Source organism: Astyanax mexicanus, chromosome 11 (genome assembly GCF_023375975.1).
Source record: "Astyanax mexicanus isolate ESR-SI-001 chromosome 11, AstMex3_surface, whole genome shotgun sequence".
Classification (NCBI taxonomy): domain Eukaryota; kingdom Metazoa; phylum Chordata; class Actinopteri; order Characiformes; family Acestrorhamphidae; genus Astyanax; species Astyanax mexicanus.
Genome location: NC_064418.1, coordinates 19,693,653 through 19,765,741, shown reverse-complemented (window position 1 = coordinate 19,765,741; position 72,089 = coordinate 19,693,653). Strand labels below are relative to the sequence as shown.

At 43.4% G+C, this 72,089-nt stretch overlaps 1 long non-coding RNA gene across 1 annotated transcript; it reads right to left on the bottom strand.

Annotated features, from left to right (window-relative positions):
• Positions 1-21,255: 21,255 nt before the first annotated feature.
• On the bottom strand, positions 21,256-49,425 carry LOC125804918 (uncharacterized). The gene is made up of 3 exons (XR_007441145.1): positions 49,159-49,425; positions 40,431-41,649; positions 21,256-22,585 (listed from the first exon to the last, which is right to left on the bottom strand). It is a non-coding gene; the product is annotated as an uncharacterized LOC125804918 (long non-coding RNA).
• Between the last annotated feature and the right edge of the window lie 22,664 nt (positions 49,426-72,089).

The following is a 72,089-nucleotide window of genomic DNA, read 5'->3' as shown; positions in this document are numbered from 1 at the left end:
AACCACCCCGGATACCATAGCAACACCTTAGCAACCGCCTAGCAACACCCTAGCAACCACCTAGCAACCACCTAGCAACACCTTAGCAACCACCCCGGATACCATAGCAACACCTTAGCAACCGCCTAGCAACACCCTAGCAACCACCTAGCAACCACCTAACAACACCTTAGCAACCACCCCGGATACCATAGCAACACCTTAGCAACCGCCTAGCAACACCCTAGCAACCACCTAGCAACCACCTAGCAACACCTTAGCAACCACCCTGGATACCATAGCAACACCTTAGCAACCGCCTAGCAACACCTTAGCAACCACCTAGCAACCACCTAGCAACACCTTAGCAACCACCCCGGATACCATAGCAACACCTTAGCAACCGCCTAGCAACACCCTAGCAACCACCTAGCAACCACCTAGCAACACCTTAGCAACCACCCCGGATACCATAGCAACACCTTAGCAACCGCCTAGAAACACCCTAGCAACCACCTAGCAACACCTTAGCAACCACCCCGGATACCATAGCAACACCTTAGCAACCGCCTAGCAACACCCTAGCAACCACCTAGCAACCACCTAGGAACACCTTAGCAACCACCCCGGATACCATAGCAACACCTTAGCAACCGCCTAGCAACACCTTAGCAACCACCTAGCAACCACCTAGCAACACCTTAGCAACCACCCCGGATACCATAGCAACACCTTAGCAACCGCCTAGCAACACCTTAGCAACCACCTAGCAACCACCTAGCAACACCTTAGCAACCACCCCGGATACCATAGCAACACCTTAGCAACCACCTAGCAACACCTTAGCAACCACCTAGCAACACCTTAGCAGATACCAGCCAGCACTGCAATCACACTCGCAGTTTCTGCAGGAACTGCAATCTAGTTATTATTATTATTATTCCACCTGTTTTTTGTCCGGTTAACTAGTGCCGCAGTTTTCGAAATATCGACTTCGTTCAAAAGAGAAAACGTGCGTCCATATCGGGAATGGTGGGCTTGTATACAGCTTTCCGATCGGACTTACGTTTTTCGTAAAAACTTCGTAAGTACGCGTTTTTTTGCCCATAGAAAATGAATGGGCAGAACTTTGCACGTCCGTGGACGTCGCAATTTTTGAAATACTAAGATGAAACCAATTGAGGACCTGTAGAACTTATTGAGCTCTTTCCGAAAATATGCGTTACGAAAAGTTACGACGTACGGATTTCGTACGAATGTCGTACGAAGTGGCCCCATTGGAATGAATGGGGCCAATCGGAGGACGGCAGCTAGATCGAAGGACAGGTAGCTAGAACTCCAGTACTGTGAGTGTATGGAGCAGCTATGGGATAAAACAGCATTAGGTCAAAAGTTTGGACACCCCGGCCCCCCAGTACTGTGTGTAATGGAGCCACGGGTCAAAAGTTTGGACACCCCGGCCCCCCAGTACTGTGTGTAATGGAGCCACGGGTCAAAAGTTTGGACACCCCCGAACGGCCAGAGCAACCTAGCGTGCATAGCTGATTGATGTATTTGCACGTTGCGTAGCAACGTGCAAACACCATTTAATCAAATTTATGCATATACATCACCTAGCAACCACCTAGAAACACCATAGCAACCACCCTGGATACCATAGCAACACCTTAGCAACCGCCTAGCAACACCATAGCAACCACCTAGCAACCATCTAGCAACACCTTAGCAACCACCCCAGATACCATAGCAACACCTTAGCAACCGCCTAGCAACACCCTAGCAACCACCTAGCAACCACCTAGCAACACCTTAGCAACCACCCCGGATACCATAGCAACACCTTAGCAACCGCCTAGCAACACCCTAGCAACCACCTAGCAACCACCTAGCAACACCTTAGCAACCACCCTGGATACCATAGCAACACCTTAGCAACCGCCTAGCAACACCCTAGCAACCACCTAGCAACACCTTAGCAACCACCCCGGATACCATAGCAACACCTTAGCAACCGCCTAGCAACACCCTAGCAACCACCTAGCAACACCTTAGCAACCACCCCGGATACCATAGCAACACCTTAGCAACCGCCTAGCAACACCCTAGCAACCACCTAGCAACCACCTAGCAACACCTTAGCAACCACCCCGGATACCATAGCAACACCTTAGCAACCGCCTAGCAACACCCTAGCAACCACCTAGCAACCACCTAGCAACCACCTAGCAACACCTTAGCAACCACCCCGGATACCATAGCAACACCGTAGCAACCGCCTAGCAACACCCTAGCAACCACCTAGCAACCACCTAGCAACCACCTAGCAACACCTTAGCAACCACCCCGGATACCATAGCAACACCTTAGCAACCACCTAGCAACACCCTAGCAACCACCTAGCAACCACCTAGCAACACCTTAGCAACCACCCCGGATACCATAGCAACACCTTAGCAACCGCCTAGCAACACCCTAGCAACCACCTAGCAACACCTTAGCAACCACCCCGGATACCATAGCAACACCTTAGCAACCGCCTAGCAACAACTTAGCAACCACCTAGCAACCACCTAGCAACACCTTAGCAACCACCCCGGATACCATAGCAACACCTTAGCAACCGCCTAGCAACACCTTAGCAACCACCTAGCAACCAGCTAGCAACACCTTAGCAACCACCCCGGATACCATAGCAACACCTTAGCAACCGCCTAGCAACACCTTAGCAACCACCTAGCAACACCTTAGCAACCACCCCAGATACCATAGCAACACCTTAGCAACCGCCTAGCAACACCTTAGCAACCACCTAGCAACCACTTAGCAACACCTTAGCAACCACCCCGGATACCATAGCCACACCTTAGCAACCACTTAGCAACACCTTAGCAACACCACAGCAGATACCAGCCAGCACTGCAATCACACTCGCAGTTTCTGTAGGAACTGCAATCTAGTTATTATTATTATTCTTACGCCTTTTTTTCTGTACGCTACTCCTCCTAGAGCTTTCAACGTAGAATCACGAAACTTTCACGGATCGTAGGACCTATGCCAACTTAGCGTGCTTGTGCTTTTTGGAGCGATTTATCGTACGGTTTTCGTAAAAACTTCGTAAACGTACGCATTTTTTCCCCATAGGAATGAATGGGGCGAAATTTTAAACATCCGTAACCGCCACAATTTTTGAGATACGAAGACCAAATTTGGCGAGCTTATAGATCTTACCGAGATCTTTAAATTAATAGCAGGTTGCGAAGCGATACGACGTACGGTTTTCGTACAATTTTCGTACGAAGTTTTCCCATAGAAATGAATGGGGGGCCCAGAGTTCCATCTCGCACACGAGCAGCTCTGCGCACGGAACCCCTTCTCTCCCCTGCTCCTCCAGTACTGTGAGTGTATGGAGGAGCTGCTGTATGGAGCAGCTATCAGTCAAAAGTTTGGACACCCCGGCACCCCAGCCAGGGTTTAGCAACCACCTATTAACTGCTTAGCAACCACTCTCTCTTTCTCACTCTCTCTTTCGCTCTCTACTTCTCTAATTCTCACTCTATCTTTCCCACTCTCTCTCTATTTCTATATTTCTCACTCTTTCTTTTGCTCTCTACTTCTCTACTTCTCACTCTCTCTTTTGCTCTCTACTTCTCTATTTCTCACTCTCTTTTGCTCTCTACTCCTCTATTTCTCACTCTCTTTCTCACTCTCTCTCTACGTCTCTATTTCTCACTCTATTTCTCATTCTCTCTCTACGTCTCTATTTCTCACTCTCTCTCTACTTCTCTAGTTCAAGTTCAATAAAGCTTTATTGGCATGACTGTCACAAGGTACACTGTTGCCAAAGCAGACAAACAATACACAAATATAAACACAATGAAAAAAGAAAATCTAATAAAACAACTTAAACAAGAAGAGATTAAATAATATTGATATGAAAAATATTAAATATTAAATATGAAATAACAATGTTAACAATAATAATGGCATATCAATGAAAAGAGATATAGATATAGAATCTAAATATAAATAAGTGAACAGTAGGGGGTAATATTGATTAATAATGGATATTGATTATTGTTTAGAGTGGTTGTCTCTCAGGTTGTGACAGGCTGTGATATAGAGAGCTGAGAGTGGGAGGAGTTTACTCTTCTCTCCTAATAAACAGGAGAGTTTCTCATTGTTACTGTAGTGCAGGAACTCAGGAGAGATGTCGATCATTTGTCCATAATATCTCTCTCTGATCTGGGCGTACCTGGGACACTCGGTCAGAAAGTGCAACTCTGTCTCCACCACGGACCAATCACAGTGAGAGCACAGCCTGGACTCTCTGGGTAACCAGGTCCGTCTGTGCCGACCCGTCTCCACGGCCAGGCTGTGATCACTGAGTCGGTACATGGTCAGGACTTTCCTGAGGTTCTGATCTGGGATCAGTGTGAGGTACTCTGCGAGGGTGTACTCTCGGTTCAGGGCTGAGTAACACTGCAGTTTGGGTTGGTGTTGGATACTCTGGGTCCAGTAGTGGTGGTACTGTTCTTTTAGTCTGGTGAGGATCGGGTTGGGTCGTAGTGTTTGGGTGAGTGTGTGGTGGGGGTGTGTAGAGTGTGTAATGTCGGCGGGGTTAAGGTGGGTGATGTTTAGGATTAATTGGGTAAGGGGGCTCTTCTGGAGGTTCTGTTCCTGATTGGTCAGAGCTTTGTAATGGAGTGATTGGGGGTGGCTGGATTTAATGTGTTTATAGAAGTTCACGGCTCGTTTTTGGATGGTTAATATTAGGGGGTATTGGCCCAGTTCAGCTCTGCATGCATTATTAGGGGTTTTCCTCTGCACACGTAGGATACTCCTGCAGAATTCGGTGTGCAGAACCTCTATCTCTATCTCACTCTCTCTTTCTCACTCTCTCTCTACTTCTCTAATTCTCACTCTATCTTTCCCACTCTCTCTCTACTTCTCTATTTCTCACTCTTTCTTTTGCTCTCTACTTCTCTACTTCTCACTCTCTCGTTTGCTCTCTACTTCTCTGTCTCACTCTCTCTTTTGCTCTCTACTTCTCACTCTCTCTTTTGCTCTCTACTTCTCTATTTCTCACTCTCTCTCTACATCTCTATTTCTCACTCTCTCTCTACTTCTCTATTTCTCACTCTCTCTTTCTCACTCTTTTCTACGTCTCTATTTCTCACTCTCTCTACTTCTCTATTTCTCACTCTTTCTCACTCTCTCTCTACGTCTCTATTTCTCACTCTCTCTCTACGTCTCTATTTCTCACTCTCTCTCTCTACTTCTATATTTCTCACTCTCTCTACTTCTATATTTCTCACTCTCTTTTTCACTCTCTCTCTACGTCTCTATTTCTCTTTATTTCTCACTCTCTCTACTTCTATATTTCTCACTCTCTTTTTCACTCTCTCTCTACGTCTCTATTTCTCACTCTCTCTACTTCTCTATTTCTCACTCTCTTTCTCACTCTCTCTCTACGTCTCTATTTCTCACTCTCTCTACTTCTCTATTTCTCACTCTCTCTTTCTCACTCTCTCTCTACTTCTCTATTTCTCACTCTCTCTTTCTCACTCTCTCTACTTTTCTATGTCTCTTTCTTTCTACTTTTCTATTTCTCTATTTCTCTCTTACTCTCTCTTTATTTCTCGCTCTTCTCTCTACTTCTCTTTCACTCTACTTTTCTGTCTTGCTTTCTCTTTCTATCTATCTCTCTACTACATCCTTTTTCTTTCTCTACTTCTTTATTTCTCGATTTCTCTTTTTCCCTAATTCTCTTTCTCTCGCTCAATATTTCTCTCTACTTGTCACTCTTTTTCTCACATTCTCGGGTGTTCTTTCTCTACTTCTCACGCTGATTTTCTCTCTACTTCTCTATTTCAGGCTCTCCCTTTTTCTGTACTTCTACATTTAACACTCTTTCTTTTTATCTACTACTGCCTAGGAACCAGTTAGATACACCTTAGCAACCACCTGGAAAACATTAGCAACTGCCTAGCAACCACTTAGCAACCATGTGTAATACGTTAGCAACTGCCTAGCAACCAGATAGCAACACCTTAGCAACCACCTGGAAAACGTTAGCAACTGCCTAGCAACTGCTTAGCAACCACTTTAGAAATGGTAGCAACTGCCTAGCGACCAGTTAGATACACCTAGCAACACCTTAGCAACCACCCCAGATACCATAGCAACATCTTAGCAACCACCTAGCAACACCTTAGCAACCACCCTAGACACCATAGCAACACCTTAGCAACCGCCTAGCAACACCTTAGCAACCACCTTGCAACCACCTAGCAACACCTTAGCAACCACCCCGGATACCATAGCAACACCTTAGCAACCACCTAGCAACACCTTAGCAACCACCCTGGATACCATAGCAACACCTTAGCAACCACCTAGCAATACCTTAGCAACCACCTAGCAACACCCTAGCAACCACCTAGCAACACCTTAGCAACCACCCTGGATACCATAGCAACACCTTAGCAACCACCTAGCAACACCTTAGCAACCACCTAGAAACACCTTAGCAACCACCCAGGATACCATAGCAACACCTTAGCAACCACCTAGCAACACCTTAGCAACCACCCTGGATACCATAGCAACACCTTAGCAACCACCTAGCAACACCTTAGCAACCACACCATAGCATCCACCCCGGATACCATAGCAACACTTAAGCAACCGCCTAGCAACCACCTAGCAACACCTTAGCAACCACCCCGGATAACATAGCAACACCTTAGCAACCACCTAGCAACACCTTAGCAACCACCTAGCAACACCTTAGCAACCACCTAGAAACACCTTAGCAACCACCCAGGATACCATAGCAACACCTTAGCAACTGCCTAGCAACCACCTAGCAACACCTTAGCAACCACCCAGGATACCATAGCAACACCTTAGCAACCACCTAGCAACACCTTAGCAACCACCCCGGATACCATAGCAACACCTTAGCAACCACCTAGCAACACCTTAGCAACCACCCTGGATACCATAGCAACACCTTAGCAACCACCTAGCAAAACCTTAGCAACCACCTAGCAACACCCTAGCAACCACCTAGCAACACCTTAGCAACCACCTTGCAACCACCTAGCAACACCTTAGCAACCACCCCGGATACCATAGCAACACCTTAGCAACCACCTAGCAACACCTTAGCAACCACCTAGCAATACCTTAGCAACCACCCTGGATACCAAATCAACACCTTAGCAACCACCTAGCAACACCCTAGCAACCACCTAGCAACACCTTAGCAACCACCCTGGATACCATAGCAACACCTTAGCAACCACCTAGCAACACCTTAGCAACCACCCCGGATACCATAGCAACACCATAGCAACCACCTAGCAACACCTTAGCAACCACCTAGCAACACCTTAGCAACCACCCTGGATACCATAGCAACCGCCTAGCAACACCCTAGCAACCACCTAGCAACACCTTAGCAACCACCCTGGATACCATAGCAACACCTTAGCAACCACCTAGCAACACCTTAGCAACCAACCCGGATACCATAGCAACACCTTAGCAACCACCCCGGATCCCATAGCAACACCTTAGCAACCTCCTAGCAACCCTCTAGCAACCACCTAGCAACACCTTAGCAACCACCCCAGATACCATAGCAACACCTTAGCAACCACCTAGCAACACCTTAGCAACCACCCCAGATACCATAGCAACCACTTAGCAACCACCTGGAAAATATTAGAAACTGCCTAATAACCACTTAAAAACCATTTGGAATACGTTAGGAATTGCCTAGCAACAAGTTAGCAACAGCTTAGCAACCACCTGGAATATGTTCGCAACTGCCTAGCAACCAATTAGCAAGCACTAAGCAATGATGTGGACTACATTAGCAACTGCCTAGCAACTACCTAGCAACCACTTAGCAACATTTTACTTTATAAGATAATTATAAGCTTTTCACCATGTTAGCCAAAACTTTTTGGACTTCAACATTTAGCCGAAAGTCAACAGCATAGCAACCACTCTTCACACGCTTTAGACAGAAATATCTTAGCAACCATTTTAACTATTCAACGTTATTTAACTATTTAACGTACTTTTCCAAGCCAACTTAAAGTTCGTTATCGAACTTTCCTTTTCTAGTCTTCTTATTATTAAGTTGGCTTTGGAAAAGCCAACTTATTGTTCTTCGTTTTCTTCTTCTTATTAAGTTGGCTTGGAAAAGCCAACTTACTGTTCTTCGTAATCTTCTTATTATTAAGTTGGCTTGGAAAAGCCAACTTATTGTTCTTCGTAATCTTCTTATTCTACTTATTATTATTCTCGCAACAAAATTTAAAACACTACTCCTCCCACAGCTTTTGACGTAGAATCACGAAATTTTGCAGTATCGTAGGACCTATACCCGATTAGGTTGCTTGTGCTTTTTGAAGCGATACATCGTACGGTTTTCGTAAAAACTTCGTAAACGTACGCATTTTTTTCCCATAGGAATGAATGGGGCGAAATTTTAAACGTCCGTAACCGCCACAATTTTTGAGATACGAACACCAAATTCGGCGAGCTCATAGATCTTATCGAGATCTTTAAATTAATAGTAGGTTGCGAAGTGATACGACGTACGGTTTTCGTACAATTGTCGTACGAAGTTTTCCCATAGAAATGAATGGGGGGCCCAGAGTTCCATCTCACACACGAGCAGCTCTGCGCACGGAACCCCTTCTCTCCCCTGCTCCTCCAGTACTGTGAGTGTATGGAGGAGCTGCTGTATGGAGCAGCTATCAGTCAAAAGTTTGGACACCCCGGCACCCCAGCCAGGTTTTAGCAACCACCTATTAACTGCTTAGCAACCACCTGGAAAACGTTAGCAACTGCCTAGCAACCACTTAGCAACACCTTAGCAACCACCTGGAAAACGTTAGCAACTGCCTAGCAACCACTTAGCAACAACTTAGCAACCACTTTAGAAATTATAGCAACTGCCTAGCAACCAGTTAGCAACCACTTAGCAAACACCTGGAAAACGTTAGCAACTGCCTAGCAACCACATAGCAACACCTTAACAACCACTAGGAAAACGTTAGCAACCACTTAGCAACCACCTTAGAAACGATAGCAACTGCCTAGCAACCACTTTAGAAATGATAGCAACAGCCTAGCAACCACTTACCAACACCTTAGCAACCATTAGGAAAACGTTAGCAACTGCCTAGCAACCACTTAGCAACCACTTTAGAAATGATAGCAACTGCCTAACAACCACCTAGCAACACCTTAGCAACCACCCCAGATACCATAGCAACACCTTAGCAACCACCTAGCAACCACCTAGCAACACCTTAGCAACCACCCCAGGTACCATAGCAACATCTTAGCAACCACCTAGCAACACCTTAGCAACCACCTAGCAACCACCTAGCAACACCTTAGCAACCACCCCGGATACCATAGCAACACCTTAGCAACCACCTAGCAACACGGTAGCAACCACCCCAGATACCATAGCAACACCTTAGCAACCGCATAGCAACACCTTAGCAACCACCTAGCAACATCTTAGCAACCACCCCGGATACCATAGCAACACCTTAGCAACCACCTAGCAACCACCTAGAAACACCTTAGCAACCACCCCAGATACCATAGCAACACCTTAGCAACCACCTAGCAACATCTTAGCAACCACCCCGGATACCATAGCAACACCTTAGCAACCACCTAGCAACCACCTAGAAACACCTTAGCAACCACCCCAGATACCATAGCAACACCTTAGCAACCACCTAGCAACACCCTAGCAACCACCTAGCGACACCTTAGCAACCACCCCGGATACCATAGCAACACCCTAGCAACCACGTAGCAACATCTTAGCAACCACCCCAGATACCATAGCAACACCTTAGCAACAACCTAGCAACACCCTAGCAACCACCTAGCAACACCTTAGCAACTACCTGGTATATGTTAGCAATTGCCTAGCAACCAGTTAGCAATAGCTTAGCAACCACCTGGAAAACATTAGCAACTGCCTAGCAACAGCTTAGCAACCTTTTCAGAAATGATAGCAACTGCCTAGCAACACATTAGCAATCAAAAGTTTAACCAAAAGTTTTACGATTTCAGCATTTAAACAAGCGTTTTTAGATTTCAGCGTTTAACCAAACGTTTTTAGATTTCAGCGTTTAACCAAACGTTTTTAGATTTCAGCGTTTAATCAAACGTTTTTAGATTTCAGCGTTTAACCAAATGTTTTTAGATTTCAGCGTTTAACCAAACGTTTTTAGATTTCAGCGTTTAATCAAACGTTTTTAGATTTCAGCGTTTAACCAAATGTTTTTAGATTTCAGCGTTTAACCAAATGTTTTTAGATTTCAGCGTTTTTAGCATTTAGCGTTTAGCCAAAAGTTAACAGCATGTCAGTGACTCTTCACACTCTTCAGACGGAAAAAGCTTAGCAACCATTTTAACTTTTTAACGTTATTAGCGTTCTTTTCCAAGCCAACTTAAAGTTCGTTCACGAACTTTACCTTTTCTAGTTATTAAGTTGGCTTGGAAAAGCCAACTTCTTGTTCTTCGTAATCTTCTTATTATTATTATTAAGTTGGCTTGGAAAAGCCAACTTATTGTTCTTCGTAATCTTCTTATTATTATTATTATTCTTACGCCTTTTTTTCTGTACGCTACTCCTCCTAGAGCTTTCAACGTAGAATCACGAAACTTTCACGGATCGTAGGACCTATGCCAACTTAGCGTGCTTGTGCTTTTTGGAGCGATTTATCGTACGGTTTTCGTAAAAACTTCGTAAACGTACGCATTTTTTCCCCATAGGAATGAATGGGGCGAAATTTTAAACGTCCGTAACCGCCACAATTTTTGAGATACGAAGACCAAATTTGGCGAGCTTATAGATCTTACCGAGATCTTTAAATTAATAGCAGGTTGCGAAGTGATACGACGTACGGTTTTCGTACAATTTTCGTACGAAGTTTTCCCATAGAAATGAATGGGGGGCCCAGAGTTCCATCTCGCACACGAGCAGCTCTGCGCACGGAACCCCTTCTCTCCCCTGCTCCTCCAGTACTGTGAGTGTATGGAGGAGCTGCTGTATGGAGCAGCTATCAGTCAAAAGTTTGGACACCCCAGCCAGGGCTTTGCAACCACCTATTAACTGCTTAGCAACCACTCTCTCTTTCTCACTCTCTCTCTACTTCTCTCACTCTCTCTTTCTCACTCTCTCTCTACTTCTCTCACTCTCTCTTTCTCACTCTCTCTCTACTTTTCACTCTCTCTTTTGCTCTCTACTTCTCTGTTTCTCACTCTCTCTTTTGCTCTCTACTTCTCTACTTCTCACTCTCTCTTTTGCTCTCTGCTTCTCTATTTCTCACTCTCTCTTTTGCTCTCTACTTCTCACACTCTTTTGCTTTCTACTTCTCTATTTCTCACTCTCTCTTTTGCTCTCTACTTCTCGCTCTCTCTTTTGCTCTCTACTTCTCACTCTCTCTTTTGCTCTCTACTTCTCTCTTTCTCACTCTCTCTACGTCTCTATTTCTCACTCTCTCTTTTGCTCTCTACTTCTCTATTTCTCACTCTCTTTTGCTCTCTACTTCTCTATTTCTCACTCTTTCTTTCTCACTCTCTCTCTACGTCTCTATTTCTCACACTCTCTTTCTCACTCTCTCTACGTCTCTGTTTCTCACTCTCTCTTTTGCTCTCTACTTCTCTACTTCTCACACTCTTTTGCTTTCTACTTCTCTATTTCTCACTCTCTCTTTTGCTCTCTACTTCTCGCTCTCTCTTTTGCTCTCTACTTCTCACTCTCTCTTTTGCTCTCTACTTCTCTCTTTCTCACTCTCTCTACTTCTCTATTTCTCACTCTCTCTTTTGCTCTCTACTTCTCTATTTCTCACTCTCTCTACGTCTCTATTTTTCACTCTCTCTTTTGCTCTCTACTTCTCTTTCTCACTCTCTTTTGCTCTCTACTTATCTCTTTCTCACGCTCTATGTCTCTATATCTTTTTCTCTCTACTTCTCTATTTCTCACTCTCTCTTTTGCTCTTTACATTTCTTTATTTCTCACTCTCTCTTTCTCACTCTCTCTCTCTACTTCTCTATTTCTCACTCTCTTTTGCTCTCTACTTCTCTATTTCTCACTCTCTTTCTCACTCTACTTCTGAATTTCTCACTCTCTTTCTCACTCTCTCTCTACGTCTCTATTTCTCACTCTCTCTTTTACTCTCTACTTCTCTATTTCTCACTCTTTCTTTCTCTCTCACTCTCTCTCTCTACGTCTCAATTTCTCTTTCTCGCTACTTTTCTATTTCTCTATTCTCTCTTACTCTTTCTTTATTTCTCGCTCTTCTCTCTACTTCTCTTTCACTCTACTTTTCTATGTCTTGCTTTCTCTTTCTATCTATCTCTCTACTACTTCCTCTTTCTTTCTCTACTTCTTTATTTCTCGATGTCCCTTTTTCTCTAATTCTCTTTTTCTCGCTCAATATTTCTCTCAACTTGTCACTCTTTTTCTCACATTCTCGCGTGTTCTTTCTCTTTTTCTCGCGGTTTTCTCCCTACTTCTTTATTTCTTGCTCTCCCTTTTTCTGTACTTCTACATTTAACACTCTCTCTTTTTCTCTACTTCAACCATTTTAGAAATGATAGCAACAACCTAGCAACCAGTTATCAACACCTTAGCAACCACCTGGTAAACATTAGCAACTGCCTAGCAACCACTTTAGAAATGATCACAACCGCTCAGCAACCATCTGGAATATGTTAGCAACTGCCTAGCAACCAGTTAGCAACACCTTAGCAACCACCTGGAAAATGTTAGCAACTGCCTAGAAACCACTTAGCAACCACTTTAGAAATGATCATAACTGCCTAGCAACCACTTAGCAACCATGTGGAATACGTTAGCAACTGCCTAGCAACCAGTTAGCAACACCTTAGCAACCACCTGGAAAACGTTAGCAACTGCCTAGCAACTGCTTAGCAACCACTTTAGAAATATTAGCAACTGCCTAGCAACCAGTTAGATACACCTTAGCAACCACCTGGAAAACATTAGCAAGTGCCTAGCAACCACTTAGCAACCATGTGGAATACGTTAGCAACTGCCTAGTAACCGTTTAGCAACCACCTCGGATACCATAGCAACACCTTAGCAACCGCCTAGCAACCACCTAGCAACAGCTTAGCAACCACCCCGGATACCATAGCAACACCTTAGCAACCACCTAGCAACCACCTAGCAACACCTTAGCAGCCACCCAGGATACCATAGCAACACCTTAGCAACCATCTAGCAACACCTTAGCAACCACCTAGCAACACCTTAGCAACCACCTAGCAACACCTTAGCAACCACCCCAGATACCATAGCAACACCTTAGCAACCACCTAGCAACCACCTAGCAACACCTTAGCAGCCACCCAGGATACCATAGCAACACCTTAGCAACCATCTAGCAACACCTTAGCAACCATCTAGCAACACCTTAGCAACCACCTAGCAACTCCTTAGCAACCAACCCGGATACCATAGCAACCGCCTAGCAACACCTTAGCAACCACCTAGCAACCACCTAGCAACACCTTAGCAACCACCCCGGATACCATAGCAACCGCTTAGCAACCACCTAGCAACACCCTAGCAACCACCTAGCAACACCTTGGCAACCACCCTGGATACCATAGCAACACCTTAGCAACCATCTAGCAACACCTTAGCAACCACCCCAGATACCATAGCAACACCTTAGCAACCACCTAGCAACACCTTAGGAACCACCCCAGACACCATAGCAACACCTTAGCAACCACCTAGCAACACCTTAGCAACCACCTTGCAACCACCTAGCAGCACCTTAGCAACCACCCCGGATACCATAGCAATACCTTAGCAACCGCCTAGCAACACCTTAGCAACCACCCTGGATACCATAGCAACACCTTAGCAACCGCCTAGCAACACATTAGCAACCACCTAGCAACCACCCGGATACCATAGCAACACCTTAGCAACCACCACAGATACCATAGCAACACCTTAGCAACCACCTAGCAACACCTTAGCAACCACCTAGCAACACCTTAGCAACCACCTAGCAACACCTTAGCAACCACCCCAGATACCATAGCAACACCTTAGCAACCACCTAGCAACACCTTAGCAACCACCTAGCAACACCTTAGCAACCACCCCGGATACCATAGCAACACCTTAGCAACCACCTAGCAACATTTTAGCAACCACCCCGGATACCATAACAACACCTTAGCAACCGCCTAGCAACCACCTAGCAACACCTTAGCAACCACCCAGGATACCATAACAACACCTTAGCAACCACCTAGCAACACCTTAGCAACCACCCCGGATACCATAGCAACACCTTACCAACCATCTAGCAACACCTTACCAACCACCCCAGATAGCATAGCAACACCCTAGCAACCACCTAGCAACACCTTAGCAACCACCCCAGATACCATAGCAACACCTTAGCAACCACATAGCAACACCTTAGCAACCACCTAGCAACCACCTAGCAACACCTTGGCAACACCCCAGATACCAGAGCAACACCTTAACAACCACCTAGCAACCACCTAGCAACACCTTACCAACCACCCTGGATACCATAGCAACACCTTAGCAACCACCTAGCAACACCTAAGCAACCAACCCGGATACCATATCAACACCTTAGCAACCACTTGGAAACCATGTGGAATATGTTAGCAACTGCATAGCAACCAGTTAGCAACCACTTAGCAACCACCTGGAAAATATTAGAAACTGCCTAGCAACCACTTAACAACCATGTGGAATACATTAGCAATTGCCTAGCAACCAGTTAGCAACAGCTTAGCAACCACCTGGAATATGTAAGAATCTGCTTAGCAACCAATTAGCAAACACTAAGCAACGATGTGGAATACATTAGCAACTGCCTAGTAACTACCTAGCAACCACTTAGCAACACTTTACTTTATATAGGTATATATAAAGTAAAGTGTTTATATTACTTTATAAGACAAATATTAGCTTTTCACCATGTTAGCCAAAACTTTTTGGACTTTAACATTTAGCTGAAAGTCAACAGCAAAGCAACCACTCTTCACACGCTTTAGACAGAAATATCTTAGCAACCATTTTAACTTTTTCAACGTTATTAACGTACTTTTCCAAGCCAACTTAAAGTTCGTTATCGAACTTTCCTTTTCTAGTTATTATTATTATTCTTACGCCTTTTTTTCTGTACGCTACTCCTCCTAGAGCTTTCAACGTAGAATCACGAAACTTTCACGGATCGTAGGACCTATGCCAACTTAGCGTGCTTGTGCTTTTTGGAGCGATTTATCGTACGGTTTTCGTAAAAACTTCGTAAACGTACGCATTTTTTCCCCATAGGAATGAATGGGGCGAAATTTTAAACGTCCGTAACCGCCACAATTTTTGAGATACGAAGACCAAATTTGGCGAGCTTATAGATCTTACCGAGATCTTTAAATTAATAGCAGGTTGCGAAGCGATACGACGTACGGTTTTCGTACAATTTTCGTACGAAGTTTTCCCATAGAAATGAATGGGGGGCCCAGAGTTCCATCTCGCACACGAGCAGCTCTGCGCACGGAACCCCTTCTCTCCCCTGCTCCTCCAGTACTGTGAGTGTATGGAGGAGCTGCTGTATGGAGCAGCTATCAGTCAAAAGTTTGGACACCCCGGCACCCCAGCCAGGGTTTAGCAACCACCTATTAACTGCTTAGCAACCACTCTCTCTTTCTCACTCTCTCTTTCGCTCTCTACTTCTCTAATTCTCACTCTCTTTCCCACTCTCTCTCTATTTCTATATTTCTCACTCTTTCTTTTGCTCTCTACTTCTCTACTTCTCACTCTCTCTTTTGCTCTCTACTTCTCTATTTCTCACTCTCTTTTGCTCTCTACTCCTCTATTTCTCACTCTCTTTCTCACTCTCTCTCTACGTCTCTATTTCTCACTCTCTCTCTACTTCTCTATCTCACTCTCTCTTTCTCACTCTCTCTACGTCTCTATTTCTCACTCTCTCTCTACTTCTCTATCTCACTCTCTCTTTCTCACTCTCTCTCTACTTCTCTAATTCTCACTCTATCTTTCCCACTCTCTCTCTACTTCTCTATTTCTCACTCTTTCTTTTGCTCTCTACTTCTCTACTTCTCACTCTCTCGTTTGCTCTCTACTTCTCTGTCTCACTCTCTCTTTTGCTCTCTACTTCTCACTCTCTCTTTTGCTCTCTACTTCTCTATTTCTCACTCTCTCTCTACGTCTCTATTTCTCACTCTCTCTCTACTTCTCTATTTCTCACTCTCTCTTTCTCACTCTTTTCTACGTCTCTATTTCTCACTCTCTCTACTTCTCTATTTCTCACTCTTTTCCCACTCTCTCTCTACGTCTCTATTTCTCACTCTCTCTCTACGTCTCTATTTCTCACTCTCTCTCTCTACTTCTATATTTCTCACTCTCTTTTTCACTCTCTCTCTCTACGTCTCTATTTCTCTTTATTTCTCACTCTCTCTACTTCTATATTTCTCACTCTCTTTTTCACTCTCTCTCTACGTCTCTATTTCTCACTCTCTCTCTACTTCTCTATTTCTTACTCTCTTTCTCACTCTCTCTCTACGTCTCTATTTCTCACTCTCTGTACTTCTCTATTTCTCACTCTCTCTTTCTCACTCTCTCTACTTCTCTATTTCTCACTCTCTCTTTCTCACTCTCTCTACTTTTCTATGTCTCTTTCTTTCTACTTTTCTATTTCTCTATTTCTCTCTTACTCTCTCTTTATTTCTCGCTCTTCTCTCTACTTCTCTTTCACTCTACTTTTCTGTCTTGCTTTCTCTTTCTATCTATCTCTCTACTACATCCTTTTTCTTTCTCTACTTCTTTATTTCTCGATCTCTCTTTTTCCCTAATTCTCTTTCTCTCGCTCAATATTTCTCTCTACTTGTCACTCTTTTTCTCACATTCTCGGGTGTTCTTTCTCTACTTCTCACGCTGATTTTCTCTCTACTTCTCTATTTCAGGCTCTCCCTTTTTCTGTACTTCTACATTTAACACTCTTTCTTTTTATCTACTACTGCCTAGGAACCAGTTAGATACACCTTAGCAACCACCTGGAAAACATTATCAACTGCCTAGCAACCACTTAGCAACCATGTGTAATACGTTAGCAACTGCCTAGCAACCAGATAGCAACACCTTAGCAACCACCTGGAAAACGTTAGCAACTGCCTAGCAACTGCTTAGCAACCACTTTAGAAATGGTAGCAACTGCCTAGCGACCAGTTAGATACACCTAGCAACACCTTAGCAACCACCCCAGATACCATAGCAACATCTTAGCAACCACCTAGCAACACCTTAGCAACCACCCCAGATACCATAGCAACCAGTTAGCAACCACCTGGAAAATATTAGAAACTGCCTAATAACCACTTAAAAACCATTTGGAATACGTTAGGAATTGCCTAGCAACAAGTTAGCAACAGCTTAGCAACCACCTGGAATATGTTCGCAACTGCCTAGCAACCAATTAGCAAGCACTAAGCAACGATGTGGACTACATTAGCAACTGCCTAGCAACTACCTAGCAACCACTTAGCAACACTTTACTTTATAAGATAATTATAAGCTTTTCACCATGTTAGCCAAAACTTTTTGGACTTCAACATTTAGCCGAAAGTCAACAGCATAGCAACCACTCTTCACACGCTTTAGACAGAAATATCTTAGCAACCATTTTAACTATTCAACGTTATTTAACTATTTAACGTACTTTTCCAAGCCAACTTAAAGTTCGTTATCGAACTTTCCTTTTCTAGTTAAGTTGGCTTTGGAAAAGCCAACTTATTGTTCTTCGTTTTCTTCTTATTAAGTTGGCTTGGAAAAGCCAACTTATTGTTCTTCGTAATCTTCTTATTAAGTTGGCTTGGAAAAGCCAACTTCTTGTTCTTCGTAATCTTCTTCTTATTATTATTATTATTATTATTATTATTATTCTTACGCCTTTTTTTCTGTACGCTACTCCTCCTAGAGCTTTCAACGTAGAATCACGAAACTTTCACGGATCGTAGGACCTATGCCAACTTAGCGTGCTTGTGCTTTTTGGAGCGATTTATCGTACGGTTTTCGTAAAAACTTCGTAAACGTACGCATTTTTTCCCCATAGGAATGAATGGGGCGAAATTTTAAACGTCCGTAACCGCCACAATTTTTGAGATACGAAGACCAAATTTGGCGAGCTTATAGATCTTACCGAGATCTTTAAATTAATAGCAGGTTGCGAAGCGATACGACGTACGGTTTTCGTACAATTTTCGTACGAAGTTTTCCCATAGAAATGAATGGGGGGCCCAGAGTTCCATCTCGCACACGAGCAGCTCTGCGCACGGAACCCCTTCTCTCCCCTGCTCCTCCAGTACTGTGAGTGTATGGAGGAGCTGCTGTATGGAGCAGCTATCAGTCAAAAGTTTGGACACCCCGGCACCCCAGCCAGGGTTTAGCAACCACCTATTAACTGCTTAGCAACCACTCTCTCTTTCTCACTCTCTCTTTCGCTCTCTACTTCTCTAATTCTCACTCTCTTTCCCACTCTCTCTCTATTTCTATATTTCTCACTCTTTCTTTTGCTCTCTACTTCTCTACTTCTCACTCTCTCTTTTGCTCTCTACTTCTCTATTTCTCACTCTCTTTTGCTCTCTACTCCTCTATTTCTCACTCTCTTTCTCACTCTCTCTCTACTTCTCTATCTCACTCTCTCTTTCTCACTCTCTCTACGTCTCTATTTCTCACTCTCTCTCTACTTCTCTATCTCACTCTCTCTTTCTCACTCTCTCTCTACTTCTCTAATTCTCACTCTATCTTTCCCACTCTCTCTCTACTTCTCTATTTCTCACTCTTTCTTTTGCTCTCTACTTCTCTACTTCTCACTCTCTCGTTTGCTCTCTACTTCTCTGTCTCACTCTCTCTTTTGCTCTCTACTTCTCTATTTCTCACTCTCTCTTTCTCACTCTTTTCTACGTCTCTATTTCTCACTCTCTCTACTTCTCTATTTCTCACTCTTTCTCACTCTCTACGTCTCTATTTCTCACTCTCTCTCTACGTCTCTATTTCTCACTCTCTCTCTCTACTTCTATATTTCTCACTCTCTCTACTTCTATATTTCTCACTCTCTTTTTCACTCTCTCTCTACGTCTCTATTTCTCTTTATTTCTCACTCTCTCTACTTCTATATTTCTCACTCTCTTTTTCACTCTCTCTCTACGTCTCTATTTCTCACTCTCTCTCTACTTCTCTATTTCTCACTCTCTTTCTCACTCTCTCTCTACGTCTCTATTTCGCACTCTCTCTACTTCTCTATTTCTCACTCTCTCTTTCTCACTCTCTCTCTACTTCTCTATTTCTCACTCTCTCTTTCTCACTCTCTCTACTTTTCTGTCTCTTTCTTTCTACTTTTCTATTTCTCTATTTCTCTCTTACTCTCTCTTTATTTCTCGCTCTTCTCTCTACTTCTCTTTCACTCTACTTTTCTGTCTTGCTTTCTCTTTCTATCTATCTCTCTACTACATCCTTTTTCTTTCTCTACTTCTTTATTTCTCGATCTCTCTTTTTCCCTAATTCTCTTTCTCTCGCTCAATATTTCTCTCTACTTGTCACTCTTTTTCTCACATTCTCGGGTGTTCTTTCTCTACTTCTCACGCTGATTTTCTCTCTACTTCTCTATTTCAGGCTCTCCCTTTTTCTGTACTTCTACATTTAACACTCTTTCTTTTTATCTACTACTGCCTAGGAACCAGTTAGATACACCTTAGCAACCACCTGGAAAACATTATCAACTGCCTAGCAACCACTTAGCAACCATGTGTAATACGTTAGCAACTGCCTAGCAACCAGATAGCAACACCTTAGCAACCACCTGGAAAACGTTAGCAACTGCCTAGCAACTGCTTAGCAACCACTTTAGAAATGGTAGCAACTGCCTAGCGACCAGTTAGATACACCTAGCAACACCTTAGCAACCACCCCAGATACCATAGCAACATCTTAGCAACCACCTAGCAACACCTTAGCAACCACCCTAGACACCATAGCAACACCTTAGCAACCGCCTAGCAACACCTTAGCAACCACCTTGCAACCACCTAGCAACACCTTAGCAACCACCCCGGATACCATAGCAACACCTTAGCAACCACCTAGCAACACCTTAGCAACCACCTAGCAACACCTTAGCAACCACCCTGGATACCATAGCAACACCTTAGCAACCACCTAGCAACACCTTAGCAACCACCTAGCAACACCATAGCAACCACCTAGCAACACCTTAGCAACCACCCTGGATACCATAGCAACACCTTAGCAACCACCTAGCAACACCTTAGCAACCACCTAGAAACACCTTAGCAACCACCTAGAAACACCTTAGCAACCACCCAGGATACCATAGCAACACCTTAGCAACCACCAAGCAACACCTTAGCAACCACCCTGGATACCATAGCAACACCTTAGCAACCACCTAGCAACACCTTAGCAACCACACCATAGCATCCACCCCGGATACCATAGCAACACTTAAGCAACCGCCTAGCAACCACCTAGCAACACCTTAGCAACCACCCCGGATACCATAGCAACACCTTAGCAACCACCTAGCAACACCTTAGCAACCACCTAGCAACACCTTAGCAACCACCTAGAAACACCTTAGCAACCACCCAGGATACCATAGCAACACCTTAGCAACCGCCCAGGATACCATAGCAACACCTTAGCAACTGCCTAGCAACACCTTAGCAACCACCCCGGATACCATAGCAACACCATAGCAACCACCTAGCAACACCTTATCAACCACCTAGCAACACCTTAGCAACCACCCTGGATACCATAGCAACCGCCTAGCAACACCCTAGCAACCACCTAGCAACACCTTAGCAACCACCCTGGATACCATAGCAACACCTTAGCAACCACCTAGCAAGACCTTAGCAACCAACCCGGATACCATAGCAACAGCTTAGCAACCACCCCGGATCCCATAGCAACACCTTAGCAACCACCTAGCAACCACCTAGCAACACCTTAGCAACCACCCCAGATACCATAGCAACACCTTAGCAACCACCTGGAAAATATTAGAAACTGCCTAATAACCACTTAAAAACCATTTGGAATACGTTAGGAATTGCCTAGCAACAATTTAGCAACAGCTTAGCAACCACCTGGAATATGTTCGCAACTGCCTAGCAACCAATTAGCAAGCACTAAGCAACGATGTGGACTACATTAGCAACTGCCTAGCAACTACCTAGCAACCACTTAGCAACACTTTACTTTATAAGATAATTATAAGCTTTTCACCATGTTAGCCAAAACTTTTTGGACTTCAACATTTAGCCGAAAGTCAACAGCATAGCAACCACTCTTCACACGCTTTAGACAGAAATATCTTAGCAACCATTTTAACTATTCAACGTTATTTAACTATTTAACGTACTTTTCCAAGCCAACTTAAAGTTCGTTATCGAACTTTCCTTTTCTAGTTATTATTATTATTATTATTATTCTTACGCCTTTTTTTCTGTACGCTACTCCTCCTAGAGCTTTCAACGTAGAATCACGAAACTTTCACGGATCGTAGGACCTATGCCAACTTAGCGTGCTTGTGCTTTTTGGAGCGATTTATCGTACGGTTTTCGTAAAAACTTCGTAAACGTACGCATTTTTTCCCCATAGGAATGAATGGGGCGAAATTTTAAACGTCCGTAACCGCCACAATTTTTGAGATACGAAGACCAAATTCGGCGAGCTTATAGATCTTACCGAGATCTTTAAATTAATAGCAGGTTGCGAAGCGATACGACGTACGGTTTTCGTACAATTTTCGTACGAAGTTTTCCCATAGAAATGAATGGGGGGCCCAGAGTTCCATCTCGCACACGAGCAGCTCTGCGCACGGAACCCCTTCTCTCCCCTGCTCCTCCAGTACTGTGAGTGTATGGAGGAGCTGCTGTATGGAGCAGCTATCAGTCAAAAGTTTGGACACCCCGGCACCCCAGCCACTCTCTCTTTCTCACTCTCTCTTTCGCTCTCTACTTCTCTAATTCTCACTCTCTTTCCCACTCTCTCTCTATTTCTATATTTCTCACTCTTTCTTTTGCTCTCTACTTCTCTACTTCTCACTCTCTCTTTTGCTCTCTACTTCTCTATTTCTCACTCTCTTTTGCTCTCTACTCCTCTATTTCTCACTCTCTTTCTCACTCTCTCTCTACGTCTCTATTTCTCACTCTCTCTCTACGTCTCTATTTCTCACTCTCTTTCTCACTCTCTCTCTACGTCTATTTCTCACTCTATTTCTCACTCTCTCTCTACTTCTCTATCTCACTCTCTCTTTCTCACTCTCTCTCTACGTCTCTATTTCTCACTCTCTCTCTCTACTTCTATATTTCTCACTCTCTCTACTTCTATATTTCTCACTCTCTTTTTCACTCTCTCTCTACGTCTCTATTTCTCACTCTCTCTCTACTTCTCTATTTCTCACTCTCTTTCTCACTCTCTCTACGTCTCTATTTCTCACTCTCTCTACTTCTCTATTTCTCACTCTCTCTTTCTCACTCTCTCTCTACTTCTCTATTTCTCACTCTCTCTCTGCTTCTCTATTTCTCACTCTCTTTTGCTCTCTTCTTCTCTATTTCTCACTCTCTCTTTCTCACTCTCTCTCTACTTCTCTATTTCTCACTCTCTCTACTTTTCTATGTCTCTTTCTTTCTACTTTTCTATTTCTCTATTTCTCTCTTACTCTTTATTTCTCGCTCTTCTCTCTACTTCTCTTTCACTCTACTTTTCTGTCTTGCTTTCTCTTTCTATCTATCTCTACTACATCCTCTTTCTTTCTCTACTTCTTTATTTCTCGATCTCTCTTTTTCCCTAATTCTCTTTCTCTCGCTCAATATTTCTCTCTACTTGTCACTCTTTTTCTCACATTCTCGGGTGTTCTTTCTCTACTTCTCACGCTGATTTTCTCTCTACTTCTCTATTTCAGGCTCTCCCTTTTTCTGTACTTCTACATTTAACACTCTTTCTTTTTATCTACTACTGCCTAGCAACCAGTTAGATACACCTTAGCAACCACCTGGAAAACATTAGCAACTGCCTAGCAACCACTTAGCAACCATGTGTAATACGTTAGCAACTGCCTAGCAACCAGATAGCAACACCTTAGCAACCACCTGGAAAACGTTAGCAACTGCTTAGCAACCACTTTAGAAATGGTAGCAACTGCCTAGCGACCAGTCAGATACACCTAGCAACACCTTAGCAACCATCCCAGATACCATAGCAACATCTTAGCAATCACCTAGCAACACCTTAGCAACCACCACAGACACCATAGCAACACCTTAGCAACCGCCTAGCAACCGTCTAGCAACCACCTAGCAACACCTTAGCAACCACCCCGGATACCATAGCAACACCTTAGCAACCACCTAGCAACACATTAGCAACCACCCTGGATACCATAGCAACACCTTAGCAACCACCTAGCAAAACCTTAGCAACCACCTAGCAACACCCTAGCAACCACCTAGCAACACCTTAGCAACCACCTTGCAACCACCTAGCAACACCTTAGCAACCACCCCGGATACCATAGCAACACCTTAGCAACCACCTAGCAACACCTTAGCAACCACCTAGCAACACCTTAGCAACCACCCTGGATACCATAGCAACACCTTAGCAACCACCTAGCAACACCTTAGCAACCACCTAGCAACACCCTAGCAACCACCTAGCAACCACCTAGCAACCACCCTGGATACCATAGCAACACCTTAGCAACCACCTAGCAACACCCTAGCAACCACCTAGCAACCACCTAGCAACACCTTAGCAACCACCCTGGATACCATAGCAACACCTTAGCAACCACCTAGCAACACCTTAGCAACCACCCTGGATACCATAGCAACACCTTAGCAACCACCTAGCAACACCTTAGCAACCACTTAGAAACACCGTAGCAACCACCCCGGATACCATTGCAACACCTTAGCAACCACCTAGCAACACCTTAGCAACCACCTAGCAACACCTTAGCAACCACCTAGAAACTCCTTAGCAACCACCCAGGATACCATAGCAACACCTTAGCTACTGCCTAGCAACCACCTAGCAACACCTTAGCAACCACCCAGGATACCATAGCAACACCTTAGCAACCACCTAGCAACACCTTAGCAACCACCCTGGATACCATAGCAACACCATAGCAACCACCTAGCAACACCTTAGCAACCACCCAGGATACCATAGCAACACCTTAGCAACCACCTAGCAACACCTTAGCAACCACCCCGGATACCATAGCAACACCTTAGCAACCACCTAGCAACACCTTAGCAACCACCCTGGATACCATAGCAACCGCCTAGCAACACCCTAGCAACCACCTAGCAACACCTTAGCAACCACCCTGGATACCATAGCAACACCTTAGCAACCACCTAGCAACACCTTAGCAACCAACCCGGATACCATAGCAACACCTTAGCAACCACCCCGGATCCCATAGCAACACCTTAGCAACCACCTAGCAACCCTCTAGCAACCACCTAGCAACACCTTAGCAACCACCCCAGATACCATAGCAACACCTTAGCAACCACCTAGCAACACCTTAGCAACCACCCCAGATACCATAGCAACCAGTTAGCAACCACCTGGAAAATATTAGAAACTGCCTAATAACCACTTAAAAACCATTTGGAATACGTTAGGAATTGCCTAGCAACAAGTTAGCAACAGCTTAGCAACCACCTGGAATATGTTCGCAACTGCCTAGCAACCAATTAGCAAGCACTAAGCAACGATGTGGACTACATTAGCAACTGCCTAGCAACTACCTAGCAACCACTTAGCAACACTTTACTTTATAAGATAATTATAAGCTTTTCACCATGTTAGCCAAAACTTTTTGGACTTCAACATTTAGCCGAAAGTCAACAGCATAGCAACCACTCTTCACACGCTTTAGACAGAAATATCTTAGCAACCATTTTTACTATTCAACGTTATTTAACTATTTAACGTACTTTTCCAAGCCAACTTAAAGTTCGTTATCGAACTTTCCTTTTCTAGTTATTATTATTATTCTTACGCCTTTTTTTCTGTACGCTACTCCTCCTAGAGCTTTCAACGTAGAATCACGAAACTTTCACGGATCGTAGGACCTATGCCAACTTAGCGTGCTTGTGCTTTTTGGAGCGATTTATCGTACGGTTTTCGTAAAAACTTCGTAAACGTACGCATTTTTTCCCCATAGGAATGAATGGGGCGAAATTTTAAACGTCCGTAACCGCCACAATTTTTGAGATATGAAGACCAAATTTGGCGAGCTTATAGATCTTACCGAGATCTTTAAATTAATAGCAGGTTGCGAAGCGATACGACGTACGGTTTTCGTACAATTTTCGTACGAAGTTTTCCCATAGAAATGAATGGGGGGCCCAGAGTTCCATCTCGCACACGAGCAGCTCTGCGCACGGAACCCCTTCTCTCCCCTGCTCCTCCAGTACTGTGAGTGTATGGAGGAGCTGCTGTATGGAGCAGCTATCAGTCAAAAGTTTGGACACCCCGGCACCCCAGCCAGGGCTTTGCAACCACCTATTAACTGCTTAGCAACCACTCTCTCTTTCTCACTCTCTCTCTACTTCTCTCACTCTCTCTTTCTCACTCTCTCTCTACTTCTCTCACTCTCTCTTTCTCACTCTCTCTCTACTTTTCACTCTCTCTTTTGCTCTCTACTTCTCTGTTTCTCACTCTCTCTTTTGCTCTCTACTTATCTACTTCTCACTCTCTCTTTTGCTCTCTACTTCTCTACTTCTCACTCTCTCTTTTGCTCTCTGCTTCTCTATTTCTCACTCTCTCTTTTGCTCTCTACTTCTCACACTCTCTTTTGCTTTCTACTTCTCTATTTCTCACTCTCTCTTTTGCTCTCTACTTCTCGCTCTCTCTTTTGCTCTCTACTTCTCACTCTCTCTTTTGCTCTCTACTTCTCTCTTTCTCACTCTCTCTACGTCTCTATTTCTCACTCTCTCTTTTGCTCTCTACTTCTCTATTTCTCACTCTCTTTTGCTCTCTACTTCTCTATTTCTCACTCTTTCTTTCTCACTCTCTCTCTACGTCTCTATTTCTCACACTCTCTTTCTCACTCTCTCTACTTCTCTATTTCTCACTCTCTCTTTTGCTCTCTACTTCTCTATTTCTCACTCTCTCTACGTCTCTATTTTTCACTCTCTCTTTTGCTCTCTACTTCTCTTTCTCACTCTCTTTTGCTCTCTACTTATCTCTTTCTCACGCTCTATGTCTCTATATCTTTTTCTCTCTACTTCTCTATTTCTCACTCTCTCTTTTGCTCTTTACATTTCTTTATTTCTCACTCTCTCTTTCTCACTCTCTCTCTCTACTTCTCTATTTCTCACTCTCTTTTGCTCTCTACTTCTCTATTTCTCACTCTCTTTCTCACTCTACTTCTGAATTTCTCACTCTCTTTCTCACTCTCTCTCTACGTCTCTATTTCTCACTCTCTCTTTTACTCTCTACTTCTCTATTTCTCACTCTTTCTTTCTCTCTCACTCTCTCTCTCTACGTCTCAATTTCTCTTTCTCGCTACTTTTCTATTTCTCTATTCTCTCTTACTCTTTCTTTATTTCTCGCTCTTCTCTCTACTTCTCTTTCACTCTACTTTTCTATGTCTTGCTTTCTCTTTCTATCTATCTCTCTACTACTTCCTCTTTCTTTCTCTACTTCTTTATTTCTCGATGTCCCTTTTTCTCTAATTCTCTTTTTCTCGCTCAATATTTCTCTCAACTTGTCACTCTTTTTCTCACATTCTCGCGTGTTCTTTCTCTTTTTCTCGCGGTTTTCTCCCTACTTCTTTATTTCTTGCTCTCCCTTTTTCTGTACTTCTACATTTAACACTCTCTCTTTTTCTCTACTTCAACCATTTTAGAAATGATAGCAACAACCTAGCAACCAGTTATCAACACCTTAGCAACCACCTGGTAAACATTAGCAACTGCCTAGCAACCACTTTAGAAATGATCACAACCGCTCAGCAACCATCTGGAATACGTTAGCAACTGCCTAGCAACCAGTTAGCAACACCTTAGCAACCACCTGGAAAATGTTAGCAACTGCCTAGAAACCACTTAGCAACCACTTTAGAAATGATCATAACTGCCTAGCAACCAGTTAGCAACACCTTAGCAACCACCTGGAAAACGTTAGCAACTGCCTAGCAACTGCTTAGCAACCACTTTAGAAATATTAGCAACTGCCTAGCAACCAGTTAGATACACCTTAGCAACCACCTGGAAAACATTAGCAAGTGCCTAGCAACCACTTAGCAACCATGTGGAATACGTTAGCAACTGCCTAGTAACCGTTTAGCAACCACCTCGGATACCATAGCAACACCTTAGCAACCGCCTAGCAACCACCTAGCAACACCTTAGCAACCACCCCGGATACCATAGCAACACCTTAGCAACCACCTAGCAACCACCTAGCAACACCTTAGCAGCCACCCAGGATACCATAGCAACACCTTAGCAACCATCTAGCAACACCTTAGCAACCACCTAGCAACACCTTAGCAACCACCTAGCAACACCTTAGCAACCACCCCAGATACCATAGCAACACCTTAGCAACCACCTAGCAACCACCTAGCAACACCTTAGCAGCCACCCAGGATACCATAGCAACACCTTAGCAACCATCTAGCAACACCTTAGCAACCATCTAGCAACACCTTAGCAACCACCTAGCAACTCCTTAGCAACCAACCCGGATACCATAGCAACCGCCTAGCAACACCTTAGCAACCACCTAGCAACCACCTAGCAACACCTTAGCAACCACCCCGGATACCATAGCAACCGCTTAGCAACCACCTAGCAACACCCTAGCAACCACCTAGCAACACCTTGGCAACCACCCTGGATACCATAGCAACACCTTAGCAACCATCTAGCAACACCTTAGCAACCACCCCAGATACCATAGCAACACCTTAGCAACCACCTAGCAACACCTTAGGAACCACCCCAGACACCATAGCAACACCTTAGCAACCACCTAGCAACACCTTAGCAACCACCTTGCAACCACCTAGCAGCACCTTAGCAACCACCCCGGATACCATAGCAATACCTTAGCAACCGCCTAGCAACACCTTAGCAACCACCCTGGATACCATAGCAACACCTTAGCAACCGCCTAGCAACACATTAGCAACCACCTAGCAACCACCCGGATACCATAGCAACACCTTAGCAACCACCACAGATACCATAGCAACACCTTAGCAACCACCTAGCAACACCTTAGCAACCACCTAGCAACACCTTAGCAACCACCTAGCAACACCTTAGCAACCACCCCGGATACCATAGCAACACCTTACCAACCATCTAGCAACACCTTACCAACCACCCCAGATAGCATAGCAACACCCTAGCAACCACCTAGCAACACCTTAGCAACCACCCCAGATACCATAGCAACACCTTAGCAACCACATAGCAACACCTTAGCAACCACCTAGCAACCACCTAGCAACACCTTGGCAACACCCCAGATACCATAGCAACACCTTAACAACCACCTAGCAACCACCTAGCAACCACCTAGCAACACCTTACCAACCACCCTGGATACCATAGCAACACCTTAGCAACCACCTAGCAACACCTAAGCAACCAACCCGGATACCATATCAACACCTTAGCAACCACTTGGAAACCATGTGGAATATGTTAGCAACTGCATAGCAACCAGTTAGCAACCACTTAGCAACCACCTGGAAAATATTAGAAACTGCCTAGCAACCACTTAACAACCATGTGGAATACATGAGCAATTGCCTAGCAACCAGTTAGCAACAGCTTAGCAACCACCTGGAATATGTAAGAATCTGCTTAGCAACCAATTAGCAAACACTAAGCAACGATGTGGAATACATTAGCAACTGCCTAGTAACTACCTAGCAACCACTTAGCAACACTTTACTTTATATAGGTATATATAAAGTAAAGTGTTTATATTACTTTATAAGACAAATATTAGCTTTTCACCATGTTAGCCAAAACTTTTTGGACTTTAACATTTAGCTGAAAGTCAACAGCAAAGCAACCACTCTTCACACGCTTTAGACAGAAATATCTTAGCAACCATTTTAACTTTTTCAACGTTATTAACGTACTTTTCCAAGCCAACTTAAAGTTCGTTATCGAACTTTCCTTTTCTAGTTATTATTATTATTCTTACGCCTTTTTTTCTGTACGCTACTCCTCCTAGAGCTTTTATCGTAGAATCACGAAACTTTCACGGATCGTAGGACCTATAGTGAATTACGTTGCTTGTGCTTTTTGGAGCGATTTATCGTACGGTTTTCGTAAAAACTTCGTAAACGTACGCATTTTTTCCCCATAGGAATGAATGGGGGAGAATTTTGAACGTCCGTGACGGTCACAATTTTTGAGATACGGAGACCAAATTCGGCGAGCTAATAGATCTTATCAAGATCTTTAAATTAATAGTAGGTTGCGAAGCGATACGACGTACGGTTTTCGTACAATTGTCGTACGAAGTTTTCCCATAGAAATGAATGGGGGGCCCAGAGTTCCATCTCGCACACGAGCAGCTCTGCGCACGGAACCCCTTCTCTCCCCTGCTCCTCCAGTACTGTGAGTGTATGGAGGAGCTGCTGTATGGAGCAGCTATCAGTCAAAAGTTTGGACACCCCGGGCACCCCAGCCAGCGCTTTGCAACCACCTATTAACTGCTTAGCAACCACTCTCTCTTTCTCACTCTCTCTCTACTTCTCTCACTCTCTCTTTCTCACTCTCTCTCTACTTCTCTCACTCTCTCTTTCTCACTCTCTCTCTACTTTTCACTCTATCTTTTGCTCTCTACTTCTCTGTTTCTCACTCTCTCTTTTGCTCTCTACTTATCTACTTCTCGCTCTCTCTTTTGCTCTCTACTTCTCACTCTCTCTTTTGCTCTCTACTTCTCTATTTCTCACTCTCTCTTTCTCACTCTCTCTCTATGTCTCTATTTCTCACTCTCTTTTGCTCTCTACTTCTCTATTTCTCACTCTCTTTTGCTCTCTACTTCTCTATTTCTCACTCTTTCTTTCTCACTCTCTCTCTACGTCTCTATTTCTCACACTCTCTTTCTCACTCTCTCTACTTCTCTATTTCTCACTCTCTTTTGCTCTCTACTTCTCTATTTCTCACTCTCTCTACGTCTCTATTTCTCACTCTCTCTTTTGCTCTCTACTTCTCTATTTCTCACTCTCTTTTGCTCTCTACTTATCTCTTTCTCACGCTCTATGTCTCTATATCTTTTTCTCTCTACTTCTCTATTTCTCACTCTCTCTTTTGCTCTTTACATTTCTTTATTTCTCACTCTCTCTTTCTCACTCTCTCTACTTCTCTATTTCTCACTCTCTTTTGCTCTCTACTTCTCTATTTCTCACTCTCTTTCTCACTCTACTTCTGAATTTCTCACTCTCTTTCTCACTCTCTCTCTACGTCTCTATTTCTCACTCTCTCTTTTACTCTCTACTTCTCTATTTCTCACTCTCTTTCTCACTCTACTTCTGAATTTCTCACTCTCTTTCTCACTCTCTCTCTCTACGTCTCAATTTCTCTTTCTCGCTACTTTTCTATTTCTCTATTCTCTCTTACTCTTTCTTTATTTCTCGCTCTTCTCTCTACTTCTCTTTCACTCTACTTTTCTATGTCTTGCTTTCTCTTTCTTTTTATGTCTGGAATATGTTAGCAACTGCCTAGCAACCAGTTAGCAACACCTTAGCAACCACCTGGAAAATGTTAGCAACTGCCTAGCAACCACTTAGCAACCATGTGGAATACGTTAGCAACTGCCTAGCAACCAGTTAGCAACACCTTAGCAACCACCTGGAAAACGTTAACAACTGCCTAGCAACTGCTTAGCAACCACTTCAGAAATATTAGCAACTGCCTAGCAACCAGTTAGATACACCTTAGCAACCACCTGGAAAACATTAGCAAGTGCCTAGCAACCACTTAGCAACCATGTGGAATACGTTAGGAACTGCCTAGTAACCATTTAGCAACCACCTCGGATACCATAGCAACACCTTAGCAACCGCCTAGCAACCACCTAGCAACACCTTAGCAACCACCCAGGATAACATAGCAACACCTTAGCAACCACCTAGCAACCACCTAGCAACACCTTAGCAACCACCCCGGATACCATAGCAACACCTTAGCAACCATCTAGCAACACCTTAGCAACCACCTAGCAACCACCTAGCAACACCTTAGCAACCACCTAGCAACACCTTAGCAACCAACCCAGATACCATAGCAACCGCCTAGCAACACCTTAGCAACCACCCTGGATACCATAGCAACACCTTAGCAACCGCCTAGCAACACGTTAGCAACCACCTAGCAACACCTTAGCAACCGCCTAGCAACACCTTAGCAACCACCCCAGATACCATAGCAACACCTTAGCAACCACCTAGCAACACCTTAGCAACCACCTAGCAACACCTTAGCAACCACCCCGGATACCATAGCAACACCTTAGCAACCACCTAGCAACATCTTAGCAACCACCCCGGATGCCATAACAACACCTTAGCAACCGCCTAGCAACACGTTAGCAACCACCTAGCAACCACCCGGATACCATAGCAACACCTTAGCAACCACCTGGCAACACCTTAGCAACCGCCTAGCAACACCTTAGCAACCGCCTAGCAACACCTTAGCAACCACCCCAGATACCATAGCAACACCTTAGCAACCACCTAGCAACACCTTAGCAACCACCTAGCAACACCTTAGCAACCACCCCGGATACCATAGCAACACCTTAGCAACCACCTAGCAACATCTTAGCAACCACCCCGGATGCCATAACAACACCTTAGCAACCGCCTAGCAACCACCTAGCAACACCTTAGCAACCACCCCGGATACCATAGCAACACCTTAGCAACCATCTAGCAACACCTTAGCAACCACCCCAGATACCATAGCAACACCCTAGCAACCACCTAGCAACACCTTAGCAACCACCCCAGATACCATAGCAACACCTTAGCAACCGCATAGCAACACCTTAGCAACCACCTAGCAACCACCTAGCAACACCTTAGCAACCACCCCGGATACCATAGCAACCGCCTAGCAACCGCCTAGCAACACCCTAGCAACCACCTAGCAACACCTTGGCAACACCCCGGATACCATAGCAACACCTTAGCAACCACCTAGCAACACCTTAGCAACCAACCCGGATACCGTATCAACACCTTAGCAACCACTTGGAAACCATGTGGAATATGTTAGCAACTGCATAGCAACCAGTTAGCAACCACTTAGCAACCACCTGGAAAATATTAGAAACTGCCTAGCAACCACTTAACAACCATGTGGAATACATTAGCAATTGCCTAGCAACCAGTTAGCAACAGCTTAGCAACCACCTGGAATATGTAAGAATCTGCTTAGCAACCAATTAGCAAACACTAAGCAACGATGTGGAATACATTAGCAACTGCCTAGTAACTACCTAGCAACCACTTAGCAACACTTTACTTTATATAGGTATATATAAAGTAAAGTGTTTATATTACTTTATAAGACAATTATTAGCTTTTCACCATGTTAGCCAAAACTTTTTAGACTTTAACATTTAGCTGAAAGTCAACAGCAAAGCAACCACTCTTCACACGCTTTAGACAGAAATATCTTAGCAACCATTTTAACTTTTTCAACGTTATTAACGTACTTTTCCAAGCCAACTTAAAGTTCGTTATCGAACTTTCCTTTTCTAGTTATTATTATTATTCTTACGCCTTTTTTTCTGTACGCTACTCCTCCTAGAGCTTTTATCGTAGAATCACGAAACTTTCACGGATCGTAGGACCTATAGTGAATTACGTTGCTTGTGCTTTTTGGAGCGATTTATCGTACGGTTTTCGTAAAAACTTCGTAAACGTACGCATTTTTTCCCCATAGGAATGAATGGGGGAGAATTTTGAACGTCCGTGACGGTCACAATTTTTGAGATACGGAGACCAAATTCGGCGAGCTAATAGATCTTATCGAGATCTTTAAATTAATAGTAGGTTGCGAAGTGATACGACGTACGGTTTTCGTACAATTGTCGTACGAAGTTTTCCCATAGAAATGAATGGGGGGCCCAGAGTTCCATCTCACACACGAGCAGCTCTGCGCACGGAACCCCTTCTCTCCCCTGCTCCTCCAGTACTGTGAGTGTATGGAGGAGCTGCTGTATGGAGCAGCTATCAGTCAAAAGTTTGGACACCCCGGGCACCCCAGCCAGCGCTTTGCAACCACCTATTAACTGCTTAGCAACCACTCTCTCTTTCTCACTCTCTCTCTACTTCTCTCACTCTCTCTTTCTCACTCTCTCTCTACTTCTCTCACTCTCTCTTTCTCACTCTCTCTCTACTTTTCACTCTATCTTTTGCTCTCTACTTCTCTGTTTCTCACTCTCTCTTTTGCTCTCTACTTATCTACTTCTCGCTCTCTCTTTTGCTCTCTACTTCTCACTCTCTCTTTTGCTCTCTACTTCTCTATTTCTCACTCTCTCTTTCTCACTCTCTCTCTATGTCTGTATTTGTCACTCTCTTTTGCTCTCTACTTCTCTATTTCTCACTCTCTTTTGCTCTCTACTTCTCTATTTCTCACTCTTTCTTTCTCACTCTCTCTCTACGTCTCTATTTCTCACACTCTCTTTCTCACTCTCTCTACTTCTCTATTTCTCACTCTCTTTTGCTCTCTACTTCTCTATTTCTCACTCTCTCTACGTCTCTATTTCTCACTCTCTCTTTTGCTCTCTACTTCTCTATTTCTCACTCTCTTTTGCTCTCTACTTATCTCTTTCTCACGCTCTATGTCTCTATATCTTTTTCTCTCTACTTCTCTATTTCTCACTCTCTCTTTTGCTCTTTACATTTCTTTATTTCTCACTCTCTCTTTCTCACTCTCTCTACTTCTCTATTTCTCACTCTCTTTTGCTCTCTACTTCTCTTTCTCACTCTCTTTCTCACTCTACTTCTGAATTTCTCACTCTCTTTCTCACTCTCTCTCTACGTCTCTATTTCTCACTCTCTCTTTTACTCTCTACTTCTCTATTTCTCACTCTTTCTTTCTCTCTTTCTCACTCTCTCTCTCTACGTCTCAATTTCTCTTTCTCGCTACTTTTCTATTTCTCTATTCTCTCTTACTCTTTCTTTATTTCTCGCTCTTCTCTCTACTTCTCTTTCACTCTACTTTTCTATGTCTTGCTTTCTCTTTCTTTTTATGTCTGGAATATGTTAGCAACTGCCTAGCAACCAGTTAGCAACACCTTAGCAACCACCTGGAAAATGTTAGCAACTGCCTAGCAACCACTTAGCAACCATGTGGAATACGTTAGCAACTGCCTAGCAACCAGTTAGCAACACCTTAGCAACCACCTGGAAAACGTTAACAACTGCCTAGCAACTGCTTAGCAACCACTTCAGAAATATTAGCAACTGCCTAGCAACCAGTTAGATACACCTTAGCAACCACCTGGAAAACATTAGCAAGTGCCTAGCAACCACTTAGCAACCATGTGGAATACGTTAGGAACTGCCTAGTAACCATTTAGCAACCACCTCGGATACCATAGCAACACCTTAGCAACCGCCTAGCAACCACCTAGCAACACCTTAGCAACCACCCAGGATAACATAGCAACACCTTAGCAACCACCTAGCAACCACCTAGCAACACCTTAGCAACCACCCCGGATACCATAGCAACACCTTAGCAACCATCTAGCAACACCTTAGCAACCACCTAGCAACACCTTAGCAACCACCTAGCAACACCTTAGCAACCAACCCAGATACCATAGCAACCGCCTAGCAACACCTTAGCAACCACCCTGGATACCATAGCAACACCTTAGCAACCGCCTAGCAACACGTTAGCAACCACCTAGCAACCACCCGGATACCATAGCAACACCTTAGCAACCACCTGGCAACACCTTAGCAACCGCCTAGCAACACCTTAGCAACCGCCTAGCAACACCTTAGCAACCACCCCAGATACCATAGCAACACCTTAGCAACCACCTAGCAACACCTTAGCAACCACCTAGCAACACCTTAGCAACCACCCCGGATACCATAGCAACACCTTAGCAACCACCTAGCAACATCTTAGCAACCACCCCGGATGCCATAACAACACCTTAGCAACCGCCTAGCAACCACCTAGCAACACCTTAGCAACCACCCAGGATACCATAACAACACCTTAGCAACCACCTAGCAACACCTTAGCAACCACCCCGGATACCATAGCAACACCTTAGCAACCATCTAGCAACACCTTAGCAACCACCCCAGATACCATAGCAACACCCTAGCAACCACCTAGCAACACCTTAGCAACCACCCCAGATACCATAGCAACACCTTAGCAACCGCATAGCAACACCTTAGCAACCACCTAGCAACCACCTAGCAACACCTTAGCAACCACCCCGGATACCATAGCAACCGCCTAGCAACCGCCTAGCAACACCCTAGCAACCACCTAGCAACACCTTGGCAACACCCCGGATACCATAGCAACACCTTAGCAACCACCTAGCAACCACCTAGCAACACCTTACCAACCACCCTGGATACCATAGCAACACCTTAGCAACCAATTAGCAAACACTAAGCAACGATGTGGAATACATTAGCAACTGCCTAGTAACTACCTAGCAACCACTTAGCAACACTTTACTTTATATAGGTATATATAAAGTAAAGTGTTTATATTACTTTATAAGACAATTATTAGCTTTTCACCATGTTAGCCAAAACTTTTTAGACTTTAACATTTAGCTGAAAGTCAACAGCAAAGCAACCACTCTTCACACGCTTTAGACAGAAATATCTTAGCAACCATTTTAACTTTTTCAACGTTATTAACGTACTTTTCCAAGCCAACTTAAAGTTCGTTATCGAACTTTCCTTTTCTAGTTAAGTTGGCTTGGAAAAGCCAACTTCTTGTTCTTCGTAATCTTCTTCTTATTATTATTATTATTATTATTCTTACGCCTTTTTTTCTGTACGCTACTCCTCCTAGAGCTTTCAACGTAGAATCACGAAACTTTCACGGATCGTAGGACCTATGCCAACTTAGCGTGCTTGTGCTTTTTGGAGCGATTTATCGTACGGTTTTCGTAAAAACTTCGTAAACGTACGCATTTTTTCCCCATAGGAATGAATGGGGCGAAATTTTAAACGTCCGTAACCGCCACAATTTTTGAGATACGAAGACCAAATTTGGCGAGCTTATAGATCTTACCGAGATCTTTAAATTAATAGCAGGTTGCGAAGCGATACGACGTACGGTTTTCGTACAATTTTCGTACTAAGTTTTCCCATAGAAATGAATGGGGGGCCCAGAGTTCCATCTCGCACACGAGCAGCTCTGCGCACGGAACCCCTTCTCTCCCCTGCTCCTCCAGTACTGTGAGTGTATGGAGGAGCTGCTGTATGGAGCAGCTATCAGTCAAAAGTTTGGACACCCCGGCACCCCAGCCAGGGTTTAGCAACCACCTATTAACTGCTTAGCAACCACTCTCTCTTTCTCACTCTCTCTTTCGCTCTCTACTTCTCTAATTCTCACTCTCTTTCCCACTCTCTCTCTATTTCTATATTTCTCACTCTTTCTTTTGCTCTCTACTTCTCTACTTCTCACTCTCTCTTTTGCTCTCTACTTCTCTATTTCTCACTCTCTTTTGCTCTCTACTCCTCTATTTCTCACTCTCTTTCTCACTCTCTCTCTACGTCTCTATTTCTCACTCTATTTCTCACTCTCTCTCTACTTCTCTATCTCACTCTCTCTTTCTCACTCTCTCTCTACTTCTCTAATTCTCACTCTATCTTTCCCACTCTCTCTCTACTTCTCTATTTCTCACTCTTTCTTTTGCTCTCTACTTCTCTACTTCTCACTCTCTCGTTTGCTCTCTACTTCTCTGTCTCACTCTCTCTTTTGCTCTCTACTTCTCACTCTCTCTTTTGCTCTCTACTTCTCTATTTCTCACTCTCTCTCTACGTCTCTATTTCTCACTCTCTCTCTACTTCTCTATTTCTCACTCTCTCTTTCTCACTCTTTTCTACGTCTCTATTTCTCACTCTCTCTACTTCTCTATTTCTCACTCTTTTCCCACTCTCTCTCTACGTCTCTATTTCTCACTCTCTCTCTACGTCTCTATTTCTCACTCTCTCTCTCTACTTCTATATTTCTCACTCTCTCTACTTCTATATTTCTCACTCTCTTTTTCACTCTCTCTCTACGTCTCTATTTCTCTTTATTTCTCACTCTCTCTACTTCTATATTTCTCACTCTCTTTTTCACTCTCTCTCTACGTCTCTATTTCTCACTCTCTCTCTACTTCTCTATTTCTTACTCTCTTTCTCACTCTCTCTCTACGTCTCTATTTCTCACTCTCTCTACTTCTCTATTTCTCACTCTCTCTTTCTCACTCTCTCTCTACTTCTCTATTTCTCACTCTCTCTTTCTCACTCTCTCTACTTTTCTATGTCTCTTTCTTTCTACTTTTCTATTTCTCTATTTCTCTCTTACTCTCTCTTTATTTCTCGCTCTTCTCTCTACTTCTCTTTCACTCTACTTTTCTGTCTTGCTTTCTCTTTCTATCTATCTCTCTACTACATCCTTTTTCTTTCTCTACTTCTTTATTTCTCGATCTCTCTTTTTCCCTAATTCTCTTTCTCTCGCTCAATATTTCTCTCTACTTGTCACTCTTTTTCTCACATTCTCGGGTGTTCTTTCTCTACTTCTCACGCTGATTTTCTCTCTACTTCTCTATTTCAGGCTCTCCCTTTTTCTGTACTTCTACATTTAACACTCTTTCTTTTTATCTACTACTGCCTAGGAACCAGTTAGATACACCTTAGCAACCACCTGGAAAACATTAGCAACTGCCTAGCAACCACTTAGCAACCATGTGTAATACGTTAGCAACTGCCTAGCAACCAGATAGCAACACCTTAGCAACCACCTGGAAAACGTTAGCAACTGCCTAGCAACTGCTTAGCAACCACTTTAGAAATGGTAGCAACTGCCTAGCGACCAGTTAGATACACCTAGCAACACCTTAGCAACCACCCCAGATACCATAGCAACATCTTAGCAACCACCTAGCAACACCTTAGCAACCACCCAAGACACCATAGCAACACCTTAGCAACCGCCTAGCAACACCTTAGCAACCACCTAGCAACACCTTAGCAACCACCCCGGATACCATAGCAACACCTTAGCAACCACCTAGCAACACCTTAGCAACCACCCTGGATACCATAGCAACACCTTAGCAACCACCTAGCAAAACCTTAGCAACCACCTAGCAACACCCTAGCAACCACCTAGCAACACCTTAGCAACCACCTTGCAACCACCTAGCAACACCTTAGCAACCACCCCGGATACCATAGCAACACCTTAGCAACCACCTAGCAACACCTTAGCAACCACCCTGGATACCAAATCAACACCTTAGCAACCACCTAGCAACACCCTAGCAACCACCTAGCAACCACCTAGCAACACCTTAGCAACCACCCTGGATACCATAGCAACACCTTAGCAACCACCTAGCAACACCTTAGCAACCACCCCGGATACCATAGCAACACCATAGCAACCACCTAGCAACACCTTAGCAACCACCTAGCAACACCTTAGCAACCACCCTGGATACCATAGCAACCGCCTAGCAACACCCTAGCAACCACCTAGCAACACCTTAGCAACCACCCTGGATACCATAGCAACACCTTAGCAACCACCTAGCAACACCTTAGCAACCAACCCGGATACCATAGCAACACCTTAGCAACCACCCCGGATCCCATAGCAACACCTTAGCAACCACCTAGCAACCCTCTAGCAACCACCTAGCAACACCTTAGCAACCACCCCAGATACCATAGCAACACCTTAGCAACCACCTAGCAACACCTTAGCAACCACCCCAGATACCATAGCAACCAGTTAGCAACCACCTGGAAAATATTAGAAACTGCCTAATAACCACTTAAAAACCATTTGGAATACGTTAGGAATTGCCTAGCAACAAGTTAGCAACAGCTTAGCAACCACCTGGAATATGTTCGCAACTGCCTAGCAACCAATTAGCAAGCACTAAGCAACGATGTGGACTACATTAGCAACTGCCTAGCAACTACCTAGCAACCACTTAGCAACACTTTACTTTATAAGATAATTATAAGCTTTTCACCATGTTAGCCAAAACTTTTTGGACTTCAACATTTAGCCGAAAGTCAACAGCATAGCAACCACTCTTCACACGCTTTAGACAGAAATATCTTAGCAACCATTTTAACTATTCAACGTTATTTAACTATTTAACGTACTTTTCCAAGCCAACTTAAAGTTCGTTATCGAACTTTCCTTTTCTAGTTATTATTATTATTATTATTCTTACGCCTTTTTTTTCTGTACGCTACTCCTCCTAGAGCTTTCAACGTAGAATCACGAAACTTTCACGGATCGTAGGACCTATGCCAACTTAGCGTGCTTGTGCTTTTTGGAGCGATTTATCGTACGGTTTTCGTAAAAACTTCGTAAACGTACGCATTTTTTCCCCATAGGAATGAATGGGGCGAAATTTTAAACGTCCGTAACCGCCACAATTTTTGAGATACGAAGACCAAATTTGGCGAGCTTATAGATCTTACCGAGATCTTAAAATTAATAGGAGGTTGCGAAGTGATACGACGTACGGTTTTCGTACAATTTTCGTACGAAGTTTTCCCATAGAAATGAATGGGGGGCCCAGAGTTCCATCTCGCACACGAGCAGCTCTGCGCACGGAACCCCTTCTCTCCCCTGCTCCTCCAGTACTGTGAGTGTATGGAGGAGCTGCTGTATGGAGCAGCTATCAGTCAAAAGTTTGGACACCCCGGCACCCCAGCCAGGGCTTTGCAACCACCTATTAACTGCTTAGCAACCACTCTCTCTTTCTCACTCTCTCTTTCGCTCTCTACTTCTCTAATTCTCACTCTCTTTCCCACTCTCTCTCTATTTCTATATTTCTCACTCTTTCTTTTGCTCTCTACTTCTCTACTTCTCACTCTCTCTTTTGCTCTCTACTTCTCTATTTCTCACTCTCTTTTGCTCTCTTCTCCTATATTTCTCACTCTCTTTCTCACTCTCTCTCTACGTCTCTATTTCTCACTCTCTCTCTACGTCTCTATTTCTCACTCTCTTTCTCACTCTCTCTCTACGTCTATTTCTCACTCTATTTCTCACTCTCTCTCTACTTCTCTATCTCACTCTCTCTTTCTCACTCTCTCTCTACGTCTCTATTTCTCACTGTCTCTCTCTACTTCTATATTTCTCACTCTCTCTACTTCTATATTTCTCACTCTCTTTTTCACTCTCTCTCTACGTCTCTATTTCTCACTCTCTCTCTACTTCTCTATTTCTCACTCTCTTTCTCACTCTCTCTCTACGTCTCTATTTCTCACTCTCTCTACTTCTCTATTTCTCACTCTCTCTTTCTCACTCTCTCTCTACTTCTCTATTTCTCACTCTCTCTCTGCTTCTCTATTTCTCACTCTCTTTTGCTCTCTTCTTCTCTATTTCTCACTCTCTCTTTCTCACTCTCTCTCTACTTCTCTATTTCTCACTCTCTCTACTTTTCTATGTCTCTTTCTTTCTACTTTTCTATTTCTCTATTTCTCTCTTACTCTTTATTTCTCGCTCTTCTCTCTACTTCTCTTTCACTCTACTTTTCTGTCTTGCTTTCTCTTTCTATCTATCTCTCTACTACATCCTCTTTCTTTCTCTACTTCTTTATTTCTCGATCTCTCTTTTTCCCTAATTCTCTTTCTCTCGCTCAATATTTCTCTCTACTTGTCACTCTTTTTCTCATATTCTCGGGTGTTCTTTCTCTACTTCTCACGCTGATTTTCTCTCTACTTCTCTATTTCAGGCTCTCCCTTTTTCTGTACTTCTACATTTAACACTCTTTCTTTTTATCTACTACTGCCTAGCAACCAGTTAGATACACCTTAGCAACCACCTGGAAAACATTAGCAACTGCCTAGCAACCACTTAGCAACCATGTGTAATACGTTAGCAACTGCCTAGCAACCAGATAGCAACACCTTAGCAACCACCTGGAAAACGTTAGCAACTGCTTAGCAACCACTTTAGAAATGGTAGCAACTGCCTAGCGACCAGTCAGATACACCTAGCAACACCTTAGCAACCACCCCAGATACCATAGCAACATCTTAGCAACCACCTAGCAACACCTTAGCAACCACCACAGACACCATAGCAACACCTTAGCAACCGCCTAGCAACCGTCTAGCAACCACCTAGCAACACCTTAGCAACCACCCCGGATACCATAGCAACACCTTAGCAACCACCTAGCAACACCTTAGCAACCACCCTGGATAGCATAGCAACACCTTAGCAACCACCTAGCAAAACCTTAGCAGCCACCTAGCAACACCCTAGCAACCACCTAGCAACACCTTAGCAACCACCTTGCAACCACCTAGCAACACCTTAGCAACCACCCCGGATACCATAGCAACACCTTAGCAACCACCTAGCAACACCTTAGCAACCACCTAGCAACACCTTAGCAACCACCCTGGATACCATAGCAACACCTTAGCAACCACCTAGCAACACCTTAGCAACCACCTAGCAATACCCTAGCAACCACCTAGCAACACCTTTGCAACCACCCTGGATACCATAGCAACACCTTAGCAACCACCTAGCAACACCCTAGCAACCACCTAGCAACCACCTAGCAACACCTTAGCAACCACCCTGGATACCATAGCAACACCTTAGCAACCACCTAGCAACACCTTAGCAACCACCCTGGATACCATAGCAACACCTTAGCAACCACCTAGCAACACCTTAGCAACCACTTAGAAACACCGTAGCAACCACCCCGGATACCATAGCAACACCTAAGCAACCGCCTAGCAACCACCTAGCAACACCTTAGCAACCACCCCAGATACCATTGCAACACCTTAGCAACCACCTAGCAACACCTTAGCAACCACCTAGCAACACATTAGCAACCACCCAGGATACCATAGCAACACCTTAGCTACTGCCTAGCAACCACCTAGCAACACCTTAGCAACCACCCAGGATACCATAGCAACACCTTAGCAACCACCTAGCAACACCTTAGCAACCACCCTGGATACCATAGCAACACCATAGCAACCACCTAGCAACACCTTAGCAACCACCCAGGATACCATAGCAACACCTTAGCAACCACCTAGCAACACCTTAGCAACCACCCTGGATACCATAGCAACCGCCTAGCAACACCCTAGCAACCACCTAGCAACACCTTAGCAACCACCCTGGATACCATAGCAACACCTTAGCAACCACCTAGCAACACCTTAGCAACCAACCCGGATACCATAGCAACACCTTAGCAACCACCCCGGATCCCATAGCAACACCTTAGCAACCACCTAGCAACCCTCTAGCAACCACCTAGCAACACCTTAGCAACCACCCCAGATACCATAGCAACACCTTAGCAACCACCTAGCAACACCTTAGCAACCACCCCAGATACCATAGCAACCAGTTAGCAACCACCTGGAAAATATTAGAAACTGCCTAATAACCACTTAAAAACCATTTGGAATACGTTAGGAATTGCCTAGCAACAAGTTAGCAACAGCTTAGCAACCACCTGGAATATGTTCGCAACTGCCTAGCAACCAATTAGCAAGCACTAAGCAACGATGTGGACTACATTAGCAACTGCCTAGCAACTACCTAGCAACCACTTAGCAACACTTTACTTTATAAGATAATTATAAGCTTTTCACCATGTTAGCCAAAACTTTTTGGACTTCAACATTTAGCCGAAAGTCAACAGCATAGCAACCACTCTTCACACGCTTTAGACAGAAATATCTTAGCAACCATTTTTACTATTCAACGTTATTTAACTATTTAACGTACTTTTCCAAGCCAACTTAAAGTTCGTTATCGAACTTTCCTTTTCTAGTTATTATTATTATTCTTACGCCTTTTTTTCTGTACGCTACTCCTCCTAGAGCTTTCAACGTAGAATCACGAAACTTTCACGGATCGTAGGACCTATGCCAACTTAGCGTGCTTGTGCTTTTTGGAGCGATTTATCGTACGGTTTTCGTAAAAACTTCGTAAACGTACGCATTTTTTCCCCATAGGAATGAATGGGGCGAAATTTTAAACGTCCGTAACCGCCACAATTTTTGAGATACGAAGACCAAATTTGGCGAGCTTATAGATCTTACCGAGATCTTTAAATTAATAGCAGGTTGCGAAGCGATACGACGTACGGTTTTCGTACAATTTTCGTACGAAGTTTTCCCATAGAAATGAATGGGGGGCCCAGAGTTCCATCTCGCACACGAGCAGCTCTGCGCACGGAACCCCTTCTCTCCCCTGCTCCTCCAGTACTGTGAGTGTATGGAGGAGCTGCTGTATGGAGCAGCTATCAGTCAAAAGTTTGGACACCCCGGCACCCCAGCCAGGGTTTAGCAACCACCTATTGACTGCTTAGCAACCACTCTCTCTTTCTCACTCTCTCTTTCGCTCTCTACTTCTCTAATTCTCACTCTCTTTCCCACTCTCTCTCTATTTCTATATTTCTCACTCTTTCTTTTGCTCTCTACTTCTCTACTTCTCACTCTCTCTTTTGCTCTCTACTTCTCTATTTCTCACTCTCTTTTGCTCTCTACTCCTCTATTTCTCACTCTCTTTCTCACTCTCTCTCTACGTCTCTATTTCTCACTCTATTTCTCACTCTCTCTCTACTTCTCTATCTCACTCTCTCTTTCTCACTCTCTCTCTACTTCTCTAATTCTCACTCTATCTTTCCCACTCTCTCTCTACTTCTCTATTTCTCACTCTTTCTTTTGCTCTCTACTTCTCTACTTCTCACTCTCTCGTTTGCTCTCTACTTCTCTGTCTCACTCTCTCTTTTGCTCTCTACTTCTCACTCTCTCTTTTGCTCTCTACTTCTCTATTTCTCACTCTCTCTCTACGTCTCTATTTCTCACTCTCTCTCTACTTCTCTATTTCTCACTCTCTCTTTCTCACTCTTTTCTACGTCTCTATTTCTCACTCTCTCTACTTCTCTATTTCTCACTCTTTCTCACTCTCTCTCTACGTCTCTATTTCTCACTCTCTCTCTACATCTCTATTTCTCACTCTCTCTCTCTACTTCTATATTTCTCACTCTCTCTACTTCTATATTTCTCACTCTCTTTTTCACTCTCTCTCTACGTCTCTATTTCTCTTTATTTCTCACTCTCTCTACTTCTATATTTCTCACTCTCTTTTTCACTCTCTCTCTACGTCTCTATTTCTCACTCTCTCTCTACGTCTCTATTTCTCACTCTCTCTACTTCTCTATTTCTCACTCTCTCTTTCTCACTCTCTCTCTACTTCTCTATTTCTCACTCTCTCTTTCTCACTCTCTCTACTTTTCTATGTCTCTTTCTTTCTACTTTTCTATTTCTCTATTTCTCTCTTACTCTCTCTTTATTTCTCGCTCTTCTCTCTACTTCTCTTTCACTCTACTTTTCTGTCTTGCTTTCTCTTTCTATCTATCTCTCTACTACATCCTTTTTCTTTCTCTACTTCTTTATTTCTCGATCTCTCTTTTTCCCTAATTCTCTTTCTCTCGCTCAATATTTCTCTCTACTTGTCACTCTTTTTCTCACATTCTCGGGTGTTCTTTCTCTACTTCTCACGCTGATTTTCTCTCTACTTCTCTATTTCAGGCTCTCCCTTTTTCTGTACTTCTACATTTAACACTCTTTCTTTTTATCTACTACTGCCTAGGAACCAGTTAGATACACCTTAGCAACCACCTGGAAAACATTAGCAACTGCCTAGCAACCACTTAGCAACCATGTGTAATACGTTAGCAACTGCCTAGCAACCAGATAGCAACACCTTAGCAACCACCTGGAAAACGTTAGCAACTGCCTAGCAACTGCTTAGCAACCACTTTAGAAATGGTAGCAACTGCCTAGCGACCAGTTAGATACACCTAGCAACACCTTAGCAACCACCCCAGATACCATAGCAACATCTTAGCAACCACCTAGCAACACCTTAGCAACCACCCTAGACACCATAGCAACACCTTAGCAACCGCCTAGCAACACCTTAGCAACCACCTTGCAACCACCTAGCAACACCTTAGCAACCACCCCGGATACCATAGCAACACCTTAGCAACACCTTAGCAACCACCTAGCAACACCTTAGCAACCACCCTGGATACCATAGCAACACCTTAGCAACCACCTAGCAACACCTTAGCAACCACCTAGCAACACCCTAGCAACCACCTAGCAACCACCTAGCAACACCTTAGCAACCACCCTGGATACCATAGCAACACCTTAGCAACCACCTAGAAACACCTTAGCAACCACCTAGAAACACCTTAGCAACCACCCAGGATACCATAGCAACACCTTAGCAACCACCTAGCAACACCTTAGCAACCACCCTGGATACCATAGCAACACCTTAGCAACCACCTAGCAACACCTTAGCAACCACACCATAGCATCCACCCCGGATACCATAGCAACACTTAAGCAACCGCCTAGCAACCACCTAGCAACACCTTAGCAACCACCCCGGATACCATAGCAACACCTTAGCAACCACCTAGCAACACCTTAGCAACCACCTAGAAACACCTTAGCAACCACCCAGGATACCATAGCAACACCTTAGCAACTGCCTAGCAACCACCTAGCAACACCTTAGCAACCACCCAGGATACCATAGCAACACCTTAGCAACCACCTAGCAACACCTTAGCAACCACCCCGGATACCATAGCAACACCTTAGCAACCACCTAGCAACACCTTAGCAACCACCCTGGATAGCATAGCAACACCTTAGCAACCACCTAGCAAAACCTTAGCAACCACCTAGCAACACCCTAGCAACCACCTAGCAACACCTTAGCAACCACCTTGCAACCACCTAGCAACACCTTAGCAACCACCCCGGATACCATAGCAACACCTTAGCAACCACCCTGGATACCAAATCAACACCTTAGCAACCACCTAGCAACACCCTAGCAACCACCTAGCAACCACCTAGCAACACCTTAGCAACCACCCTGGATACCATAGCAACACCTTAGCAACCACCTAGCAACACCTTAGCAACCACCCCGGATACCATAGCAACACCATAGCAACCACCTAGCAACACCTTAGCAACCACCTAGCAACACCTTAGCAACCACCCTGGATACCATAGCAACCGCCTAGCAACACCCTAGCAACCACCTAGCAACACCTTAGCAACCACCCTGGATACCATAGCAACACCTTAGCAACCACCTAGCAACACCTTAGCAACCAACCCGGATACCATAGCAACACCTTAGCAACCACCCCGGATCCCATAGCAACACCTTAGCAACCACCTAGCAACCCTCTAGCAACCACCTAGCAACACCTTAGCAACCACCCCAGATACCATAGCAACACCTTAGCAACCACCTAGCAACACCTTAGCAACCACCCCAGATACCATAGCAACCAGTTAGCAACCACCTGGAAAATATTAGAAACTGCCTAATAACCACTTAAAAACCATTTGGAATACGTTAGGAATTGCCTAGCAACAAGTTAGCAACAGCTTAGCAACCACCTGGAATATGTTCGCAACTGCCTAGCAACCAATTAGCAAGCACTAAGCAACGATGTGGACTACATTAGCAACTGCCTAGCAACTACCTAGCAACCACTTAGCAACACTTTACTTTATAAGATAATTATAAGCTTTATAAGCTATAAACTTTTTGGACTTCAACATTTAGCCGAAAGTCAACAGCATAGCAACCACTCTTCACACGCTTTAGACAGAAATATCTTAGCAACCATTTTAACTATTCAACGTTATTTAACTATTTAACGTACTTTTCCAAGCCAACTTAAAGTTCGTTATCGAACTTTCCTTTTCTAGTTATTATTATTATTCTTACGCCTTTTTTTCTGTACGCTACTCCTCCTAGAGCTTTCAACGTAGAATCACGAAACTTTCACGGATCGTAGGACCTATGCCAACTTAGCGTGCTTGTGCTTTTTGGAGCGATTTATCGTACGGTTTTCGTAAAAACTTCGTAAACGTACGCATTTTTTCCCCATAGGAATGAATGGGGCGAAATTTTAAACGTCCGTAACCGCCACAATTTTTGAGATACGAAGACCAAATTTGGCGAGCTTATAGATCTTACCGAGATCTTTAAATTAATAGCAGGTTGCGAAGCGATACGACGTACGGTTTTCGTACAATTTTCGTGCGAAGTTTTCCCATAGAAATGAATGGGGGGCCCAGAGTTCCATCTCGCACACGAGCAGCTCTGCGCACGGAACCCCTTCTCTCCCCTGCTCCTCCAGTACTGTGAGTGTATGGAGGAGCTGCTGTATGGAGCAGCTATCAGTCAAAAGTTTGGACACCCCGGCACCCCAGCCAGGGTTTAGCAACCACCTATTGACTGCTTAGCAACCACTCTCTCTTTCTCACTCTCTCTTTCGCTCTCTACTTCTCTAATTCTCACTCTCTTTCCCACTCTCTCTCTATTTCTATATTTCTCACTCTTTCTTTTGCTCTCTACTTCTCTACTTCTCACTCTCTCTTTTGCTCTCTACTTCTCTATTTCTCACTCTCTTTTGCTCTCTACTCCTCTATTTCTCACTCTCTTTCTCACTCTCTCTCTACTTCTCTATCTCACTCTCTCTTTCTCACTCTCTCTCTACGTCTCTATTTCTCACTCTCTCTCTCTACTTCTATATTTCTCACTCTCTCTACTTCTATATTTCTCACTCTCTTTTTCACTCTCTCTCTACGTCTCTATTTCTCACTCTCTCTCTACTTCTCTATTTCTCACTCTCTTTCTCACTCTCTCTCTACGTCTCTATTTCTCACTCTCTCTACTTCTCTATTTCTCACTCTCTCTTTCTCACTCTCTCTCTACTTCTCTATTTCTCACTCTCTCTCTGCTTCTCTATTTCTCACTCTCTTTTGCTCTCTTCTTCTCTATTTCTCACTCTCTCTTTCTCACTCTCTCTCTACTTCTCTATTTCTCACTCTCTCTACTTTTCTATGTCTCTTTCTTTCTACTTTTCTATTTCTCTATTTCTCTCTTACTCTTTATTTCTCGCTCTTCTCTCTACTTCTCTTTCACTCTACTTTCCTGTCTTGCTTTCTCTTTCTATCTATCTCTCTACTACATCCTCTTTCTTTCTCTACTTCTTTATTTCTCGATCTCTCTTTTTCCCTAATTCTCTTTCTCTCGCTCAATATTTCTCTCTACTTGTCACTCTTTTTCTCACATTCTCGGGTGTTCTTTCTCTACTTCTCACGCTGATTTTCTCTCTACTTCTCTATTTCAGGCTCTCCCTTTTTCTGTACTTCTACATTTAACACTCTTTCTTTTTATCTACTACTGCCTAGCAACCAGTTAGATACACCTTAGCAACCACCTGGAAAATATTAGCAACTGCCTAGCAACCACTTAGCAACCATGTGTAATACGTTAGCAACTGCCTAGCAACCAGATAGCAACACCTTAGCAACCACCTGGAAAACGTTAGCAACTGCTTAGCAACCACTTTAGAAATGGTAGCAACTGCCTAGCGACCAGTCAGATACACCTAGCAACACCTTAGCAACCACCCCAGATACCATAGCAACATCTTAGCAACCACCTAGCAACACCTTAGCAACCACCACAGACACCATAGCAACACCTTAGCAACCGCCTAGCAACCGTCTAGCAACCACCTAGCAACACCTTAGCAACCACCCCGGATACCATAGCAACACCTTAGCAACCACCTAGCAACACCTTAGCAACCACCCTGGATACCATAGCAACACCTTAGCAACCACCTAGCAAAACCTTAGCAACCACCTAGCAACACCCTAGCAACCACCTAGCAACACCTTAGCAACCACCTTGCAACCACCTAGCAACACCTTAGCAACCACCCCGGATACCATAGCAACACCTTAGCAACCACCTAGCAACACCTTAGCAACCACCCTGGATACCATAGCAACACCTTAGCAACCACCTAGCAACACCTTAGCAACCACCTAGCAACACCCTAGCAACCACCTAGCAACCACCTAGCAACACCTTTGCAACCACCCTGGATACCATAGCAACACCTTTGCAACCACCTAGCAACACCCTAGCAACCACCTAGCAACCACCTAGCAACACCTTAGCAACCACCCTGGATACCATAGCAACACCTTAGCAACCACCTAGCAACACCTTAGCAACCACCCTGGATACCATAGCAACACCTTAGCAACCACCTAGCAACACCTTAGCAACCACTTAGAAACACCGTAGCAACCACCCCGGATACCATAGCAACACCTAAGCAACCGCCTAGCAACCACCTAGCAGCACCTTAGCAACCACCCCGGATACCATTGCAACACCTTAGCAACCACCTAGCAACACCTTAGCAACCACCTAGAAACTCCTTAGCAACCACCCAGGATACCATAGCAACACCTTAGCTACTGCCTAGCAACCACCTAGCAACACCTTAGCAACCACCCCGGATACCATTGCAACACCTTAGCAACCACCTAGCAACACCTTAGCAACCACCTAGCAACACCTTAGCAACCACCCTGGATACCATAGCAACACCATAGCAACCACCTAGCAACACCTTAGCAACCACCCAGGATACCATAGCAACACCTTAGCAACCACCTAGCAACACCTTAGCAACCACCCCGGATACCATAGCAACACCTTAGCAACCACCTAGCAACACCTTAGCAACCACCCTGGATACCATAGCAACCGCCTAGCAACCGTCTAGCAACCACCTAGCAACACCTTAGCAACCACCCTGGATACCATAGCAACACCTTAGCAACCACCTAGCAACACCTTAGCAACCAACCCGGATACCATAGCAACACCTTAGCAACCACCCCGGATCCCATAGCAACACCTTAGCAATCACCTATTAACCCTCTAGCAACCACCTAGCAACACCTTAGCAACCACCCCAGATACCATAGCAACACCTTAGCAACCACCTAGCAACACCTTAGCAACCACCCCGGATACCATAGCAACCAGTTAGCAACCACCTGGAAAATATTAGAAACTGCCTAATAACCACTTAAAAACCATTTGGAATACGTTAGGAGTTGCCTAGCAACAAGTTAGCAACAGCTTAGCAACCACCTTGAATATGTTCGCAACTGCCTAGCAACCAATTAGCAAACACTAAGCAACGATGTGGACTACATTAGCAACTGCCTAGCAACTACCTAGCAACCACTTAGCAACACTTTACTTTATAAGATAATTATAAGCTTTATAAGCTATAAACTTTTTGGACTTCAACATTTAGCCGAAAGTCAACAGCATAGCAACCACTCTTCACACGCTTTAGACAGAAATATCTTAGCAACCATTTTAACTATTCAACGTTATTTAACTATTTAACGTACTTTTCCAAGCCAACTTAAAGTTCGTTATCAAACTTTCCTTTTCTAGTTATTATTATTATTCTTACGCCTTTTTTTCTGTACGCTACTCCTCCTAGAGCTTTTATCGTAGAATCACGAAACTTTCACGGATCGTAGGACCTATAGTGAATTACGTTGCTTGTGCTTTTTGGAGCGATTTATCGTACGGTTTTCGTAAAAACTTCGTAAACGTACGCATTTTTTCCCCATAGGAATGAATGGGGGAGAATTTTGAACGTCCGTGACGGTCACAATTTTTGAGATACGGAGACCAAATTCGGCGAGCTAATAGATCTTATCAAGATCTTTAAATTAATAGTAGGTTGCGAAGCGATACGACGTACGGTTTTCGTACAATTGTCGTACGAAGTTTTCCCATAGAAATGAATGGGGGGCCCAGAGTTCCATCTCACACACGAGCAGCTCTGCGCACGGAACCCCTTCTCTCCCCTGCTCCTCCAGTACTGTGAGTGTATGGAGGAGCTGCTGTATGGAGCAGCTATCAGTCAAAAGTTTGGACACCCCGGGCACCCCAGCCAGCGCTTTGCAACCACCTATTAACTGCTTAGCAACCACTCTCTCTTTCTCACTCTCTCTCTACTTCTCTCACTCTCTCTTTCTCACTCTCTCTCTACTTCTCTCACTCTCTCTTTCTCACTCTCTCTCTACTTTTCACTCTATCTTTTGCTCTCTACTTCTCTGTTTCTCACTCTCTCTTTTGCTCTCTACTTATCTACTTCTCGCTCTCTCTTTTGCTCTCTACTTCTCACTCTCTCTTTTGCTCTCTACTTCTCTATTTCTCACTCTCTCTTTCTCACTCTCTCTCTGTCTCTATTTCTCACTCTCTTTTGCTCTCTACTTCTCTATTTCTCACTCTCTTTTGCTCTCTACTTCTCTATTTCTCACTCTTTCTTTCTCACTCTCTCTCTACGTCTCTATTTCTCACACTCTCTTTCTCACTCTCTCTACTTCTCTATTTCTCACTCTCTTTTGCTCTCTACTTCTCTATTTCTCACTCTCTCTACGTCTCTATTTCTCACTCTCTCTTTTGCTCTCTACTTCTCTATTTCTCACTCTCTTTTGCTCTCTACTTATCTCTTTCTCACGCTCTATGTCTCTATATCTTTTTCTCTCTACTTCTCTATTTCTCACTCTCTCTTTTGCTCTTTACATTTCTTTATTTCTCACTCTCTCTTTCTCACTCTCTCTACTTCTCTATTTCTCACTCTCTTTTGCTCTCTACTTCTCTATTTCTCACTCTCTTTCTCACTCTACTTCTGAATTTCTCACTCTCTTTCTCAATCTCTCTCTCTACGTCTCAATTTCTCTTTCTCGCTACTTTTCTATTTCTCTATTCTCTCTTACTCTTTCTTTATTTCTCGCTCTTCTCTCTACTTCTCTTTCACTCTACTTTTCTATGTCTTGCTTTCTCTTTCTTTTTATGTCTGGAATATGTTAGCAACTGCCTAGCAACCAGTTAGCAACACCTTAGCAACCACCTGGAAAATGTTAGCAACTGCCTAGCAACCACTTAGCAACCATGTGGAATACGTTAGCAACTGCCTAGCAACCAGTTAGCAACACCTTAGCAACCACCTGGAAAACGTTAGCAACTGCCTAGCAACTGCTTAGCAACCACTTTAGAAATATTAGCAACTGCCTAGCAACCAGTTAGATACACCTTAGCAACCACCTGGAAAACATTAGCAAGTGCCTAGCAACCACTTAGCAACCATGTGGAATACGTTAGGAACTGCCTAGTAACCATTTAGCAACCACCTCGGATACCATAGCAACACCTTAGCAACCGCCTAGCAACCACCTAGCAACACCTTAGCAACCACCCAGGATAACATAGCAACACCTTAGCAACCACCTAGCAACCACCTAGCAACACCTTAGCAACCAACCCAGATACCATAGCAACCGCCTAGCAACACCTTAGCAACCACCCTGGATACCATAGCAACACCTTAGCAACCGCCTAGCAACACGTTAGCAACCACCTAGCAACCACCCGGATACCATAGCAACACCTTAGCAACCACCTGGCAACACCTTAGCAACCGCCTAGCAACACCTTAGCAACCGCCTAGCAACACCTTAGCAACCACCCCAGATACCATAGCAACACCTTAGCAACCACCTAGCAACACCTTAGCAACCACCTAGCAACACCTTAGCAACCACCCCGGATACCATAGCAACACCTTAGCAACCACCTAGCAACATCTTAGCAACCACCCCGGATGCCATAACAACACCTTAGCAACCGCCTAGCAACCACCTAGCAACACCTTAGCAACCACCCAGGATACCATAACAACACCTTAGCAACCACCTAGCAACACCTTAGCAACCACCCCGGATACCATAGCAACACCTTAGCAACCATCTAGCAACACCTTAGCAACCACCCCAGATACCATAGCAACACCCTAGCAACCACCTAGCAACACCTTAGCAACCACCCCAGATACCATAGCAACACCTTAGCAACCGCATAGCAACACCTTAGCAACCACCTAGCAACCACCTAGCAACACCTTAGCAACCACCCCGGATACCATAGCAACCGCCTAGCAACCGCCTAGCAACACCCTAGCAACCACCTAGCAACACCTTGGCAACACCCCGGATACCATAGCAACACCTTAGCAACCACCTAGCAACCACCTAGCAACACCTTACCAACCACCCTGGATACCATAGCAACACCTTAGCAACCACCTAGCAACACCTTAGCAACCAACCCGGATACCGTATCAACACCTTAGCAACCACTTGGAAACCATGTGGAATATGTTAGCAACTGCATAGCAACCAGTTAGCAACCACTTAGCAACCACCTGGAAAATATTAGAAACTGCCTAGCAACCACTTAACAACCATGTGGAATACATTAGCAATTGCCTAGCAACCAGTTAGCAACAGCTTAGCAACCACCTGGAATATGTAAGAATCTGCTTAGCAACCAATTAGCAAACACTAAGCAACGATGTGGAATACATTAGCAACTGCCTAGTAACTACCTAGCAACCACTTAGCAACACTTTACTTTATATAGGTATATATAAAGTAAAGTGTTTATATTACTTTATAAGACAATTATTAGCTTTTCACCATGTTAGCCAAAACGTTTTAGACTTTAACATTTAGCTGAAAGTCAACAGCAAAGCAACCACTCTTCACACGCTTTAGACAGAAATATCTTAGCAACCATTTTAACTTTTTCAACGTTATTAACGTACTTTTCCAAGCCAACTTAAAGTTCGTTATCGAACTTTCCTTTTCTAGTTAGGGCCCGAGCACCGAAGGCGCAGGCGAAGCCTGCACCGGAGGTGCAAAGCCCTATTGTTTTTGGTCCGTTTATTATTATTAGGGCCCGAGCACCGAAGGCGCAGGCGAAGCCTGCACCGGAGGTGCAAAGCCCTATTGTTTTTGGTCCGTTTATTATTATTATTATTATTATTATTATTTTTATTTTTAAACTTCGCGCCCATTTTTGAGGCCTTTCTGATACTCGAAAACTCTTGAATTTTGGCACAGACGTCAAAGCCGGTGAAAAATTTAAAATTTCATGGTTCCTGGGCTTGGGCGTTGTTCAGGATCTCTATAGCGCCCCCAAACGTCGGCAGTGGCCGGGATGAAGTTTGTCCAACGTGCACCAACTTTGGTACGCTCATTGACCTCCTCATAAACAACAAGAATCACTAGATTTTATTTGACTCCGCCCAACAGGAAGTCGGCCATTTTGACAGGAAGTTGCAAAATAAAAAGTTTCCCGCTGGGTTTCAGAGTGGTTAGGATGTTTGAAAACTCCTAAAATTTTACAGAGCTATTTGGCCTTGGCCATAATTTGACCGTAAGTTGGAATTTCGTAAATTCGTCTTTCATCAGCTCTCTAGCGCCACCTATTTTATATCATATTTATGAAAAGCTCTCAGCCTCTTGATGATTGGCAGATTCAATAAGTCTTTGAAATGATTTAGGAATATTTTGTCGTTTTTCTCATGTGTAGCTAGAGGACTCTACAGCGCCCCCTATTTTGTTTAGGCCATTAAATTAGCTGTAGCTGTCTCAAAATTTCTCCAATATTCAATATTTTTGGCAACAACATAGAAACTATCATCCCGCACATATTACCCTTTGGCTTGTACTAGCTCCGCCCAACAGGAAGTCGGCCATTTTGAAATTTGTGGAATTTTTACACATTTTTCACGAACTCATTCAAACTCCTCCTAGAGTCTTTGTCATATTAGCTCTAAATTTGGTATGGATAGGCTCCAGACATACATGGTGATAAATTGCGAAGGAATAGTCGATAGCTGAAACGATGACATAATGGCGGACAATTAATTTAATGGAGACGCAACACTAGATCAAAGTGAAACCATGACACAGTCATAAAACAGATTATTGAAAAATCATGAAACTTGGTAAAAACACAAGAGACATCATAAGACACGTTTTTAGTATTGGAATGATTGACTCCGCCCAACAGGAAGTCGGCCATTTTGAAATATGTGCATTTTACACACATTTTTTGCATACTTTGTCGAACTCCTCCTAGGGAATTTGTTGAATACTCTTGATATTTGTCAGCAAAAAACTACTACCATTCGTGATGATAAATTGCGAAGGAATAGTCGATATCTTAAACGAGGACGAAATGGCGGACAGTTGAACTGCTTGAGATGCCCCATTAAAACAGGAAGTGAATACATTCTGGTGTTAGTAGGTGTTTGAGGAGGTTAAAAAGGTTGAAAACTCTCGAAAATTTACAGGCCTGCTTGAACTAAGCAGTACTTTCATCTGAAATTAAAATTTCTTGTATACGTATTTCATTGGCTCTATAGCGCCACCTAGGTTTCAATGCATATTTGACATTACGGGAATGCTCAAAACCTCTTGAAAATTGACAGATTGCATAAGACCTAAAAACACTTTACAAATATTTTGACAATTTTTTCATGTATAGCTAGCAGACTCTACAGCGCCCCCTAATTCGTTTGTTTAATAAATTAGCTGTAGATGTGTCAAAATTTGTCTAATCTTCTCAAATTTTGGTAGGATCGTAGATAGTATGACCCTGCACATATTTGCAATTGGCTTGTATTAGCTCCACCCAACAGGAAGTCAGCCATATTGGAATTTGTAATATTTTTACAAATTTTTCACAAACTAATTTAAACTGCTCCTAAAGTCTTTGTCAGATTACCTCTTATTTCGCTGTAAATGAACAACAGACATATTTGATGATAATTGCCAAAGGATTAGTTGATCGGTAAAACGGTGACCCAATGGCGAGCAATTGAGTCACTAGAGATGCAACACTAAACCAAAGTGAAACCATGACATGGTCAGAAAACAGATTATTGAAAATTCATGAAACTTGGCAAAAACACAAAAGACATCATTACACACATTTTCAGCATTGGTAGGACTGACTCCGCCCAACAGGAAGTCGGCCATTTTGAAATATCTGCATTTTACACACATTTTTTGTGTACATTGTCAAACTACTCCTAGCAAATTTGATGAATTCTCTTGGTATTTGGTAAAAATAAACATTGAACATATCTGATGATAAATTGTGAAGGAATAATCGATATCTCAAACGAGGACGAAATGGCAGATGGTTGAATTTTTGAGATCCCACATCAAAACAGGAGGTGAAAACCTAGGTAATGCCAGGTGTTTTGAGGTTATAACGGAGAAAAACTCACAAAATTTGACCAGCCTGCTTATCTAAGGCTGTTGTTTGATGTAGAATTAGAATTTCAAATACATGTATTTTAACAGCGCCATAGCGCCACCTGTATTTTAAATGGATATTTCACGTGTTTAACAGGATAGAAAACTCTTGAAAATTGGCACACTCAATAAGACCTCAAAATTACTTTTACCGGTTTCTCGGTTTGGCCCGGTACGATTTGCGCTGTTGTGCGAGGGCCCTACGTCCCCCTGTGACAGGGGGACAACTCGTTATTAGGGCCCGAGCACCGAAGGCGCAGGCGAAGCCTGCACCGGAGGTGCAAAGCCCTATTGTTTTTGGTCCGTTTATTATTATTATTATTATTATTATTATTATTATTCTGCCTCTTTGCGTCCATTTTTGAGGTATTTCCGATACTCGAAAACTCACGCATTTTGGCACAGGCCTCAAGCTCGGCGAAAATTTTAAAGTTCCATAGAGGCTGGACTTAGGCGTGGTTCAGGAGCTCTATAGCGCCCCCAAACGTAGGCAGTGGCCGGGATGAAGTTTGTCCAATGTACACCAACTTTGGTACGCTCATTGACCTCCTCATAAAGAACAAGGATCAATTTGATTTATTAGACTCCGCCCAACAGGAAGTCGGCCATTTTGACAGGAAGTTGCAAAATAAAAAGTTTCCCGCTGGGTTTCGGAGGGGTTAAGATGTTTGAAAACTCCTAACATTTTACAGAGCTATTTAGCTTAGGCCAAACTTTGACCTTCAGTTGGAATTTCGTAAATTCGTGTTTCATCAGCTCTCTAGCGCCACCTAATTTATAGCACATTTATAAAAAGCTCTCAGCCTCTTGATAATTGGCAGATTCAATAAGTCTTTGAAATGATTTAGAAATATTTTGTCGTTTTTCTCATGTGTAGCTAGATGACTCTACAGCGCCCCCTATTTTATTTAGGCCATTAAATTAGCTGTAGCTGTCTCAAAATTTCTCCAATATTCTAGATTTTTGGCAACAACATAGAGAGTATCATCCCGCACATATTACCCATTGGCTGGTATTAGCTCCGCCCAACAGGAAGTCGGCCATTTTGAAATTTGTGGAATTTTTACACATTTTTCACGAACTCATTCAAACTCCTCCTAGAGTCTTTGTCAGATTATCTCTAAATTGGGCGTGGGTAGGCTCCAGACATACGTGGTGATAAATTGCGAAGGAATAGTCGATAGCTGAAACGATGACGTAATGGCAGGCAATTAATTTAATGGAGAAGCAACACTAAACAAAAGTGAAACCATGACACGGTCATAACACAGATGATTGAAAATTCATGAAACTTGGCAAAAACACAAGAGACATCATAAGACACGTTTTTAGCATTGGTAAGACTGACTCCGCCCAACAGGAAGTCGGCCATTTAGAAAAAAGTGTGTTTTACACACATTTTTTGCATACTTTGTCGAACTCCTCCTAGGGAATTTGTTGAATACTCTTGATATTTGTCTGTAATAAACTACTAACATACGTGATTGTAAATTGCGAAGGAATAGTTGATATCTTAAACGAGGACGAAATGGCGGACAGTTGAACTGCTTGAGATGCCCCGTTAAAACAGGAAGTGAATACATTCTGGTGTTAGTAGGTGTTTGAGGAGGTTAAAAAGGTTGAAAACTCTTGAAAATTTACAGGCCTGCTTGATTTAAGCAGTAGTTTGATCTGAAATTAAAATTTCATATATACGTATTTCATTGGCTCTATAGCGCCACCTAGGTTTCAATGCATATTTGACATTACGGGAATGCTCAAAACCTCTTGAAAATTGACAGATTGCATAAGACCTAAAAACACTTTACAAATATTTTGACAATTTTTTCATGTATAGCTAGCGGACTCTACAGCGCCCCCTAATTTGTTCATTTAATAAATTAGCTGTGGATGTGTCAAAATTTGTCTAATCTTCTCAAATTTTGGTAGGAGTGTAGATAGTATGACCCTGCACATATTTGCAATTGGCTTGTATTAGCTCCGCCCAACAGGAAGTCGGCCATATTGGAATTTGTAATATTTTTACACTTTTTTCAAAAACTCATTTAAACTGCTTCTAAAGTCTTTGTCAGATTACCTCTAAATTAGCTGTGAATGAACATCAGACACAGTTGATGAAAATCGCCAAAGGAATAGTTGATCGCTAAAACGGTGACGTAATGGCAGTCAATTGATTGACTAAAGACGCAACACTAAACCAAAGTGAAACCATGACACGGTCAGAACATAGATGATTGAAAATTCCTGAAACTTGGCAAAAACACAAAAGACATCATTACACACATTTTCAGCATTGGTAGGACTGACTCCGCCCAACAGGAAGTCGGCCATTTTGAAATATCTGCATTTTACATACATTTTTTTGCGTATGTTGTCAAATTACTCCTAGCAAATTTTGTTGAATTCTCTTGATATTTGGTAAAAATAAACATTGAACATATCTGATGATAAATTGTGAAGGAATAGTCGATATCTCAAACGAGGACGAAATGGCAGATGGTTGAATTTGTGAGATGCCACATAAAAACAGGAGGTGAAAACCTAGGTAATGCTAGGTGTTTTGAGGAGGTTATAACGAAGAAAAACTCACAAAATTTGACTGGCCTGCTTATCTAAGGCTGTTGTTTGATGTAGAATTAGAATTTCAAATACATGTATTTTAACAGTGCTATAGCGCCACCTGTATTTTAATTGGATATTTCACATGTTTATTTGGATAGAAAACTCTTGAAAATTGGCACACTCAATTAAGACCTCAAAATTACTTTCACCGGTTTCTCGGTTTGGCCCGGTACGATTTGAGCTGTTATGCGAGGGCCCTACGTCCCCCTGTGACAGGGGGACAACTCGTTATTATTATTATTCTGCCTCTTTGCGTCCATTTTTGAGGCATTTCCGATACTGGAAAACTCACGCATTTTGGCACAGGCCTCAAGCTCGGCGAAAATTTTAAAGTTCCATAGAGGCTGGACTTTGGCGTTGTTCAGGAGCTCTATAGCGCCCCCAAACGTCGGCAGTGGCCGGGATGAAGTTTGTCCAACGTGCACCAACTTTGGTACGCTCATTGACCTCCTCATAAACAACAAGAATCACTAGGTTTTATTTGACTCCGCCCAACAGGAAGTCGGCCATTTTGACAGGAAGTTGCAAAATAAAAAGTTTCCCGCTGGGTTTCGGAGTGGTTAGGATGTTTGAAAACTCCTAAAATTTTACAGAGCTATTTGGCCTTGGCCATACTTTGACCGTAAGTTGGAATTTCGTAAATTCGTCTTTCATCAGATCTCTAGCGCCACCTATTTTATATCATATATATGAAAAGCTCTCAGCCTCTTGATGATTGGCAGATTCAATAAGTCTTTGAAATGATTTAGGAATATTTTGTCGTTTTTCTCATGTGTAGCTAGAGGACTCTACAGCGCCCCCTATTTTGTTTAGGCCATTAAATTAGCTGTAGCTGTCTCAAAATTTCTCCAATATTCTCGATTTTTGGCAACAACATAGAAACTATCATCCCGCACATATTACCCTTTGGCTTGTACTAGCTCCGCCCAACAGGAAGTCGGCCATTTTGAAATTTGTGGAATTTTTACACATTTTTCACGAACTCATTCAAACTCCTCCTAGAGTCTTTGTCATATTACCTCTAAATTTGGTATGGATAGGCTCCAGACATACATGGTGATAAATTGCGAAGGAATAGTCGATAGCTGAAATGATGACGTAATGGCGGACAATTAATTTAATGCAGACGCAACACTAGACCAAAGTGAAACCATGACACAGTCATAAAACAGATTATTGAAAAATCATGAAACTTGGTAAAAACACAAGAGACATCATAAGACACGTTTTTAGTATTGGAATGATTGACTCCGCCCAACAGGAAGTCGGCCATTTTGAAATATGTGCATTTTACACACATTTTTTGCATACTTTGTCGAACTCCTCCTAGGGAATTTGTTGAATACTCTTGATATTTGTCAGTAATAAACTACTAACACACCTGATGATAAATTGCGAAGGAATAGTCGATATCTTAAACGAGGACGAAATGGCGGACAGTTGAACTGCTTGAGATGCCCCATTAAAACAGGAAGTGAATACATTCTGGTGTTAGTAGGTGTTTGAGGAGGTTAAAAAGGTTGAAAACTCTCGAAAATTTACAGGCCTGCTTGAATTAAGCAGTACTTTCATCTGAAATTAAAATTTCTTGTATACCTATTTCATTGGCTCTATAGCGCCACCTAGGTTTCAATGCATATTTGACATTATGGGAATGCTCAAAACCTCTTGAAAATTGACAGATTGCATAAGACCTAAAAACACTTTACAAATATTTTGACAATTTTTTCATGTATAGTTAGCAGACTCTACAGCGCCCCCTAATTCGTTTGTTTAATAAATTAGCTGTGGATGTGTCAAAATTTGTCTAATCTTCTCAAATTTTGGTAGGATCGTAGATAGTATGACCCTGCACATATTTGCAATTGGCTTGTATTAGCTCCGCCCAACAGGAAGTCGGCCATATTGGAATTTGTAATATTTTTACACATTTTTCACAAACTCATTTAAACTGCTCCTAAAGTCTTTGTCAGATTACCTCTTATTTCGCTGTAAATGAACAACAGACATATTTGATGATATTTGCCAAAGGATTAGTTGATCGGTAAAACGGTGACCCAATGGCGAGCAATTGAGTCACTAGAGACGCAACACTAAACCAAAGTGAAACCATGACATGGTCAGAAAACAGATTATTGAAAATTCATGAAACTTGGCAAAAACACAAAAGACATCATTTCACACATTTTCAGCATTGGTAGGACTGACTCTGCCCAACAGGAAGTCGGCCATTTTGAAATATCTGCATTTTACACTCATTTTTTGTGTACATTGTCAAACTACTCCTAGCAAATTTGATGAATTCTCTTGGTATTCGGTAAAAATAAACATTGAACATATCTGATGATAAATTGTGAAGGAATAGTCGATATCTCAAACGAGGACGAAATGGCAGATGGTTGAATTTTTGAGATCCCACATCAAAACAGGAGGTGAAAACCTAGGTAATGCCAGGTGTTTTGAGGAGGTTATAACGGAGAAAAACTCACAAAATTTGACCAGCCTGCTTATCTAAGGCTGTTGTTTGATGTAGAATTAGAATTTCAAATACATGTATTTTAACAGCGCCATAGCGCCACCTGTATTTTAAATGGATATTTCACATGTTTAACTGGATAGAAAACTCTTGAAAATTGGCACACTCAATAAGACCTCAAAATTACTTTTACCGGTTTCTCGGTTTGGCCCGGTACGATTTGCGCTGTTGTGCGAGGGCCCTACGTCCCCCTGTGACAGGGGGACAACTCGTTATTATTATTATTCTTACGCCTTTTTTTCTGTACGCTACTCCTCCTAGAGCTTTCAACGTAGAATCACGAAACTTTCACGGATCGTAGGACCTATGCCAACTTAGCGTGCTTGTGCTTTTTGGAGCGATTTATCGTACGGTTTTCGTAAAAACTTCGTAAACGTACGCATTTTTTCCCCATAGGAATGAATGGGGCGAAATTTTAAACGTCCGTAACCGCCACAATTTTTGAGATACAAAGACCAAATTTGGCGAGCTTATAGATCTTACCGAGATCTTAAAATTAATAGGAGGTTGCGACGTGATACGACGTACGGTTTTCGTACAATGTTCGTACGAAGTTTTCCCATAGAAATGAATGGGGGGCCCAGAGTTCCATCTCGCACACGAGCAGCTCTGCGCACGGAACCCCTTCTCTCCCCTGCTCCTCCAGTACTGTGAGTGTATGGAGGAGCTGCTGTATGGAGCAGCTGTCAGTCAAAAGTTTGGACACCCCGGCACCCCAGCCAGGGCTTTGCAACCACCTATTAACTGCTTAGCAACCACTCTCTCTTTCTCACTCTCTCTTTCGCTCTCTACTTCTCTAATTCTCACTCTCTTTCCCACTCTCTCTCTATTTCTATATTTCTCACTCTTTCTTTTGCTCTCTACTTCTCTACTTCTCACTCTCTCTTTTGCTCTCTACTTCTCTATTTCTCACTCTCTTTTGCTCTCTACTCCTCTATTTCTCACTCTCTTTCTCACTCTCTCTCTACATCTCTATTTCTCACTCTCTCTCTACGTCTCTATTTCTCACTCTCTTTCTCACTCTCTCTCTACGTCTATTTCTCACTCTCTCTACTTCTCTATTTCTCACTCTCTCTTTCTCACTCTCTCTCTACGTCTCTATTTCTCACTCTCTCTCTAATTCTATATTTCTCACTCTCTCTACTTCTATATTTCTCACTCTCTTTTTCACTCTCTCTCTACTCCTCTATTTCTCACTCTCTTTCTCACTCTCTCTCTACGTCTCTATTTCTCACTCTCTCTCTACTTCTCTATTTCTCACACTCTTTCTCACTCTCTCTCTACGTCTCTATTTCTCACTCTCTCTACTTCTCTATTTCTCACTCTCTCTTTCTCACTCTCTCTCTACTTCTCTATTTCTCACTCTCTCTGCTTCTCTATTTCTCACTCTCTTTTGCTCTCTTCTTCTCTATTTCTCACTCTCTCTTTCTCACTCTCTCTCTACTTCTCTATTTCTCACTCTCTCTACTTTTCTATGTCTCTTTCTTTCTACTTTTCTATTTCTCTATTTCTCTCTTACTCTTTATTTCTCGCTCTTCTCTCTACTTCTCTTTCACTCTACTTTTCTGTCTTGCTTTCTCTTTCTATCTATCTCTCTACTACATCCTCTTTCTTTCTCTACTTCTTTATTTCTCTATCTCTCTTTTTCCCTAATTCTCTTTCTCTCGCTCAATATTTCTCTCTACTTGTCACTCTTTTTCTCACATTCTCGGGTGTTCTTTCTCTACTTCTCACGCTGATTTTCTCTCTACTTCTCTATTTCAGGCTCTCCCTTTTTCTGTACTTCTACATTTAACACTCTTTCTTTTTATCTACTACTGCCTAGCAACCAGTTAGATACACCTTAGCAACCACCTGGAAAACATTAGCAACTGCCTAGCAACCACTTAGCAACCATGTGTAATACGTTAGCAACTGCCTAGCAACCAGATAGCAACACCTTAGCAACCACCTGGAAAACGTTAGCAACTGCTTAGCAACCACTTTAGAAATGGTAGCAACTGCCTAGCGACCAGTCAGATACACCTAGCAACACCTTAGCAACCACCCCAGATACCATAGCAACATCTTAGCAACCACCTAGCAACACCTTAGCAACCACCACAGACACCATAGCAACACCTTAGCAACCGCCTAGCAACCACCTAGCAACACCTTAGCAACCACCCCGGATACCATAGCAACACCTTAGCAACCACCTAGCAACACCTTAGCAACCACCCTGGATACCATAGCAACACCTTAGCAACCACCTAGCAAAACCTTAGCAACCACCTAGCAACACCCTAGCAACCACCTAGCAACACCTTAGCAACCACCTTGCAACCACCTAGCAACACCTTAGCAACCACCCCGGATACCATAGCAACACCTTAGCAACCACCTAGCAACACCTTAGCAACCACCTAGCAACACCTTAGCAACCACCCTGGATACCATAGCAACACCTTAGCAACCACCTAGCAACACCTTAGCAACCACCTAGCAACACCCTAGCAACCACCTAGCAACCACCTAGCAACACCTTTGCAACCACCCTGGATACCATAGCAACACCTTAGCAACCACCTAGCAACACCCTAGCAACCACCTAGCAACCACCTAGCAACACCTTAGCAACCACCCTGGATACCATAGCAACACCTTAGCAACCACCTAGCAACACCTTAGCAACCACCCTGGATACCATAGCAACACCTTAGCAACCACCTAGCAACACCTTAGCAACCACTTAGAAACACCGTAGCAACCACCCCGGATACCATAGCAACACCTAAGCAACCGCCTAGCAACCACCTAGCAACACCTTAGCAACCACCTAGAAACTCCTTAGCAACCACCCAGGATACCATAGCAACACCTTAGCAACCACCTAGCAACACCTTAGCAACCACCCCGGATACCATAGCAACACCTTAGCAACCACCTAGCAACACCTTAGCAACCACCCTGGATACCATAGCAACACCATAGCAACCACCTAGCAACACCTTAGCAACCACCCAGGATACCATAGCAACACCTTAGCAACCACCAAGCAACACCCTAGCAACACCCTAGCAACCACCTAGCAACACCTTAGCAACCACCCTGGATACCATAGCAACACCTTAGCAACCACCTAGCAACACCTTAGCAACCAACCCGGATACAATAGCAACACCTTAGCAACCACCCCGGATCCCATAGCAACACCTTAGCAACCACCTATTAACCCTATAGCAACCACCTAGCAACACCTTAGCAACCACCCCAGATACCATAGCAACACCTTAGCAACCACCCAGGATACCATAGCAACACCTTAGCAACCACCTAGCAACACCTTAGCAACCACCCCGGATACCATAGCAACACCTTAGCAACCACCTAGCAACACCTTAGCAACCACCCTGGATACCATAGCAACCACCCTGGATACCATAGCAACCACCTAGCAACACCCTAGCAACCACCTAGCAACACCTTAGCAACCACCCTGGATACCATAGCAACACCTTAGCAACCACCTAGCAACACCTTAGCAACCAACCCGGATACCATAGCAACACCTTAGCAACCACCCCGGATCCCATAGCAACACCTTAGCAACCACCTATTAACCCTCTAGCAACCACCTAGCAACACCTTAGCAACCACCCCAGATACCATAGCAACACCTTAGCAACCACCTAGCAACACCTTAGCAACCACCCCAGATACCATAGCAACCAGTTAGCAACCACCTGGAAATGATTAGAAACTGCCTAATAACCACTTAAAAACCATTTGGAATACGTTAGGAGTTGCCTAGCAACAAGTTAGCAACAGCTTAGCAACCACCTTGAATATGTTCGCAACTGCCTAGCAACCAATTAGCAAACACTAAGCAACGATGTGGACTACATTAGCAACTGCCTAGCAACTACCTAGCAACCACTTAGCAACACTTTACTTTATAAGATAATTATAAGCTTTTCACCATGTTAGCCAAAACTTTTTGGACTTCAACATTTAGCCGAAAGTCAACAGCATAGCAACCACTCTTCACACGCTTTAGACAGAAATATCTTAGCAACCATTTTAACTATTCAACGTTATTTAACTATTTAACGTACTTTTCCAAGCCAACTTAAAGTTCGTTATCGAACTTTCCTTTTCTAGTTATTATTATTAAGTTGGCTTGGAAAAGCCAACTTATTGTTCTTCGTAATCTTCTTCTTATTATTATTATTCTTACGCCTTTTTTTCTGTACGCTACTCCTCCTAGAGCTTTCAACGTAGAATCACGAAACTTTCACGGATCGTAGGACCTATGCCAACTTAGCGTGCTTGTGCTTTTTGGAGCGATTTATCGTACGGTTTTCGTAAAAACTTCGTAAACGTACGCATTTTTTCCCCATAGGAATGAATGGGGCGAAATTTTAAACGTCCGTAACCGCCACAATTTTTGAGATACGAAGACCAAATTTGGCGAGCTTATAGATCTTACCGAGATCTTTAAATTAATAGCAGGTTGCGAAGCGATACGACGTACGGTTTTCGTACAATTTTCGTACGAAGTTTTCCCATAGAAATGAATGGGGGGCCCAGAGTTCCATCTCGCACACGAGCAGCTCTGCGCACGGAACCCCTTCTCTCCCCTGCTCCTCCAGTACTGTGCGTGTATGGAGGAGCTGCTGTATGGAGCAGCTATCAGTCAAAAGTTTGGACACCCCGGCACCCCAGCCAGGGCTTTGCAACCACCTATTAACTGCTTAGCAACCACTCTCTCTTTCTCACTCTCTCTTTCGCTCTCTACTTCTCTAATTCTCACTCTCTTTCCCACTCTCTCTCTATTTCTATATTTCTCACTCTTTCTTTTGCTCTCTACTTCTCTACTTCTCACTCTCTCTTTTGCTCTCTACTTCTCTATTTCTCACTCTCTTTTGCTCTCTACTCCTCTATTTCTCACTCTCTTTCTCACTCTCTCTCTACGTCTCTATTTCTCACTCTATTTCTCACTCTCTCTCTACTTCTCTATCTCACTCTCTCTTTCTCACTCTCTCTCTACTTCTCTAATTCTCACTCTATCTTTCCCACTCTCTCTCTACTTCTCTATTTCTCACTCTTTCTTTTGCTCTCTACTTCTCTACTTCTCACTCTCTCGTTTGCTCTCTACTTCTCTGTCTCACTCTCTCTTTTGCTCTCTACTTCTCACTCTCTCTTTTGCTCTCTACTTCTCTATTTCTCACTCTCTCTCTACGTCTCTATTTCTCACTCTCTCTCTACTTCTCTATTTCTCACTCTCTCTTTCTCACTCTTTTCTACGTCTCTATTTCTCACTCTCTCTACTTCTCTATTTCTCACTCTTTCTCACTCTCTCTCTACGTCTCTATTTCTCACTCTCTCTACATCTCTATTTCTCACTCTCTCTCTCTACTTCTATATTTCTCACTCTCTCTACTTCTATATTTCTCACTCTCTTTTTCACTCTCTCTCTACGTCTCTATTTCTCTTTATTTCTCACTCTCTCTACTTCTATATTTCTCACTCTCTTTTTCACTCTCTCTCTACGTCTCTATTTCTCACTCTCTCTCTACGTCTCTATTTCTCACTCTCTCTACTTCTCTATTTCTCACTCTCTCTTTCTCACTCTCTCTCTACTTCTCTATTTCTCACTCTCTCTTTCTCACTCTCTCTACTTTTCTATGTCTCTTTCTTTCTACTTTTCTATTTCTCTATTTCTCTCTTACTCTCTCTTTATTTCTCGCTCTTCTCTCTACTTCTCTTTCACTCTACTTTTCTGTCTTGCTTTCTCTTTCTATCTATCTCTCTACTACATCCTTTTTCTTTCTCTACTTCTTTATTTCTCGATCTCTCTTTTTCCCTAATTCTCTTTCTCTCGCTCAATATTTCTCTCTACTTGTCACTCTTTTTCTCACATTCTCGGGTGTTCTTTCTCTACTTCTCACGCTGATTTTCTCTCTACTTCTCTATTTCAGGCTCTCCCTTTTTCTGTACTTCTACATTTAACACTCTTTCTTTTTATCTACTACTGCCTAGGAACCAGTTAGATACACCTTAGCAACCACCTGGAAAACATTAGCAACTGCCTAGCAACCACTTAGCAACCATGTGTAATACGTTAGCAACTGCCTAGCAACCAGATAGCAACACCTTAGCAACCACCTGGAAAACGTTAGCAACTGCCTAGCAACTGCTTAGCAACCACTTTAGAAATGGTAGCAACTGCCTAGCGACCAGTTAGATACACCTAGCAACACCTTAGCAACCACCCCAGATACCATAGCAACATCTTAGCAACCACCTAGCAACACCTTAGCAACCACCCTAGACACCATAGCAACACCTTAGCAACCGCCTAGCAACACCTTAGCAACCACCTTGCAACCACCTAGCAACACCTTAGCAACCACCCCGGATACCATAGCAACACCTTAGCAACACCTTAGCAACCACCTAGCAACACCTTAGCAACCACCCTGGATACCATAGCAACACCTTAGCAACCACCTAGCAACACCTTAGCAACCACCTAGCAACACCCTAGCAACCACCTAGCAACCACCTAGCAACACCTTAGCAACCACCCTGGATACCATAGCAACACCTTAGCAACCACCTAGAAACACCTTAGCAACCACCTAGAAACACCTTAGCAACCACCCAGGATACCATAGCAACACCTTAGCAACCACCTAGCAACACCTTAGCAACCACCCTGGATACCATAGCAACACCTTAGCAACCACCTAGCAACACCTTAGCAACCACACCATAGCATCCACCCCGGATACCATAGCAACACTTAAGCAACCGCCTAGCAACCACCTAGCAACACCTTAGCAACCACCCCAGATACCATAGCAACACCTTAGCAACCACCTAGCAACACCTTAGCAACCACCTAGAAACACCTTAGCAACCACCCAGGATACCATAGCAACACCTTAGCAACTGCCTAGCAACCACCTAGCAACACCTTAGCAACCACCCAGGATACCATAGCAACACCTTAGCAACCACCTAGCAACACCTTAGCAACCACCCCGGATACCATAGCAACACCTTAGCAACCACCTAGCAACACCTTAGCAACCACCCTGGATACCATAGCAACACCTTAGCAACCACCTAGCAAAACCTTAGCAACCACCTAGCAACACCCTAGCAACCACCTAGCAACACCTTAGCAACCACCTTGCAACCACCTAGCAACACCTTAGCAACCACCCCGGATACCATAGCAACACCTTAGCAACCACCCTGGATACCAAATCAACACCTTAGCAACCACCTAGCAACACCCTAGCAACCACCTAGCAACCACCTAGCAACACCTTAGCAACCACCCTGGATACCATAGCAACACCTTAGCAACCACCTAGCAACACCTTAGCAACCACCCCGGATACCATAGCAACACCATAGCAACCACCTAGCAACACCTTAGCAACCACCTAGCAACACCTTAGCAACCACCCTGGATACCATAGCAACCGCCTAGCAACACCCTAGCAACCACCTAGCAACACCTTAGCAACCACCCTGGATACCATAGCAACACCTTAGCAACCACCTAGCAACACCTTAGCAACCAACCCGGATACCATAGCAACACCTTAGCAACCACCCCGGATCCCATAGCAACACCTTAGCAACCACCTAGCAACCCTCTAGCAACCACCTAGCAACACCTTAGCAACCACCCCAGATACCATAGCAACACCTTAGCAACCACCTAGCAACACCTTAGCAACCACCCCAGATACCATAGCAACCAGTTAGCAACCACCTGGAAAATATTAGAAACTGCCTAATAACCACTTAAAAACCATTTGGAATACGTTAGGAATTGCCTAGCAACAAGTTAGCAACAGCTTAGCAACCACCTGGAATATGTTCGCAACTGCCTAGCAACCAATTAGCAAGCACTAAGCAACGATGTGGACTACATTAGCAACTGCCTAGCAACTACCTAGCAACCACTTAGCAACACTTTACTTTATAAGATAATTATAAGCTTTATAAGCTATAAACTTTTTGGACTTCAACATTTAGCCGAAAGTCAACAGCATAGCAACCACTCTTCACACGCTTTAGACAGAAATATCTTAGCAACCATTTTAACTATTCAACGTTATTTAACTATTTAACGTACTTTTCCAAGCCAACTTAAAGTTCGTTATCGAACTTTCCTTTTCTAGTTATTATTATTATTCTTACGCCTTTTTTTCTGTACGCTACTCCTCCTAGAGCTTTCAACGTAGAATCACGAAACTTTCACGGATCGTAGGACCTATGCCAACTTAGCGTGCTTGTGCTTTTTGGAGCGATTTATCGTACGGTTTTCGTAAAAACTTCGTAAACGTACGCATTTTTTCCCCATAGGAATGAATGGGGCGAAATTTTAAACGTCCGTAACCGCCACAATTTTTGAGATACGAAGACCAAATTTGGCGAGCTTATAGATCTTACCGAGATCTTTAAATAAATAGCAGGTTGCGAAGCGATACGACGTACGGTTTTCGTACAATTTTCGTACGAAGTTTTCCCATAGAAATGAATGGGGGGCCCAGAGTTCCATCTCGCACACGAGCAGCTCTGCGCACGGAACCCCTTCTCTCCCCTGCTCCTCCAGTACTGTGAGTGTATGGAGGAGCTGCTGTATGGAGCAGCTATCAGTCAAAAGTTTGGACACCCCGGCACCCCAGCCAGGGTTTAGCAACCACCTATTAACTGCTTAGCAACCACTCTCTCTTTCTCACTCTCTCTTTCGCTCTCTACTTCTCTAATTCTCACTCTCTTTCCCACTCTCTCTCTATTTCTCTACTTCTCACTCTTTCTTTTGCTCTCTACTTCTCTACTTCTCACTCTCTCTTTTGCTCTCTACTTCTCTATTTCTCACTCTCTTTTGCTCTCTACTCCTCTATTTCTCACTCTCTTTCTCACTCTCTCTCTACGTCTCTATTTCTCACTCTATTTCTCACTCTCTCTCTACTTCTCTATCTCACTCTCTCTTTCTCACTCTCTCTCTACTTCTCTAATTCTCACTCTATCTTTCCCACTCTCTCTCTACTTCTCTATTTCTCACTCTTTCTTTTGCTCTCTACTTCTCACTCTCTCGTTTGCTCTCTACTTCTCTGTCTCACTCTCTCTTTTGCTCTCTACTTCTCACTCTCTCTTTTGCTCTCTACTTCTCTATTTCTCACTCTCTCTCTATGTCTCTATTTCTCACTCTCTACTTCTCTATTTCTCACTCTCTCTTTCTCACTCTTTTCTACGCCTCTATTTCTCACTCTCTCTACTTCTCTATTTCTCACTCTTTCTCACTCTCTCTCTACGTCTCTATTTCTCACTCTCTCTCTACGTCTCTATTTCTCACTCTCTCTCTCTACTTCTATATTTCTCACTCTCTCTACTTCTATATTTCTCACTCTCTTTTTCACTCTCTCTCTACGTCTCTATTTCTCTTTATTTCTCACTCTCTCTACTTCTATATTTCTCACTCTCTTTTTCACTCTCTCTCTACGTCTCTATTTCTCACTCTCTCTCTACTTCTCTATTTCTCACTCTCTTTCTCACTCTCTCTCTACGTCTCTATTTCTCACTCTCTCTACTTCTCTATTTCTCACTCTCTCTTTCTCACTCTCTCTCTACTTCTCTATTTCTCACTCTCTCTTTCTCACTCTCTCTACTTTTCTATGTCTCTTTCTTTCTACTTTTCTATTTCTCTATTTCTCTCTTACTCTCTCTTTATTTCTCGCTCTTCTCTCTACTTCTCTTTCACTCTACTTTTCTGTCTTGCTTTCTCTTTCTATCTATCTCTCTACTACATCCTTTTTCTTTCTCTACTTCTTTATTTCTCGATCTCTCTTTTTCCCTAATTCTCTTTCTCTCGCTCAATATTTCTCTCTACTTGTCACTCTTTTTCTCACATTCTCGGGTGTTCTTTCTCTACTTCTCACGCTGATTTTCTCTCTACTTCTCTATTTCAGGCTCTCCCTTTTTCTGTACTTCTACATTTAACACTCTTTCTTTTTATCTACTACTGCCTAGGAACCAGTTAGATACACCTTAGCAACCACCTGGAAAACATTAGCAACTGCCTAGCAACCACTTAGCAACCATGTGTAATACGTTAGCAACTGCCTAGCAACCAGATAGCAACACCTTAGCAACCACCTGGAAAACGTTAGCAACTGCCTAGCAACTGCTTAGCAACCACTTTAGAAATGGTAGCAACTGCCTAGCGACCAGTTAGATACACCTAGCAACACCTTAGCAACCACCCCAGATACCATAGCAACATCTTAGCAACCACCTAGCAACACCTTAGCAACCACCCTAGACACCATAGCAACACCTTAGCAACCGCCTAGCAACACCTTAGCAACCACCTTGCAACCACCTAGCAACACCTT